This window comes from Carya illinoinensis, chromosome 4, assembly GCF_018687715.1.
Source record: "Carya illinoinensis cultivar Pawnee chromosome 4, C.illinoinensisPawnee_v1, whole genome shotgun sequence".
NCBI classification, from domain to species: domain Eukaryota; kingdom Viridiplantae; phylum Streptophyta; class Magnoliopsida; order Fagales; family Juglandaceae; genus Carya; species Carya illinoinensis.
This window is the reverse complement of record NC_056755.1, coordinates 11,442,314-11,514,402: the sequence shown is the minus strand read 5'-3', so window position 1 is coordinate 11,514,402 and position 72,089 is coordinate 11,442,314. Positions and strand designations below refer to the sequence as shown.

General features: G+C 36.0%; 5 protein-coding genes across 5 annotated transcripts; 1 reads left to right on the top strand and 4 right to left on the bottom strand.

Annotated features, from left to right (window-relative positions):
• Positions 1–3,376: 3,376 nt before the first annotated feature.
• LOC122307543 (inositol-3-phosphate synthase-like) lies at positions 3,377–7,188 on the bottom strand. Its single transcript, XM_043120469.1, has 10 exons — positions 6,814–7,188; positions 6,585–6,653; positions 6,225–6,360; positions 5,881–6,128; positions 5,555–5,781; positions 5,335–5,450; positions 5,040–5,216; positions 4,611–4,799; positions 4,446–4,508; positions 3,377–3,758 (listed from the first exon to the last, which is right to left on the bottom strand). Exons 1-10 carry the CDS (start codon positions 6,999–7,001, stop codon positions 3,639–3,641), a joined length of 1,533 nt encoding a protein of 510 aa, XP_042976403.1. The 5' UTR covers positions 7,002–7,188; the 3' UTR covers positions 3,377–3,638.
• Positions 7,189–15,855: 8,667 nt separating this feature from the next.
• LOC122306243 (chaperone protein dnaJ 20, chloroplastic-like) lies at positions 15,856–16,496 on the top strand. Its single transcript, XM_043118678.1, has one exon. The coding sequence runs from the start codon at positions 15,856–15,858 to the stop codon at positions 16,402–16,404; it is 549 nt and encodes a 182-aa protein (XP_042974612.1). The 3' UTR covers positions 16,405–16,496.
• A 23,051-nt stretch (positions 16,497–39,547) lies between these two features.
• Positions 39,548–41,711, bottom strand: LOC122307722 (protein NEN4-like). Its single transcript, XM_043120785.1, has 4 exons — positions 40,592–41,711; positions 40,365–40,411; positions 40,195–40,258; positions 39,548–39,890 (listed from the first exon to the last, which is right to left on the bottom strand). The coding sequence occupies exons 1-4, from the start codon at positions 41,126–41,128 to the stop codon at positions 39,675–39,677; spliced, it is 864 nt and encodes a 287-aa protein (XP_042976719.1). The 5' UTR covers positions 41,129–41,711; the 3' UTR covers positions 39,548–39,674.
• Positions 41,712–41,849: 138 nt separating this feature from the next.
• LOC122307721 (bifunctional aspartate aminotransferase and glutamate/aspartate-prephenate aminotransferase-like) lies at positions 41,850–46,061 on the bottom strand. Its single transcript, XM_043120784.1, has 10 exons — positions 45,766–46,061; positions 45,446–45,683; positions 45,256–45,349; positions 45,046–45,149; positions 44,270–44,518; positions 44,060–44,173; positions 43,815–43,898; positions 42,614–42,784; positions 42,366–42,479; positions 41,850–42,140 (listed from the first exon to the last, which is right to left on the bottom strand). The coding sequence occupies exons 1-10, from the start codon at positions 45,903–45,905 to the stop codon at positions 42,000–42,002; spliced, it is 1,449 nt and encodes a 482-aa protein (XP_042976718.1). The 5' UTR covers positions 45,906–46,061; the 3' UTR covers positions 41,850–41,999.
• Positions 46,062–51,681: 5,620 nt separating this feature from the next.
• Positions 51,682–52,533, bottom strand: LOC122306242 (uncharacterized mitochondrial protein AtMg00810-like). Its single transcript, XM_043118677.1, has one exon. The coding sequence runs from the start codon at positions 52,531–52,533 to the stop codon at positions 51,682–51,684; it is 852 nt and encodes a 283-aa protein (XP_042974611.1).
• Between the last annotated feature and the right edge of the window lie 19,556 nt (positions 52,534–72,089).

Genomic DNA, 72,089 nt, shown 5'->3' with positions numbered 1-72,089 from the left:
AAAATGTCTGAAGCTTCTAATATGAATACATCTGGAAATATGTATTCTATCAAGTTTCAAAGATCCTTATATGACCTAAAGCAATCCAAACGCAAATGGAAATAAGCTATTATTGCAGTTTATATTTATGATTTAAATGTCATTGAGGCTCCAGAAAAGCTCATGAAAACTGCATATATTTGAAATATAGATCTGAAACCCTTGCGGCTTCAAGGGAAAGATGGATGATGTTATTAGTCATAAAATACCATCTTTTAATACAATTAATATTTCAGATTCATATTATGGGTTTGATATGAAGTGTGCATTATTAAAGAAGAAATGAAAGGGAGCACACAGAACATCTACCAAAAGATAGAAACATAAATATGAATATTTGTGAAATATTATTTTATTATCTTGAAGCAAGAATTACAGAAATTTAAGGCACTTTGCCTCATTCTTCAAATGCTCTTGTTCTTCAAGAATCTGCATGGCATCCCTATCTAAAGGGATGGGCAATCGAAAAGAAGATTTAAGCAATGATTTTAAATTCCTATTCTCTTGCTTTATTGATTCTATCTTCATGTTGGACTTCAGAAGAAGTCGCTGAAGTATAACAATATTCTCGTGGAGATTGTCAACTCCACAAGTTCTGGATTGCAGTCGCTGAGAAAATGCGACAATGGATGATGAGTATCGGGTACCGAGACTCACAAGCTCATAGATAGCTTCATTATCTGACCTATGAGTCAGATCATTATATTGTATGATAGCACCTGTGGTAGAAGCAGGAACAGCTGATGAACGAGGTGCAGAGTACCTCATATATTGGCCACGAGAAGATCGCTGAGCCATTGTAGGATAAGAATGCAGAAAGAGATTGCAGAGTAAAAATGCAGTATGATTACAGAAAAGTGAAGAAGATGAGATGCGAATAAAGATGAGCTGAATATCTCTTTTATAGAGAAAATTATGATACAACATCTCTCGTGAAGCAAGAGAAAAGAGACGAAATATAGCTTCATAGCTCTGCGGCGCCTGACAGCTGCGGTGCCTGACAGCACGCCTGACACCTACAAAGGAGTTGAAAATCCGTGGTGCTTGTCTGATCTTAAAAGGCTGGCCACCGTTTTTATTAAAAAATGAGGTTAGCGGTTTAATATTGATGAATTCTCCACTAACTGTGTTATTTACAAGAACTCCAGAAGAGTACAACTCCAGAAGAGTAGTGATGAGCAGAAAGATCCATTGTGATTATTTTATCAACATGGATCAAGTCCACACCTATCTAAAGGGGTGGGCAATCGAAAAGAAGATTTAAGCAAGGATTTTAAATTCCTATTCTCTTGCTTTATTGATTCTATCTTCATGTTGGACTCCAGAAGAAGTCGCTGAAGTATAGCAATATTCTCGTGGAGATTGTCAACTCCACAAGTTCTGGATTGCAGTCGCTGAGAAAATGCGACAATGGATGATGAGTATCGGGTACCGAGACTCACAAGCTCATAGATAGTTTCATTATCTGATCTATGAGTCAGATCATTATATTGTATGATAGCACCTGTGGTAGAAGCAGGAACAGCTGATGAACGAGGTGCAGAGTACCTCATATATTGGCCACAAGAAGATCGCTGAGCCATTGTAGGATAAGAATGCAGAAAGAGATTGCAGAGTAAAAATGCAGTATGATTACAGAAAAGTGAAGAAGATGAGATGCGAATAAAGATGAGCTGAATATCTCTTTAATAGAAAAAATTATGATACAGCATCTCTCGTGAAGCAAGAGAAAAGAGACGAAATATAGCTTCATAGCTCTGTGGCGCCTGACAGCTGCGGTGCCTGACAGCACGCCTGACACCTACAGAGGAGTTGAAAATCCGTGGTGCTTGTCTGATCTTAAAAGGCTGGCCACCGTTTTTATTAAAAAATGAGGTTAGCGGTTTAATATTGATGAATTCTCCACTAACTGTGTTATTTACAAGAACTCTAGAAGAGTACAACTCCAGAAGAGTAGTGATGAGCAGAAAGATCCATTGTGATTATTTTATCAACATGGATCAAGTCCACAGTTAGTTGGATGTACAGATGCGAGTTATCTTTCAGATACACACAAGAAGATCATTGCAATTCATGAGAAGAAAGTTGAAATTGATATCAAGAAGGTACGGTCAAGTAAAAATCTGGCAGATTTATTCACTAAAGCACTACCAACTGCAACATTTAAAAAGATTATGCAGAACATTGGAATGCGGAGGTTTGAAGACCTGTTATTATGCACTACCAACTGCAACATTTAAGAAGATTATGCAGAACATTGGAATGCGGAGGTTTGAAGAGCTGTTATCATGCACTTTTCAGGGGAAGTAATGTCTTGAAGACTTGTGCTGATTGTACTCTTTTTCCTTCGCTAAGGTTTTATCCCACTGGGTTTTCCTTTACAAGGTTTTAATGAGGCAATCCTAAAGCACTCGGCGATACACATGAATACTGTACTCTTTTTCCTTCGCCATTGGTTTTTTCCCACAGGGTTTTTCCTTGGCAAGGTTTTAATGAGGCATATTCTTTAAATATGGTCATCCAAAGGGGAAGTGTTATAAACTATCTTGAATTGTATGACCACATTTATCTAGTCGTCAAGTGTATAGTGCTAGTATAGTGCCAGCATAGTATTGCATAATAACTGGTATAGTAAATGGCCGACATAGCACAGTGCATAGTGCCAGCATAGTACTGCATAGTAACTGGTATAGTGAATGGCCGACATAACACAGTGCATAGTACCAGCATAGTACTGCATAGTAACTGATATAGTGAATGGCCGACATATGCACAGTACCAGCATAGTACTGCATAGTAAGCTAGCATAGTTCCCTTTGTACGCCTATATATATCGTTGAATTCTTTAAGAAATTCATAAGTTTCATAACTTCTCTGAGTTCTATCTCTCTCTTATTTTAGAAAGTTTTATAATAAATCTATCTCTCTCTTTACTTTTCGATAGTTTCATAACAAAAAGTAATTATTTGTTTTTTTTAGGCGTAATTATTTGTTATTTGTTCCTTCCTCGGCAGTTCATCTTATATATTATCGTAGTGGGCCATTTCATTGCAGGGCTTTGAGCATCCTGACCCGGACCCAGATCCAGACCCAGACCCAGTCATGTACCTATGCTTTGTCCATTATATTTGTGGACCTACTAAGTCCACACACACACACACACACACTAATTCCGCAACTCGTGCTCCCAATCACCACCCCACATATCTGATCCACTAGCTAGGCTACATTGGACCACTCAACTTCTATCCTTCCCTGCCCCGCCCTACTCCCCATTGAATCCACTTTTTTTAATCATTGATAGTTTTATCCTTCATTTATCACCGAGAAGAGAGAATTAGATAAGATGATAATTAGCATTATACACAATATATTCATCTATTTTACAATACAAAGAGTTGCTTGCTCCAGAATGAGCCGCAAGCAACTGAGCTACAGATACAACGCCTTCTGCAAATGGTGAATTTAAACATCGAAATAATGCTGCTATGTTACTAACAACCCCTCTCACGCCAACATTAACATCACACAGATTTTAAGGGAATATGATTTGTAAACTTTAAGAACCCATCTCCCGTCGATCCCTGGATCCCTGTAATTCACTTGTATTCCAAAATCATGTTGTTCTCGGGTGCCAGTCCGACACAAGCCCTCAGTATGTTCTCAAGCATAGCTCGCTGCTTGGACAGTGCATTCACAACTGGGGTGCCAGGAGGAACCTGTTATCACAAATCCAAAACATCATTACTGATTATATAGGTAAATTACTCCATGCCAAAGAAGTGTTGATTACATGAGATTGTTACTCTTAAGAGTTACATGATCCATATGATACAAAATATATTACAAATTACCACTTGTCCTTCCAATTAAGTTGATAGTTAGTAACGGCATTGAGTTTACTCGCTGAACAATCATTCTAATTGTATGTAATCTCAAACAGGGCTGCTGATTTTCTTGCCAAACAGGGTGCAAGTGGGCTTTCTAGGAGTTTCTGGCTTTTGCTGAGCTTCTAAGAGATAAAGAAAGGGAGCTTTGTGATTGATAGATCTGGTTTACCATATCTGAGATGTAAATAGCATATGATGTTTAGTTGGGTGTAGTTGTAATCTACACCATGGAGACCACTTTTAAAAGGTAGTCACCATTCATGTTGGTGACATGGGTTTTTGAACCATGGTTTTGAAATTTTTGGTTTGTATTCCCCAAGATGTTTATTGTAATTTTCTTTTTTACAGGTGAGGTTTTTAATAAAATTATAAGATACTGCCCTTTCAATCGAAAAAATGATTAATTTCGGGACAGTACTGGCCACACAACTTTGTTTTGTTCGGTCTTTCCCTCACTTTGATTGTGAACTCATGCAGTTAAAAACCTACAATATTGGAGACAGTATTTAGACTTACAAGAGGAGCCTTGGTGAGGTAACTGAGAATGGTAGCCACAGGGTGGAAGGAGTGAAACTTGCCCTGCAATATAAAACCCCGTAAGTAAATTTGCTGCAATATCATATCTCTGTCCGTGCGTGCGTGTAGTAAGGATGCTGATTAATGTTTCATTGACAGACAGACCTCTTTCTCAGCTTTGAGCTGGATACGAGTACTGAGCTCAGCAAGAAGCACCAAATCAAGGATGATGGGAGCAGCCAACAAGGAGTCCTCGCACGTGTTGTGCATCACTATGGTGCTCTTCCCACCCAGGAATATCTCTGAGGTGTACTCATCCATGGCTCTCTTGCTATCCCCCACGTACGGCACATACTGCAACACCAGCACCAAATTAACCACCCCACAAAGTACTTTGAGAACAAAGTATGAAAAGCTACAGGAGAGAAACTCTATCTTCGAGGGCAAGCCAGTGTCAAGCATACTCATTCTGCGTTACTGACATTTCATGATTTGATATGCAAATGAAATTTTTAACATTTGGGTGTTCCAAATCAAGTTTTGTCATATAAGCGGCATAGATGGTATGTACTCCACATAGAAGGACTCAGTTACCTTGATGACCACAACATGGTCAGGATGCTCGCCAGGCTCATAGAGGATGGCGTTACTGGAAACCATGTCATCAACGACATTGCTCTTGGAGATCTCTTTGGAGCGGAAGGTTTGTGGGGCCGAGAGATTCATCCCGTCATTGTTTCCTAAATGGTTGTAGCTCACTATGGACGTTGGCTGCCACCATAACCACCACAAATAACAGTGGATTTAAACAACATATAATCTGTACAGCTAGCATCCACTAAAAAATATTTATAAAAGCTAAACTATTGAAAAGAGATTTGCTGTGTACCTTAATACCAGCCCCGACAAGGAAATCAACCAACACAGATTTCATTTTCGTCTGACCACTCTTGAAGTCATCCCCACCAATCAGACTGTTCCTCTTAATAGCCAAATCAATCAGCCCTGGAAATATCAGAAGCAAAGTTACAATCTTATTTACAATCAGACGCTTTACCATTATTTATTTACTGGATGAGGGAGAAAAATATAAAGACTTAAAGAATTACCAGGGACAAAAGTGTTCTGAGGGCTTCCGTTGATAAAAGGAATGTTTTCAAGAATACAAGCCAGGGCATATAAGGTGGAAGGAGATATCTCGGCCTCATTCCTGTCCAGAGAAGCCAAAAGGTTTTCGGGGGTGTCGTTTAGACCCACAATCACATTACTATACCTCTCTGTGTTGGCAGTCCACAGCACAACCACCTTATCCACCTTACTTGCCTCCTTAAACTCCCTAATCAGCACATAATAGTAAGAAGCAACCAATCAACTTTTTACCCAATAAAAAAAAAAAAAAAAGATCAATTCTTTAATGATTAAAACACATAATTACCTAATATCTTTAATGATTTGTTCGACTTGCTCTTTCTTGGTCCCTTTGATCACATTGTTGGCACGGGCACCTTGGTTGGCTGCAATAAAATCAGGGTCGTAGATTCCAGGAAGCGGAACCATGGACTCCATGTAGGGCCTCAATTGCTTCTGCAGATCAATGTCCAGCACCTTGGCCCTAGCCATGGAATCTGCTAAGTTCATGTCATTAATATCCCAACCCCCAAACACAATGTCGTCTGGGTTCACCTGGAATTACAGTACATAATTGCATACTTAATCAAGCGAAATGATGATATCAGGAGTTTATTGTTTGCTGAATACAATCAGAGAAAATCTGGGTACCATAGGGAGCAGGCTCTTGAAAGGAGCATAGATCTCCTCTCCATTAAAAGACCCAACTCGAATTGTTGATGCTTGGGTGAGAGAGCCGAAGTAATTGGCTTGTTGCACTTTGTCCTTGGTTGCCCAGGAGATGCCTCTGAGAATATTCAATACCCACTTCTTTAAAACAAAATTTTAATATATTCTAGTAAAAGTACATCTGAATAAGAAATTGTTTAAGGTCAGAAAAAAAATAGTGAAAAATCGTTTGAAGATCACATTTTCATGCCAAGGACACTCGTACGGTACCCACCAATAATAGGAATCTGATTTTGCTGAAAGGGCATGAAAATAACTACGAGTAAGATGAAAGAAACTCACTCTCGGTTGGCAATAACACCAGCAGTGAGGGTTGAACCGTTGTTCCCTCCCCATCCCACAAGCATAACCCTAACAAAAGTGATATAAATTGAGAATGTAAGAAAACAAATGAACGGAAAACAACATTACAAAAAGGACCCAGAAAAAAATGTTAATGTTGTTCTCAAAGAAAAAAAAAAAAAAAAAAGGATTCTGGAAAACGCAAAAGGTGTGAATTAGTATAACACACCCTAACTTAGGGACATGGGTATCCGTCTTGAATTCATATTTGATAGTCTTAGGCTTGACAATCCAGTGATAGGTGCCATTCCTGTTCTCATGGACAAGCTCAGTGGTTTCGTAGTTGTACAGAGACTGAATCTCATTCTCTGTGTACTTCACATTTGGACTCTCTACCTTGAATTTCTCGATGAACATTTTTGTTCAGATAAAAGGAATGAGGGGACGCAAAATCAACAGTTTAAATTTTTTTAAAAAAGGAGGCTTTGAGCGGACCAAAAAGAGACTCGGAGAGGAGAAAGAAGAAGAGGAGGAATTGTGTGTAACTTTCTCCTCTTCTTTCAATCTGATGAACCCTTGTCTCGTGTTCCTTCATTTTGCTCCAATGAAGTGAATATATAGAGCAAAAATAAGACCAACGTAGCTACACGTGGCGGAGCTTAAGTGGGCAGCGGGCACCTTGTAGAAGCTTGGCCATGCAAAAGAAAGAGTACAAGAGTTTGGTTTCATTTCGTTGGCCATTTCACGCACACGGGAACGCACGCATGAAGTGACACATGCGGATATGTGGACCAGCTTCACACGTGGTGCAATCGGAGGCGCCAGTAGGAAGGTACTCGAACGGACAGGGACTGAAGACGGTGACGCGTAAGGGGCCCGTCTAACTCTGGGCTCTCCGCCTCACGCGCTCGGCCGCGTCCTAAAACACGCCGAAAGCCTGTCGCCTGTCGGTCTTAACTTGTTTTACAAGACGACACGTGGTCCATCTTTTTATTCAGTTTTTTTTTTTGGTTTCCTTTAATGTTATGTCCTATTTTCTTTTTATGTTTTCTTATATTTTTTTAATTTTTTTTTTCATATTCGTGTTCTTAGTTTTTATATTCTTATCTAATTTATATTTTTTTTAATTTTATTTTTTATTTTTATAATTGAGTTGAGTTGCATCGAAATGAAATACTAAGTACCACATTGTGACTTAACAAAAGATGGTTGTCAATATGGAGTTGCAAGTTTCATAAAGGCTAGAGATTTTATAACGATTACAAATCGGTATGGTTCATACATATATATATGTCTATTTTATAATATAAAAAAATTATAATTTATCTTATAACAAAAATTTAGACATATTCAGTTAATTTTTTGTAATTTTTTTATAGACTAAAGTGCTGTTAGGATAGTGAGTTGAGAGGAGATGAGTTGAGATGAAAAATGAAAGTTGAATAAAATATTGTTAGAATATTATTTTTTAATATTATTATTATTTTAAAATTTTAAAAATAAATTATTTATTATATTTTATGCGAGAATTTAAAAGAATTATAATATTAAAATGAGATGAGATAAGATGAGATGAAATACTTTCACTATTCAAACAAAGCCTAAATATTTTTCTTTTCCTTAACCATCCACTTGCTTTCGTGATTAATGAAATCTGAGTGTAACATATTATGTGGAATGATGTCCAGAAATACTATTATAAATATTCTTATTCTACTTTTATTTCACTGTGAGATGATATAATATTATGAAATAAAAATAAGACGAGAGTCTACAATCATGTTACTCTTTATATATATATATATATATATTATATAATAATTATTTTGATCAATCATATTAATGTAATATAAAATAAATATGTAAAAGTAATTTGTACCTAACAGAATTCTATAAAATATATAAAGATGCCTTTAAAAAAAAACATACTTATTATAAATTAATATGAATATATATATCTGAGCTAGGAGTACAGGGCTTGGGCAGTTGGGCGGTTGGAGTGATGGAAAAGATGAGGCAGGGAAGAATGGTCAGAAACATGTGAAATCCAGAGGAGAGTCCCTCAACTAGAGAGCTAGCTATCCATCAACCACGAGATGGATTAGTGGTAGCGGGAGCTCCATACAAAAAATAATTGAGTGGCCATCCGCCTATTAATTACAATATTGGGAAAACCTTGCCCCAAGCGCATGAATGCGTGTAGCCTAAATGCATGGCTTGGAGTCCCCACACCCACACCATGCATCCTATGTGCGCCCAGCTAAATCAAATTAATTAGCTCTCCATTATGGTACTGACTGATCTGTACATTATGTTTGGTAGCGATAGGATGATGATTAGGATGCTGGCCCGGAAGGAAAGGGAGATAGAGGATGAACGGAAAATAGGAGAGAGATTCAATGGATTTGATTGCATGTTTTGACAGATGCGAAGAATGATTGTTGATGTCCGATTTTAGACTCGACGGTCAATAATTGATCGAATAACGTCTTAAAGACGGTAAAGATGGAGGAGATCATGTGTAATCGTAAATATGATTGCCTCAATTGGTTTGGTTATAAAGTGAAAAAAGAGAAGGAAAATGAATGTACAACGTGCATTGATCAATTCTGAAGAGATGGATGAAAAGCAAAGGTTTATTTTGGAAGAAATTCCAATGGTCCACAATTGCGCAATCACTTTCGATCCGGTTTTGGGGCCACCTGGTTAAAGGGTTGTGTCGAAAGGAGGGCCATGGCCGCCCATGTCACATCGACGGTTCTAGAAGAACCGATTATGTTTGCCTTCTCAGTCAAAAAAGGTGTATTTCTTTTCTTTTTCCTTCTCTTCTTTTCTCTTCTGTTCTCTTCTCTTATCATCTTTTTACCTCTACTAGTGTCTAGTGATGTCTCTTCCCCATTTCTCTTTCCACTATGTCTCCAGAGTCTTCTCGATCTATGCAAAAATTTCAACTAAAAAAGATATGCAATATTTTGCATCAATGCACAGTTGAAGTACTTTAGCAAAAGGGCATTGCATGTATCACATGCTCGGTTTTATAAGAAAAGTAAAACCTAGGCCGAGATGGAATAAGAATAATGTGTGTATATATATACATATATGTAATTCATGATATATATCGCGGTAGAGTTATTTGATGGTAGATAGCATGCATGGTATTTTTTTTTTTAATGGTTGGATCTGATTAATGATACCATCGTATTCTTTTGTCTTCCCAGCTCCTACATGACCCACATTAATTGTCTTGCATGCTTACCCAAAATATATATAAATGGAAAAGAAAAAAAGCTTTTAAAGACCATATGACACCAAATATCAATGCAAATATAAGCGGCCGCCGGCCGGGCTTTTTGTATCAACACCTAGTAGTATTATATATAAGCTAGCCTTGCCTTACCTGCAATATTTTCGAGCAGCCAGGGTAGAAACTGATCGAGGACGGGAAATTAATTAATTCTAATATATTTCAGCGAACCTCAGTATAACATAATGCATGATGCTATAGATTCCATTAATCATGTCACATGTCCACAGTCCTATGTCATTATAAGTACTAATTTACCTCAACCTGTCAGTGTGACTTCTATATATCCAGGAAAGGTACTGACATCTTTCAGCAAGAACGACATGATTTCAGAAAAAGTGTTGTGGAAGTTTATGTTCATATGGTTGAACTAAACAACTGAAAACGTGGGGAATGCTTGTTTGCATATGTTTGTTAGGACGAATTTTCCACGCAGTTTGGTCATGTGGCAGAATCCCGTGAATCATTCATGTCTTTGTTTTTAGCTGGACTAGTAGTAGTGCTGCCATGCATGTATGCAGCCAGTTTTGAGCCCGATTAATGGCACTTTTGCTTTTCGTAAAAACGTCATTCTCGTCTATTTTGCTTTTCATTACCATTTTGAACAAGGTAGGCTCCAATTCCACATGCAGTACTCATGTTATATAATGACTGTTTGGAATTTTTTTTTTCTTTAATTTATTTTTTAGCTCGAGTGCATGTATGGTAAAAATCGGCCTTTTCAGAATTAAATATTTTCTTTATTAATTCATTCTAAAAAATCTTGCTAAAGAGGCCGAATTATTTTATAAATAATATATATTTTATAATTATATAATTATAGGAGTAAATTAATTGGGAAGTCATATATAAATATATATATTTATATATATTCTACAAGGGAAAGGGCCATGGCCAACCCTCTCATTGGTGATCTTTCAAGGTTTTTGAATATAACTTTTTCATCAAAATTCTTAGAATCTTCTTAAAGTGTTTCTAGTTTAACTGAAGTATTTTTAATTATTTACAATGTACGTACGTAATAACTTGATTTTCATAATTTTATACACTAACGAGATTTATTTATTTTTTATTTTTGAATTTTTTTCATCTTTTTAATTGGCTTTTAAATGATTTTTATTCTTTCTTAATACTATTTCTAGTTTCATTTATTTTTAGGGCCAGTTTGGTTCCTCAACTCATTTCAACTCATCTCATATAATTATTACAACTTTTCAAATTCTAACACAAAATATAATAAACAATTCAATTTTTTTAAATTTTAAAATAATAATAATATTAAAAAATAATATTTTATTCAATTTTTAATTTTCATCTCAACTCAACATCCAAACTCAACCTTAATTTCTTGACATGTGACAAGTCGCCTACCATAATCTTTAGCTGCCTGTAAGAAAATATCACTTTATCCAAAAGTCTAAATTGACAACTCTGGCTTGTAAAATATGTAATTAAATAAAATAGAATATAAAATAATTGTTTATACAATACCATGTAAAATTATTATTTATTTTAAAATTTTAATTTGATAAAAAAAATATAGAATTATTATTTATATGATCTTTAATTATAACATATATACCACATGTCAGAATCTTTAACCGTTCGTCCAAAAAACAAATTACACTACATGAATTTTAGTGCATAGGAAAAGGAAGGCTCTTAGTTCCTTCGGAAAATAATGTAATGTAAGAAATGTTAGGTTGTTAAGTGCAGACAAGTAGTAATGGCGCTTTCATGTGCAGATTTGAAGGCATGTGGCCTCTGTGTGCATCAAAGTTTGGTGCACATCGTTGTCGAACAAAATTCTGGCCTCAATAATTTACTAAAAGTAGTAGATTGCTTTGCTTTCTAAACATGATTGGTTTGTCTTCAAAGAGTTCAGATCGATTACATATGCATGTTTTAACCTTTATATGACACGAGGCCAACTCTACGTGAGATATATACTGATCAATACTCTCGTTGATGTCATTTTAATTTGATTAGCCAATTGACATATATATATATATATATATATATGAAAAGAGATCATGTCCTACTTTGCCTTCTCCTCTCTAATCTCTCCATCACGGAGTGGCTTCTCTTTATTTATTTATTTATGTATTTTTTTATTTATTTTTTTAATAGTACTAGATGTTGAGGAATAATCTCACATTACTTGATAAGATCTTGAACATGTTTATAAGTAATGAGTAACCTTCTCTTGTTGAATCGTTTGATAAGATGAGTTAAGTCTATAAATTTTTTCATAAATATTTTAACTGATTTGATGAGATGAATTAGGCTTATGAATTTCTTAATAATATCAGAACTTGCCACAGAATAAATAGAAGCCCACACTACTTATCACGTGACAAGTACCAGAAAAATATTGGCTTGTACGTAAGATAGAGTGTTGAGGAATAATCCCACATTTCCTGTAGACAAGGTATTGAACATGTTTATAAGTAATGAGTAACCTTTTCTTATTGAACCAGTTTTATGATATGAATTAGACCTATAAATTGCTTCATAAATTCTTAAACAGGTTTGATAAGATAAATTAGGTCTATAAATTTCTTTACTAAATATATTTTTAGGATATACAAATCTCATGTACTTTCTTTAGAGTAAATGGAGTTTACTAAAAATAATTTTTTCACCTAGGTCCTAACTAGCTAGCAAGATTTATGCACTTTTTTTTAAAAATAGTACATGCATGAAATTTGCACACCATATTAGACTATATTTAATATTATTTTTCTTTTTGTAACAATTGAGCTTTAGATCGAGCCCAACTTCGAAAGAAATATTGGGCCTCCAATTTCTGGACTAGGGTCCAAGCTGCTGGCTTATTATTTTTTGATTCATTGGAGTCCAGTTTTCACTTTGGAATTGACATCTTTGTCATAGGCCCAATTATAGATGCTTGCCTAGTTGTCAAAACCAATAGAAATTCTACAAGTAGCTTATATCACATATATACTTCTACCTAATCAGCATCTGATTTATCGTATTTTTTATTCTATCTTAATGTTTAAATATATAATTTTAAGTAAAAGAATAAAAATAACAAATCACATTTGATTAATCTAAGTAGAGATGTGTGGTGTAAGGTTTTCTTGTAGACAGCCTCACCGTGTATCCAACAAATCTCCTTCTAAATATGACTTTTTCTTTGAATATTATTATAGGTGTTTCGATCATGGTTGCTTGAGTTTGTGAATTTAAAATGTGAGATTCGATCATGTGATTTTAATCTATACAGAAAATAAAAATACAGATACAAACGTAAAGTTTCCCAAAACCAATGAAATCTTGTAGTTTTGTTGGCATGTTTCTATTTGTGTACACTCATCATGTGAGTATCATTCATGTTAGTCCTAAATTCTAACCAATACTTCTTCTATATTTCAATTTTCTAGGGAAAAGAAAGTAGAAAGAAAAGAGGAAAATTAGAAGATTGTGAATTGTAATGGTTCATATGACCCATCCCCCACATGATCGTTGGTCTATGTTGTGGATGAATTTCGTAGTTTTATTCCACAAAACAAAAAATTATGGGGCCTTGGAATTGATCTCTCATATTATTTTCATATATTTTAGCCGCCACCTATTAGTTGGACCTATTCAAAAGCACATACACACACAGTCAGTGAAATGAAAAAGCAGTCAAATTATTCTTCTCAATTATCAAAGATTATCTATATATATAGACCTGCTTGTAATACTTATCTTATCTAAAATTTATCAGTGCAGATCATTACTTGATATTTTGAACAATCATATTACTTTCCGGTGTCGTTATCCTTCCATAAAAGATGGCGAGAGGCACATCTTCTCTTAGACTCTTCTTACTCATCCCATTGCGGCCCCTGAACCTGTCCTTTGAGATTTTGTAATATAATAGGCCTCTTTCGGTGTCTCAGGCCTTTTGGTCCGAAGAGTCCCTCCATTTATATATGGGGCAAAGTTATATCCAAAATTATTAATTATCTATTGGAATTAAAATATAAATTAACAAATGTTATTAATTTGATCCTAATTTTGTGATCATTTTATGGAATAATGATATTCTACATTAAAACAAGATTATCTCAAAGACATATATACAGCTTGCCGCGCGTTGACCATAGTGCGCCTCTATCTGGCTCTCCTGTTATATATATATATATATATATTTGGGTTTATTATATATAATATGGGGCTAAATTATCTATCTCTAAGATATTGAATTCATGCTAGATTGGGTGTCCGATTCAGATGGACGGATCGAACCTTGCATTTGAATATTCAATTCCAATGGATAAAGGTGTCAGGAAGATAATTGCAGCTTATATACATGGGGTCAGATTCCTAGGAATAGTATTAATACTGCTCAGTAAATTTAAAATAAAAAATAAAAAAATCATAGGAATATCATGTTAAAAAAAATGAGAAAAATGATCATAGCCGGCTGAGATATATAAATTAAACATGTGCAACATGTACAAATTAATATTATGGCATGATAACTTTGCACACGAAACTATTAATTTTAGGGAATGCGCGCGACAACACTTAATCAACATAAAGAAAAATTCTAAGGCAAGTTTTGGTTATCTATAATTCTATATATGCAATTTTAATTATAAAGAAATTTTTTATTAATAATTTTTTTAATATTTCTTAACGTAATACTATTGAACCATTAATCTTCTCTCAAGTGGAGTAATATTCATATATATATATATATATATATATATATATATTTATATTTCATAACTAATATTCCATTAGTACTAATAATTGTGTATTTCGAGTTAGAGGCCACTGTTGATACTCAGTGGATATCAACTGTAGCCGCTAACCATTACGTACGTACCCAATAACCTAACAATCATGGTGGGGAGAGGGAGCCCTCGATCTCTATTTTTTGGTGATAATTCATAAAAATGGCCGGTTTGTCATATATATGGATGGAATATAATAATTTTGATAAGTTTGTTTATCGTACATCAGATGTTTGTGATTAAGGCAAACCTCAGGAGACTAGGTATTAATTTTCGTCTTTAGTTAATTACTTATTTTAATTGGTCTTAACATTGTCGATCTCTATATGGAGCAAATCACAGCAAAAAGGTAAATGTTTGATTTGAATCTTTTTTTTTTTTCTTTTTAAAGCCAAAATCTGATTTATAATTAATATAATATTTAATTAGGAACGACGGACTTTATCTTCTTGCATGCTGGTCCCATTGGACTTTGAAAAATCAACTTGATGTCTACTTTATTAAATAGCTCAAATCCGTGGAAACCATCGTCTTCAATATATTATCTTATGTATAAATATATCATGCATATTTTATGTATGATAATTTGATTATATAATTAGCTTTTTAGGCTTTATTAGTAATTTTTTTTTATCATTTTATTAAAGCAAGCTAGGTTCTCTCAAATTCTTTTTTAAATTTTGAGAGAGTTTCAAGTAAAAGAAAGATAAAACATATAAAATGATTCATATATCATTTGTTTTTCATTTAATATTTGTCGAAATATTTATACGGGTACGTACATAGCAATAAAGCCTTGTTTGTTTTTATAAATTAGATAAAAGTTAAAAATTATATAAAATATTGTTAAAATATATTTATATAATATTATTTTTATTTTAAAATTTTAAAAAATTAAATTATTTATTTTATTTCTTATGAGGGAAGGGTTCGGACTATGGATTGATAAAAGAACGGTTGATTGACTGAATGCAAACAACAATTACAGCGAGGAAGGACTTGACGGATGGAGACAGAGACGATGGGCACTTCAGGTCAAAACAACGTTCTTTTATCAATCCATAGTTTAGGCAAAAAATATACATATAATTCTTAGGGTACAAAGTCACTATACAACAATATATATATATATATAATATCATGCTATAGACCAAGTACTCATCCATACTCAGCTCTCTCCCTCTCTCTCACGACAGACGCGGGGACGCACGCCATGGAGATCTCCTTGCGAATGAGTCCGAAGATTGCTACAGTAGTGCCGGTATCAAAGCTACAGAAAACAAGATCATCCAGGAGAAAAGCTTATCATGAGTTCAACAATACATCGTGTAGATCTAATGGGGGTGGCCATGCAAAAAGGGACTTGACCAACTTTTATGAAGTTTTGTCCCTTCGTTCTGATCATCGGAACGTTAGCTTCGATGAGATAAAGAAGGCATACAGAAACTTAGCTCTCCAATGTCACCCCGATGTTTGTCTTGATCCATCTGCAAAACAAGAGTCCACTAAACGATTTGTTGAGTTTAGGAAGGCTTATGAGACACTTTCTGATCGAATTTCGCGTCAGATGTATGATTACGAGTTGGCTTTGGTCAAGACAATTACGTGGTCTGAAGTCGGGGGTGTTTCTACCGAGGAAAATAGGAAGTACTCATCCCAATTTTCCAAAGAAGTCTGGGAAAAACAGCTCTCTGGACTAAAGAAGAGGTCTCAGCTCCGAATGGAGAACAGGACGAAGAAATATGTAGGACATGAGACGTAGAAAGCTTTAATTTATTAGTTTTTCACTACAAAAAAGTTATAATTAGATTAACTTGTGGGAAAATGCGTGCAGCTTCAATTTTTAGCTTCGTTTCTAATGAGTTTGAATTGGATTAGTTAGATCGAGTGGTGAGTCCCCCTCAACTTTTCTTTGAATGATGTATTAACCCAAATGCCCCTTCCATATTTGACATTTAGAGTGCATGGAATTAGAATGATCTCCATAATTAATATAGATATCTTACAATATATCCAATTGCATGATAATTAGCTAGGGAGATGATCGTCAGTAAATTGTAGTAGTGCTGCAATTATCAACACTACAACAAAAATCATTTTTGAGACGAAATTGTTTTGGGACAAATTGGAAATCGTTCCAAAAAGTAAGATTTTGGAACGAAATTCAAATTTCGTTTCAAAATAACGACGGACATGCCAGACCGTTCGAACGCGTTCGAACGATATTCTTAGGGATGAAATTTTTTGTCCCAAATAAGTTAACCGTTCGACCGTTAATGATTAACCCTTCGAATGTTTAATTTTTACCGTTTGAACGTAATATTGTAGCGATAGGCAAAATTATTTTGGAGGGAAATTGACAAACCGTTCGAACGATAAATTATAACCGTTCGAATGATGCATATTCACCATTCAAACGTAATTTGAATCGGTCGAACGGTGGCAGGGTTTTAATTTTTTAAGTTTTTTGCCAAATTATATTTAGATTAACTAGTAATTATAAAAAATTGGTTAATTAAATAATATGAATAATCTAAATTAAGAATTAGTTTAGAAAATATAAAACAATACTATTTCATACTTAAATACTGAATTTACAAAACACAAAATATTATCCATACAAAAAATAGGAAATAAATAAATAAAATATATCATAAAATAATTAAGACCCCAAGTCTTTGCACACTTCCTCGACTGCAGCTATATGTTCCTCTATTTGTGTTAGTCGAGTACTGATGGTGACCTGAGTCGCAGACATGACAGCAAACTCTGTACGAAGCTCAGACACAGCAGAATGGATCTCCATACGCACTGCATCGATCACTGCTGATGTCTGCTCGCTGATCGCTGCACGCACTATGTCAGCCATCTCCTCACGAGTAACACTGTGGACTGATGCCTCGGCCCGTGTAGATGTCTCAGTAGTTGCAACTGAGACTCCATGATCTCCCGACTGTGCATCTCTGTGAGGATCAATTGGTTCTGGAACATGTGCACGAAAACGCAGTCTCGAGTGTCCCGTGCTGCGTGAGAGGGTGGTGCTGTTTATCGGTCCCATCGGCTCCCATTTACGCTCAGCAACATCTGGCACAACACTAGCACATAGTAGATATCGGGTGATCAGGACTCCGAATGGTAGTATATCCATCGAAATGTACCGAGATTCTGATCGAATCCTATCGAATATATACCCCACCAAGTCGATAGGAATGCCACGAGCGACCCGTATCATAAATTTCATCCGATCAATGCCAACTTCTGTCTTGTGCTGCCGAGGGTCAATGTTATTGGCAATTATCAAATTTAATATCTTAAAGAAAGAAGATAAATCTGCCTGTTTGATGCTCTTCATCCTGTCATACGGTGGAGCATCTGGACCGACAACCAAATCCCTCACCTCGTGATCAGCAAGGGTATCGACCTCATCAGTATAAACTGATGCCTCCTCCTCAGCTGTCTCCGCCTCAACTGAAGGATCAGACTCTCTAGGCACCACATTCGGATATGCATTTGGTAGCCAAGGAATACCGAGATGCTCAGCAAGTCCATCTCGTGAAAATACAACGGGTACTCCTCGGACAATGATACTGTAGGCCCTAGAATCATCTGCGCTAGCACTGCCGAGTTCTCTATAGAACTCGGCAACAATGTCAATGTAGGAGACTGGCTCCCATGCTTCCTCCCATTCATCCAAGATAGGTCCCCAACCACGATCACTGAATATTGAGGGCAATGAATGACCCTCCCAGAGAAGATTCTGGAAATCAGAAATCTTCACTGGTCGCTCCAGTGAAACTGTCCTCTCCCTAACTGGACCACTACTACTCTCACCAAGATTGCGTCGCTTACGTGCCGGTCTAGAAGTAGACATTATAATCAACCTGAAATTTATAATTATAAACTAGATATATAACATTAACAAGAAAAATACAATAAAGAACTATTTACAGTAGTTTGAAACAAATAGCAATTTAATAATATTTGATATTATGAACAACATTATCAAAAATAAATATATTTCTCAATATCAATATTAATAATATAAATATAATATTAAAAAAACGTTCGAACGATTCCTGTAACGGTCGAACGGTTACAGAAAAACCGTTCGACCGTTATGTTATATCGTTCGAACGCTACGCATAGCGTTCGAACGATATTCGTGTCGATCGGGATTCCAGGCCGGGTCGACTCGGCCATTGAAATTCATGGAATCCTTCGATTCCCTGGATTTTACACCAAAATAAATGCAATAGAAACCTAAATAAACGTTCCTAACATGGATTTATGCAAATCTACCAATTATTTTGATGTATAAATTGGTTTACCCTAACTTAAACAATTAATCTATCAAAAACCTAAATCTAAACGGTAAAATGCTTTAAAAATGAAAAATACCGATAGTTAGAGGTAGAGGCTTTGAGTGGGCACTGTTGACGGCGGCGAAGACGGCGTTCAACGGCGGAGATCGACGGTTTGGAGGCGTAGAATGGAGGAAATGGAGACGTAAACTTTCGTGAAAGTAACGTCGGGGGCTTATATATGCAGTGCCGTTTGAACGGTGAGTTAATACCGTTCGAACGTATTAATTGAATATTAATACCCATCCCTAATTAATCCAAATTTCATGATAATAAATAATATTTAAATGCAATATTCGGTATTAATTATATTAAATATAATAATTAATTCAATTATAATATATTTTAACTGTTAAATATATTAAATGCAATATATTTAATGCACTTATATATTATTAAACACAATGTATTATATATATAATTTTTTTTATATATAGTATATATTATATTATATTTAATTAAAATATATTATACTATTGAATATTATATAGTATATAGTATAAGTTATATTATATAGTATAATTAATATAATATAGACTACTATATACATGAAACTATGTTCATGTATTTATAAAACATATATATTATATGTGATATTAACTAATATCACATATATATACTAGTATAGATGACACTATATATATTAATATATAGTAGATATCCTATTATTAAATAATATAATAATAATATAATAGTATAAACATTATATATATATGCATGTGATACATATAACCCTATGCTATGATACCATATATATGTTATATATAATAGGTTAATATATGTACTTGACTATAATATTAGATGTAATATGATATTTTATATTATATATGGTACTAAACTATATAATATATGTTTGATTATATATTATATAGTTATATTACTATGTCTCTAAACTATAGTATATTTACAAGTTATTATATTTAAAGGTATAGTGCAAAAAAAATACAATAAGCAACAATATAATTTGAGTTTGAACGGTTTAATATAACTGTTCAAACGTATATGAAAACGTTCGAATGGATATTTTCACGTTCGAACGGATATTTTCACGTTCGAACGTTAAATTAGTGGGGGAAATTTTTCCCGCTAATCGATTTGACGTTCAAACGTCAATTAAATAACCGTTCGAACGTAAATGTTCTATATTTACACGACAGAATCTTACAATCTCGCACTCGTTCCAGTCGACTTCCAGTCACTCCCACGCTCATTTTCTTCCAACCAACGCCATTATTCTTCAATCTAGTCCTCAAATATTACTAACTTCTATCAATCTCTTATATTTTCGGATTAAGAGGTTGTTTTTACCGTTTGGTGAAGAGTATTTACCGTTTGGTGGATTTTCTACTTTATCTCTCCAAATTAGGTATTCTCCTTAAATATATTCTCATTTTATTTTTTTATAAGTGCTTTCGTTTGCTATAATGAGTTCGTCATATAGTTTGCTATCTTTTGATGTAATTTGGACTGTAAATGTTGGGGTTTTCGGAGGTTGAAGACGAGTGAAATTTGGAAGTAATCCGTTCGAATGTATGTCCTTAGATCGAACGGTGACGAGCACCATTTGAACGTTATGCTGGTCAGTGTTAAAATAATTAACATTTTAAATGCAGGAATTGAATTAAAAATTAATTATTTATAATTTACATTTAATAATACTTAAATACTTAAAAGATTAAAATAATCAAATGAGAATGAATTAAATTACAAATCATCTAAAATTTGTAGCAAAACTTAATTATTTATGATGTTGAATTATTCAACTATAGGTTAATACAAATAGTTTTGTTTTAATAACACAAAAATACTTAATCTTTGAATTAATAAAATGAATTTTAAATAAAATACAAATAATCTGGATTTAATAATACTTAAATACTTAAAAGTTAAAAGTAATCAAATGAATTTAATTAAAATATAAATTCTGAATTATAATTAATAAAATGAATGTTAATTACAATACAAATAACTATAATTATTAACATGCTTGTTAATTACAATACAAATAGTTATAATTGATAAAATATTTTGAAAGATATAAAACAATTGGAGTAATTATTTAATAATATAAATACTTAATTAACATATGTTGCATTGTTTGTTTGATACATGTTAAATATTGGCATATCTTATGTTGCTTGTTCATCAAAATTAGCCTTAGACCCGTTCGAGAGTTATCAATCCGCCTTAATTGAAAGATTGATAACTCTTGAATTGTCCAAAGTGGACAGTTCGGAATTGTAAGATCATTCTCGCAAACTATCGATCTATATCTGTTATACGTCCAGCATTAAGGTTTTGGCAGATTTATCCCTTGTTCTCTAGATATGCAGTTTCGGTGATGTTGTATTGACGATTAACAAGTCGGTGCACACAACCAGACGAGCATATTTGGAGAACTATGGGGAGATGCTGTCGAAATTTTGCTGGGCGTGACAGATTATAGAGGATAGGTTTGCGACTATGATCTTACAATTCCGAATGGGATAGGACCAACTACCCGGTGTAAGGTGGCATACTCCTTGATTGATACATGATACATGCTTGTTTGTTGATGCACACGTGATTGTTTATAATAAAGATAGTCAGCATGGATAAGAGTTAGATGCGAGTTAGCGATCGTTTGGGTCAGAATTAAAACGTATATGCTGAAGGTGTTAAGAAATTCTTAGAGTTTGCATTGGGTACATGTGATAGTGATGGACGTATTAGATGCCCATATAAAGAATGCAGGAATTTGCGCTCTCATAAGATAGACTTGGTGAGAGAGCATCTGTTTGTAAAAGGTATTGACAAGGGTTATACTGATTGGGTCTTACACGGGGAACCATATCCAACTTCATTCGATGCTCCACATGAAGAAGAAGAGATCGATGAAGATGTACAACCAGATGTTGTTGAAGATGAGTATGATGAGGATATGGAAGAAATGTTAGGTGACATCGGTGCGGAAATGTTTATGAATGAAGGTGGCACGGACACATCAAGTTCAAATGATGGGGGTCATAATACTTTTGCACGATTGTGGAATGAGTCACATCGTGAGCTATATCTAGGATGCAGAAGACACAGTAAGTTGTCATTTACCGTAAGACTGCTTCACATAAAATCAATGGGTCGATTATCAATTAAGGCTGTCAATATGTTACTCGAGCTGTTTAAGGAGGCACTGCCATCAGATAATACACTTCCTCGTAACTTCTATGAAGCAAAAAAATTGAAACGAGGACTTGGATTTGATTACAACGTAATACATGCATGTAAGAATGACTGCATATGATTTTGGCAAGAGAATGAGCAGTTGAACGAATGTCCCATATGCCATGAATCAAGATGGACATCTGACAAACAAAATGTGCCGCAAAAGGTAGTACGTCACTTTCCATTGACACCTAGATTACAACGATTATATATGTCACGTGCAACGGCTGCAGACATGATATGGCACTCATCAGCCAGAGTTAGAAACGATGATATTTTATCACATCCTGCTGACTCTCAGGTGTGGAAGGAATTTGATAAGGAGCACGCATGGTTTGCGGAAGAACCACGTAATGTGAGACTTGGGTTGGCAACAGATGGATTTAATCCGTTTGGGAACATGAGTACTAGTCACAGTACTTGGCTAGTCGTACTTATGCCGTATAATCTACCACCGTGGAAGTGTATGAAAGATCCATATTTCATGATGAGTTTGCTCATTCCAGGGCTGAGATCACCGGGAAATGATATAGACATACACTTACAGCCATTGATTGCAGAATTGAAAGATTTGTGGGAGAATAGGGTTGTCACATTTGATTCATCAACAGGCAAGTCGTTCAAGATGCATGCTGCCGTTTTATGGACAATAAATGATTTTTCAGCATATGGAAACTTGTCAGGTTGGAGTACTAAGGGGAAAATGGCATGTCCAACTTGTAACAAACATACTAAATCTGAATGGCTCACTTACGGGAGGAAATTATGTTTCATGGGTCATCGTCGATTTCTACCTGGTGATTATAGATGGCGGGGAAATTCACAAATGTTTGATGTTACTGTTGAATGGGGCCAACCTTCACCATATTTGTCTGGTGAAGATTTACTTGCACAATTTGTAGATGTTGGTTGTAATGAATTTGGTAAAAAACAATGAAAGAGAAAACGAGCTACATCTGAGTTGAATTGGACTAAGAAGAATATATTTTTTGATCTTCCATACTGGTCAAAGTTAAAATTACGGCACAGTCTTGATGTTATGCATATTTAAAAAAATATATGCGAATCCGTATTGGGAACATAGATGTCAATTGAAGGAAAAATGAAGGATACATTAAACTCAAGGAAGGATTTGAAGCGGTTGGGAATAAGACTGGAAATGCAGTTGCAAGAAAATGGTTCGTCCGTTTACATGCCGATTGGGTGGTATACATTGTCAAGGAATGAAATGGCTACTTTTTGTGAGTGGATAATAAAAATTAAATTACCGGATGGTTATGCCTCGAATTTGACAAGGTGTGTGCGAACAAATGATTGGAAAATAACTGGGTTAAAAAGTCATGATTGTCATGTCCTTTTGCAGCGTATCTTGCCTATTGATATCCGTGGGTACTTGACTAGAGACGTGCGCGTGGCTTTGACTGAGTTGGGTTTATTTTTTAAAGACTTATGTGCATGGACATTAAATGTAGAAGCTTTGGATCGAATGGAACGGGAAATTCCCATAATATTGTGTAAGCTAGAAATTATTTATCCACCGTCATTTTTCGATGTCATGGTTCACCTGGCCGTCCATTTGCCACGTGAGGCTCGACTTGCAGGACCAGTTCAGTATAGATGGATGTATCCCATTAAACGATTTCTTGGGAAGTTGAAACGAACAGTTGGTAACAAAGCTCGCCCATAAGGATCAATTGCAGAAGCATATATTGATGATGAGTGGCATACCTTCTGTTCCAAATATTTCCACGGAGTTGACACTAGGTTTGATCGGGCAGAAAGAAACTTTGACGTTGAAAGAACAAGACAACGAAATGTGTTTTCCGTGTTTTCCCAACAAGTACGTCCACTTGGTGCAGTGCGTGGTTATGACTTATGTGGAAGAGAGTTTGAGAAAGCTCAGTGGTACGTGCTGAACAATTGCCTTGAGATAGAGATTTACTTGAAGTAAGTATCACTTTTTTCTTAAATTAGTATTCGCTCATTTACTTTCGCAAAATTCTAATAATATAAAATACATGTGGTAATCATCAATTTCAGTGATCATATTAACATGCTCAAGGAACTAGGAGTAAATGATATAGACCAGAAACATGAAGAGGAGTTTCCGAGATGGTTTGAACAACGGGTAAGGACATTACATATGCGACACTCATTCAATATAAATAGAAAATATTGATTGTTTTTTTATTGATATAATAGAAGTTTTACTTAATATGTAGGTTGTACAAATGCATGCCAATAATCCAAACGATATATCAGATGAATTGTATGCATTAGCGTGTGGCCTATCGAGACGGGCTACAAGATATTCTGCATGTATTTCTCATGGTAGTAGGTATCACACAATAGATCGAGATCATTATAGGAAAACACAAAATAGTGGTGTCCTAGTTGAGGGAAGTCATGATGGAGAAAATATTGATTTCTATGGAGTGATTGTTGATATAATTGGAATGAAATATTTGGGGGAGCTTGCAGTATATCTGTTTAAGTGTGATTGGTGGGATTTAAGCAATCCTCGAACTGGAGTCCGTGATTATGAATATTTCTTGAGTATTAATACATCAAGAAAATGGTACGAGGATGATCCATTTATTTTAGCTTATCAAGTATCTCAAGTATTCTACTTAGATGACCCGAAGTTAGGAACTCAATGGCGAGTAGTACAAAAATATGCTCCAAGAAATATATATGATGTTATCCCTCAGGCAGAAGGGCGAGATGAAGAAGAAGATGATGCCTCTACTCAAGAAGCATACCAAGAGAGTCAGCCCGTGTTTAATTTGTTTGTGGATTTGAGCCAGTATGAGATGATTCCATTGAATAGAGAAGATATTGAGGCTGAAATTATTGATGCGACACTTGAGCAAAATGTTGATTCATCTGAAGTATCTACAGAAGATGAGACTGAATTATCAAATGATACTGATACAGATAGTGATTGACGAATTATATTTTCACATTATGTGATGATGAGCATTATTTTACTTAATCATGAATATTGTATCAGTTTTTTGAAATTATGCCTCCGAAGAGAAAGGAAATGCGCAACCCATCTCCACCTGTTCCTAACTCTCCTTCAGACTCACCATTAGAGATTGACTCTACAGAACAAAGTAAAATTCTAATAGTCATAAAAGTTATTAATTAAGATTATAATAGAAAATTGATTATAATGTTATATATCATGATGACTTCACAGTACAATCTCGTCAAGGTCGAGGCACTACGAGAGGCGTGACGTTGGAAAAATATCGTAAGGTGGGTAAAATCAAAGTTAACATTCTTGATGAACATACCGGAGGCGAAGGACAACCAGCAGCTTGGCTTGCATCGCATGTGGGTGCTCTTACACGAACTTATGCACTTTTGGCAACAAGTTCATGGAAGAAAGTCCCCCAAGATGTTAAGGACCTTATCAAGAAGCGTTGTTTGGTAATGTTTAATAAATGAAATTTAATTGGACTTATGATTTTATTTTACTTTAAAGTTTGAATATTATAAATGATAATATTTTTGTCTAAACTTTTTTCTATAAGGATGATTTCGAATTAAATTTTGGTCGGAGAGAGGAGCGTAAAACTGTGGAAGAGCTTATGAGTAATGTATTCCGCAAGTATAAGGCGAGGTGTCATGAGCATTATAATAAGTTTGAGAATAGTGAAAAAGCACGCCAACATCCTTTTCAAGATGTGCAACCTTCTGATTGGGAAAAATTTTGTGACATGTTTGAGGATCCATCATATAAGGTATAATTAATTTAATTATTTTAGTCCTATTTTTAATTTTTCTTTCAAATATTTTCAATTCTTATGTAGGAGCGAAGTTCTATAAACAAAACAAATAGATCAAAATTGAAGATTACTCATCATGCAGGCTCAAGATCTTTCCACCGCCTCTCTAAAAAATTGGTATTGCTATTCTTTTATTTGTATATAGTTAACTGAATATATGAATCATAATGACTTTATATCTTAACAAATCTTTATTATAGCAAGATTCAGATGCCAATTATGATTTGACAAAATTATATGCTGCATCATATACTAATCGTAATGGAGAGTGGAGTCATCCTGATGCCCGTGAAAATTATGTAAGTATTATAATTTGTTTTAAATAAATATTTATGATGATATTAACTCTTTATCTTATGTGTAGGATAAAATGGTTGCCCTGCGTGCTGAATCTGCATCAGATCAAAATTCCTCAAATACTGATGTTGAGATTTTTACACAAGTTCTGGGTGAACGTTCAGGATATTTGAGGGGTTTGGGTCGCTGTGTAAAACCTTCTCCCTCTTCCTCTTCTTCCGGGTCTGCCTCTATAGCTCAAGAGAATGCGAATCGTAGAATTGAAGAATTGGTTGCAAAACAATAAGAGTTAGAGGCTCAATTGGCGAGACAAGGAGACATGGAGATGCGCCTCAAACAACATGAAGAAGAACAAGCAGAGTTCAGGAGAGATATGCAACTCCAAATGCAACAGCTTATGCAACAGTACAGGCCTCCAACCAACTGATGGTTTTTTACGTCTAGCTTATGACATTATCTAATTAAGCAACAATATAATGCTAGTCTTATGGTTATTTATTTTTTTGTACTTGTTATAAAACTTTTGTGAGTAATTAAACAGTTCCTAATTTATGTTTTTCAAATAATATGGATGTCTATTTAGTTTTTTTATAATTATTGGGTTTAATAAAAATAATATCCGTTCGAACGACCGTGTCACGTTCAAACATTAATGGGCATGCCGTTCAAACGATAATGTACCGTTCAAACATTAATGAGCAAACCGTTCGAACGATACCAGACGCTCAAAAAAACGTTCAAATGCAGGACATTACCATATCATTCGAACATTGATCAGCACCGTTCGATCTCCCATAACGTTCGATCGGTTCCTTTAACGTTCGAACGTATTTCTATTGAACGTTTGAACGTATCTTGATAACCGTTCAAAAGAAACGTTAACGTTCGAATGGTATATGAGAAGCATTCGAACGCAATTCTGGAACGAATTTTAACCGTGGCAAAAAAATCCATCGTTCGAACGGTATCGAACGGTGAATTTCAAATTCGTTCTAAAAGATATATTTTGGGACGAAATTGTGATTTTTGTCCCAATATATCTTCTGGGACAGTGATGTTGGGACGACCTTGGGATGAAATTTTTTCGTCCCAAAAAATATTGCAGAACGAAATCTATATATTTTGGGATGAAAATTTTCGTCCCAAAAAATGTTTTTTGTTGTAGTGCAAATCGCAGTAGACCTGGCTGTGTAGGGCTAAACTAAAGCCGATCAGTCCGAATGTCCAATGTGAATGTAATAGCTAGCTTGTCGTGTTGACTACATGGCGATGTACATATGTACTTCTATATATATGCAGGCGTCAGCTTAACCTAGACCAAAATATAAATATTACTTCAAGCCTCAAGGTAGGAGAAGAAAACGTACATCATATTAAAAACATCTCGTGTTTATCTCCAAAATATATTAATCATGCATTTTGCATTTTATATTTTGAACAACAAAACTGACACAACTATAAATTAGAACTAGTTAAGACTGTTCATCCAAACCGGGCTTTTTCCCAACCAGTTTAGGAACCTGGATAATTGAGTTCCAATCTAGAACAAACCCAAGCCGGTAACTACATAATGAAACTCGAGTAAACCCGAGCATGGTACCTTTATTTATTTATTTATTTTATTAATTTTAAAGAAAACCAGTATCAAAATGATGCCTTTTATCAAAACAGCCGCTAAAACCCACCTTTGAGTTTCTTCAGATTGTTCTCTCTCTCTCTCTCTCTCTCTCTCTCTCTCTCTCTCTCTCTCTCTCTCTCTCTCTCTCTCTCTCTCTCACACACACACACACACACACACACACACGCGCGATCGCGCGCGCCAAAACCCTAGCCTCCTTTGATGATCAAAGCTCCATTGTTTCATGTCGTTGCCTTCATCCTCGTGCCGATTTATGTAAGTAGGTGCTTCACATGTAATGGTGTGAAAATTTTGTTGGTTGATGGTTCATCTTGTTTCAGTGAATTTGTTTATGTTTTGTTCACACATTTTGGTTTTGTTATGGTTTCCCTTTAGTTTATGTGTCAATGGTTACCCATTTTGAAAAGTTAAATGGGTTTGATTTGTTAGATAAAATTCACCACAAAACTTCTGCCTCTTTCGATCTCGGATGTTCATTAGACCCTAGAATGTGTTCCATTTACTACTATATTGGCATTCTAGTTCCATAATTTCTAAACTAGACTTAGCCAACAAAAACCCTAAACAAAGCTGACCCCTTAGTATATAAGAATCATGCTAAAATTCTTTCAAATTTGATCACTCTAACATCTAAGGAAAGCAAAAAAGTTATTTAAGTCAATTGGCATCTAGGATGTTTATTGCTTCCCACTTTTAGATTTATTTGATGCTTATCTCATGATTATGACCATAAACTCTTGGTAGTTCCTTGTGAAGTGGTCAATAGTCTCAATGTCTGATTTGCTGCTTATTCCTGTTAAGTTGCACCACACAGTGACTCCTTGAACCTCGACATTCTTGACTAAGGAATCACTTTCAACCCTTAGAATTAAGTTTAGAACCTTTTGGAGTAGAAATAATTCCTAGAAGATAGTGGACAAGGTCTTAAATGAGAAATGCCCAATCTTTGGTTGTTACGTTGCAACCATTTTTCAGAACTTCATTTTAATAGAAGTTTTGAGATTGAGTCCTATGGTCCTGACCCTTGATGCTATTATAATTCTTTTGTTAGTGTTTCACATAGGATTTAAGTATATATCACAAAGGATTTTGTTAGCTTAATGTGACATATTTTAAGTAATGGTCCTTCAAACAAATGATTTTTTTTTTTAATATTTTTGAAGAGCAATGCTACATACAGTCCTCGAATGGGGATTACAATGCAAGCCTATGCAATTTTATCTTTAAAATTTTTTAAAATTACAAAAATATCCCTTATAAAATGATATTTGTTCTAATTTAATAAAAGGCCTGCACATACAGTCCCCAAGTAGAGACTGCAAATAGAATTTATCATGTTTGAATGTGTAGAATCGATGGACCTTGAAGATAAATTTAAAACTTAAAATATGTTTTTTAATATCTAACTCAGTTTTTAACATTTTTTTAGACGATAATCTAGCTTCACCTTCAATCGAGAATGTTGTGAGTCTCCCTTCCCATTCATGTTATAAAATTTAGAAATTTTTCTGAGAGAATATGTTCAAATTCTCTTAAGGTAAGAGATTTGTGCATTATTTCTTATTTTGTTGATCTTTGATGGTATGTAGATATTCTTATTTTGTTGTTTAGATTCTCACTTTAGACACAAGCACTATTCTCAATTGTTTAGGTTGATGGGATTTGATTATTCATATTAGATTTTAGCAATTATAGCTGTATTTGGTAGTGCTCAATTTGCAGTGACAGTAGGGATTGAAAGCAATGTCAGACTAACCTGTTAGTATCCATACTTGCATGTGTTTTAATGCTAAAAGGATATATACATATATACATATATATATATATATATATATATATATATATATTATCAAAAGTATGCTGCCAAGCTAGGATTAGCTTAAGAACATTGAAACAACTACCAAAAGGATGCTCTCTTTGCCAGGGAAGCGTTGAAAGAAAGACAAATTATCTTTGCTCATTTTCAGAATTTTAGATGGACTTTGATTGACCTATTGCAGTCTTTTTATTCTAGTCTCAAATAGGATAGAATAGTTGACAACATTGTAGAACATCTTTTCAGTCATCAACATGATCTTCTTCTTCACTATTGAACGAAATTATTGATGAAATTATTGATGGCCAGCAAGCAATTTGCTTTTATGTTTATATCTTTCCACTTTCTTGTGTTTTGCAAACTTCTATTTGTTCAGTTTCTTGGATTTTTTTTTTTAATTTTTTATATCTTGGCATATAAAATTGAAAATCTTCATTTTAATTTTGTTGCTTTTAGACTTGTTCTTCACATACTCTTTGTTTTTTCTGATTTCCTCAATTGTTTCCATTTTCAATGATTCAAGTTCAAAATTGGTGTGGAAAAGCTTCAACTTCAGCTCATTAATGCCCTGACAATAGTTCAAAATAGAGTTGTTAGTTTTAGATTGAGAGTTTGATTGTTTTAGCCATCATTTTTTATTCTAAATTCTATTTCTACTTACCGAGTCATCTGTTTTACTTCAGCTATGATCAGATATTCCAATTGATTTTTTTTTTTTCGGATTGTAATTTTGCATGAATTGGGATTTGTAGGCAGATGTATTGGTAGATACCTCTATTTTGATTTTATTTTCTTTTTTATTTTTTTTTTACCCTCTTTTGCAATTTAGCACATGTTATGCTGTGTGGTAATATATTTTTAAATAATCTGCAGGTTTTGAGATAAATGATTTATATGGGAAATTGGTTAGTTTTGTGGCCTTTCAAGATGAGTGTGTTTGTATGTGGCAACATCCTAAAATATGGTAGAAACAAACAGTGTAATATTTTAAAGTAATCTGGAGGTTTTGATGTTGTGTGTTTTCTCATTTTTTCTTGAAAAAATTGAAATAAAATATAGGCTTTTAGATTAAAATAAAATTCTTTTCAAAAAAAAAAAAAATCATAACATATAAGCTTTTGAAAAAAAAAAAAGAAACTGGGTTTTGGATTTCAAAAATCTAGATTCATTCGGATTCCAACCCAGGTCATAATAGGCTAATTCGGGCCAGGTTTCGGCCTAGGTTTGAAACCCAGTTTTTGGGCCAGGTATTGTAGTTGGTCTAGAACTTAGGTAAACAATCCTAGAACTGATAAATTACATTCCTAATACGTACGCGCGCCTAAACCTAGCCATTAATACATATATATAGTCCACATAACAAACATAATCTTAAATGTTAAGAGCTGCTATTTGACAATCGATGGAAGTTAATGAATGTAATGTATAAGTTTTGATAATTTTAAGTGTACTAAAAATAAAATAAAAATAAATATTAAAATTTAATAAGAAAAGAAGGTGGGGGTGGTGACGTCAGACAGAATAATTCAATAATTATAATTATGCTCGGCTTCAATTAGCATCAAAACTATAGCATTTTCCTAAAATGATTTATCATTAGTTTTTATGGCTAGTGGTAGATATTGTGGTCAACATGGGCAGGTTCCAAATGGGGAAGCCCCTCATTGTGATCGTAATGCACAAAATATGATAATTGCATATTTATAGAGGCAGATGGTAGAATTAACCCAACGTCTAGAGGTGCAAAACCTTAAGTGTAATATGTATGATCATGATTCAAATTCTAATTTCTAGAACCAGTATCACAATCATGCTCTATTCAAGAGTACTGTGTGATAGGGAGGAATGTCATGGAGATCTAGGCATCAGAGTTGATCCACCAAAATTTTCTTGTACTCTGTATGCAGGCTGAGGGCTTCATCGATTGGTTGTACAAGGTAAAATGTCTTTTTTATTACAAGATGTCCCATATTGTATGAAACCGAAACTAGTTGCTATAAAATTGAAGCAAAACCATCTGGTTGGTGGGAGTAGTTGAAGCGTTCTCAGGAGTGACAAGGCAAGGCCAAGGTTGGCAATTGGGAGAAGATGAAGTCTTAATTTTTGTCCTTTGGATATAGTCAAACCTTATTTTGATGACTTCACATGTTGAGGTGGGGAGTAAGATCCGTTGATGATTAAACTAAGGAGTTATATTAGTTGGCTACTCGTAATGATCTTTTGAGACTAAAAAGTAGATGGTGGCACAATATTTAGGTGGCTTGCAATAACCTTTGCAAAATGTCCTCAGCGTCCACTCTTTGTGGATGGTTTTTTAGGCCTATTAGTTTGAATACCACTAATATTCGATGTTTGAAATCCAAGAAGCCCAATCATTGGGCAATTGATTGTAAGCAATTGATTGTAAAAGTATGCGACTTAGAAAGGGAAAAACCTTTTGATTAACGAGGATGCCATGAAGGATGTTGAGGAATGAGGACATCAGAGAACCCATCAATGATTAACGGTTTTTTTGCTATTAGAAAAGCTTATTAACTCCCAAAGGTGATTTGGGAGAAGATTGATCGAGGACTAACTTTCTTCACAATACCCGTACTATTTTTTAGAAGGTGTGCCAACAACTGACCATTAATAATGGTAGTTGTAAGAACGTCGTATCTGAGGAAGTAGTTCACAAGCTCCAACTCAAAACAAACCATCACCTGAAGCAATATATGCCATCGTGGTTGAAGAAGGGCAAGACAGTGTGGTTACATTCGACTGATGGTGTTTGATCTCTTTTTCGATTGGCTGGAAGTATTTTCATAACACATGTTGTGACATGGTGTCCGTGGATGCTTGCCACTTGTTTGTAGGTAGACTTTGGAGGTATGATTGGAGTGTGGTTCATGATGGACCCAAAAACATCTATTCTCTTATCATTAAGGGAAAAAATTCATTTTAGAACTTTGTAGGGAATGAGTTAGTTCTATTCCAGAGGTTGGAAAGGGAACCAACCTTCCGTCAATAGTTAGATTCTAGGAGGAGGTGAAGAAAGAGGGCATAGTATATCCCTTGCTACCATGTGATCATAACGGCAAAGCTGATCATGATTTACTGCCAAAGCTGATCAAAAGACCTTCCCCCTAGCCTTCAACCCATGAGAGATATACAATATCAGATTGTTTTGGTGCCGGTTCTAGCATGCCTAACAGACTAGTGTATCACCTTAGCCACAAGGAATCTGAAGAGTTTCAATGCCAAATATTGGAGTTGCCGAAGAGGGGTAATATTCGTGAGAGCATGAGCCCATGTGCAAACGGTCTGTGGCGTATATGTATACCATTAACAGAATGACAATGAAGTACAAATCCCAACTCCCCATTTGGATGACATGTTGGGAGCTCAAGTCCATAGTATAAATTCCCAATGCAAAGTAAGGGGCTCAAGTCCATAGTTAGAGTAACCAACTACTTTTTGATGTTGTAGATTTTGCTTGGACTATGCTAATCGATGATAGTTTTCCAGTTGGTAGATACAATAAGTTGAAGGGCATGGAGATCAGACATTGTGAAGTTTCCCAAAAAATCAATGACAATGCATATAGGTTGTAGGGGTGTGCAAAAATCGGCCAAAGGTTTGGTTGTAATAGAGTCAAATTGGGTGTCGGAGTACGAAATTGGCTGAAACTAGTAAGGAACTGGCTAGCAGGCGAAAGAAATATCCCAAAACCAACATCAGCTGGTTCGGTTTTGGTTTGAACCTATTTTAAACCACCAAACTAGCCATCTAGATATATATTTTTTATATTTGTTTTAGGTAAAACGACGACATTTCACTTACACCTAACAGATGCAAAAAAAAATATAAGTGAAACGATGTTATTTGGTTTAAGTTTTACACATAATATATTAAGTTTTACACGTTTCATTCTCTCTCTCCTTTCTTAGACTGCAACTCTTTCTCTCTCCTCTCTCATAAGAACCTCTACGCCACTAAGAACAATAAGAGAATCACCAAAATTGGTACAGCCGGTATTTCTCCTCCCTATTGGTCAGTCTAGTCAGTTCTTCCATGAAAATTACCCCCATTGGTCGATGATAGCTTTTTTCAAAAACCCCTAACAGGTTGCGCCCTCCCGGTCATCCACGAACCTCTAACATGTTCAATATCAAACACTTCAATCCATGCTTTGTCAATGTTGATGTAAAGTTGAGGGCGAGTTCTTTCCAACTCAAGGAGAATGATGTGGGGGATTCAGGTTTAATGATGCTGAGTTGGCAAATTTCACGTTACTTGCATTGGGCTACCTCGAGAAGGTAGATTAGCATAAATATGATAGGAAAATGTGAAGATTCCTCAAATTGGGGTAATATAGCACACGTATCATTAGTTTGGTTATAACCTTGACTTCGGGTATCAGAATCGTGCATATAACTCAATTCGGAAGGCTCTTTTTGGAGCGCAATTGTGATCATAAAGCTACACCTAGTGGTCCTCATTTTGATCCGGTAATCAGCTGTTTCCCTCTCCAATTCATCAAATTAAGTTATTTTCTTCTTTTATGGTAATGTTTCGCTATCACTTATAGCACGTGTACTAGTTCTTATTTCGGGTTTGGGTCAAATTTTTTGTGAGACACTTATTTTACTACATATTTCATTTTTATATCATCATTGAGATTTTTCCCTTTCGAATAAAATTATCAGAATCCCGGGTTTCAAAGTAGGCTAGGAGATTAACATTGACCTAACAAAGTATAATTACTTCTAGCTAGGGAGATCTTGGACGGTATCTTTCCTTAGGATGAAAGCACTTCCAATAAGAGATACCCAACCAATATTAGGAACTTGCAAAATATATAATACCCAATATTAAGAAGCACTCTCAGTACTCCATATATATATGAAACAGGTAGGAAATAAATATACAAAATCGAAAGCAATCGTCTGATCAGGAGGCATACCTACATTGAAAAACAAAAACATCCCAATGATCTGCCAATTTACTTTACATGGATATAATATACTGCAGCTAGGAATGTCGTGATCTAGAGGAGTTTGCAAGTTGGTGTTGCTGCTTCACTTGATTAGCCATATTAATATTCTGATCTTGCTTCTTCTTGTTCCATCGCTCAATCTCCTTGAGTAACAAGCTCTTTCTTTCCTCCTTCCCCTCATCTCCCAACCTAACAAAATCAAGATGTACTCCTTTTGGCATCTTCAGCTCCTGCCCCAAATTAAAACACATCTTTATCTGCTAACAGCTTGCAATATTATGCGATAGAAGAGAAATCAAATTAGATTTATAGTGGCACTGTTGATTTGCTTCCTACTGCATGAAGACAATAAATAGCATTTCTTTTATGGAAAATACTTTAGCCATAAAAAGATTACACACAAGTAAACCCACTAACTGATGTACCTTGATGTAGTATGTCAAATTTTAAAGTTACTTTTATTACAAAGCAGATATAATAGATTCTATGAAGCCACATCAGCTTGTGGATTTATTTTGTGTAATCTTTTGGTGTTTGTAACAGTTCTCTTTCTTTGTTACTTTCTTCCTTTAGAAGAGAGGTTTTTGTCCATAAAGGGAGATGACGGTGAATACAAGAAATTAGCGATCAACATCATGATGTTGATCCAATCATTCGTAGAATAAACAATTAATTATTTGGATCATCACTAGCGTACAATATGATTGAAGTGCCGTTACCAAAGTGTTTTCATTAGGGAAAAACAACTCCTGGCCCTAAAGTCATCGTCTTGGGCGCACTACCCCAAACATAAGGGTTAGATAACCCTACTTTATTATTATTATTATTATTATTATATGTTTTGGTATTTGAAGGCTGCATGGATTAATAGACAATGACGAACATTGCCGATGCCAATTAAAAAAGCTAACACCTTTTATATGTAATAGCCAGATGAAAGTGAAGTTCAATATGAAATAATCCCTTAATTTTATCAAATTTTGGATCTTGAGTATTTGCTGATACCTTTTTAACTTCTCTTTGTATTTTTCGGGTTTAGTATCCTCAACAGCTCTTATTGGTTTTGTCACTCGAAAAGTAAAAGATTAAAGGGTAATTTGGACAGTGGGGTATTCTTACATATTGTTAATATATTCTCATATATTTTAGTCTCACATATTAATCAAACACAAAATACTATCTAATCATAATAGGAATACAAAACTCAATACAAAATTTCCAAACAAAATACAAAAAACAATAATTTTTTTTTTAAATTTCAAAACAGAAATATTTGAAGGGGAAAAAAATAGAAGACCCAACCCATTAAAGGGCAACCATTAGGAGTCAAGTGGGAAGAGACAAAGAGGGAAGAAAGAAAAGCAAATGACTGATGCGAAGAGGAAATAGAGAAAAAAGAGGAAAAAATGAGAAAGGGGAGGAGAATAAGTTAGACACATATAGGAGGAGTGACATAAAGTAAACCTATTTACCTACCATCAACAAGGTCACAACAAAAGGGGATTTGAAATTTGAGGAAAGGAGACTTCCAAACAACTAACCAATTTTTAAGAAAACACAGAGGTCATCTTCATCCTTAGAACAAGAGCTCCAGAATATTATGTTCTCTAGAAAAGAGGTTTTCGACCTCTATTTTACAGAGAGAAATGAGAGACCATGAAAGAATGTAAAATACTCATATTATAATGGATTTGCACTCCAAACGACCTGTGGATGTAGGCCTAATATCGAACCATGTTAATTTGTGTGTCTCCATCTCATATTTCCTGTATTTATCTTCTATTCACTGCTATGGATGTACGTATAGGCACCGTTCCACCACTTCGGACCACATCATCTAGTTCCAGACTACCTCAGTGGGTCGAGAGTGACGCTTTCTCCCGTTTTGACTTGTGCGATTTTTGGTATTAAAGTTTGTCGTCATCTGTGGGATTGATTTGTTTTCTATACCGGAAGTGGGAGAATGATTATTTTCTAGCTTGCAAAATCATCTCCGAATAAGTAGAAAATGTCATCTCAAATAAGTATTATTGACTCTCTATCTCTCATTTCATTTGTATTAATACTATTGTTAGTAAGATGAAGATGTGAGAACCTAGTACCTAGACATACATAGTGCACAGTGGGGGGATACGAGTGCATGTCATGCACAATGCCATGCATGGTGCAAGGAGTTGCACGTTATCGTGCACATAGGGAGTTCCTCACCCATCAGACATTAGCCAAATAGAGGTACCAGTGGCCACCATGTGGACCGCTAACACTTTATGTACCTGTCGTGTTGTCTCCACCAATAGAGCCCGCGCACAATGTAGGCATTAGGTGCACGCTGGAATTTTCTGTCCCCACCGTGTCGGTCTCCAACCACGGAGGCTATGCAAAGTCTTGGCAACAAGTGCAACTCACTGTGCATCCTAGGAGATTCGTGGTAGCCACCATGTTGAACGAAAAATGTTTTTTGTTGTGGGGGAGTTGTTCCTGACCCACAAGCCGTGCTTGCTATGACCCCGGCTACAGTGGCCATGCACGTAGTGTGCATCCATGAGGCTCACAACAGTTATTCATGAGCCAGGTTGGGTAGCCACCTCTAGGACCACAGACATTATATGCCACTGGGGGAGTTGTCCCTGACCCACAAGCCGTGCTTGTCGTGGCCATGCACATAATGTGCATCCATAAGGCTCACAGCAGCTAACCGTGAGCTAGGTGGGGATTCTGGTGCCACCTCTAGGACTATTAACATTCTCTACCATCGTTGATGTGCTCCCCAACCATGGCTAACAACAGGCACATGTTGCTATGCACCCAAGTGGGCCCTCTTTATGACGTCCGTGGTCTGGCAATACCACCACTAGCCTCTGCCAAGACCACTAGCGATTTCTATCTCCAACAAGGTGTCCCTTTGCCACTACCATACTACCACACTAGTGAGCTTAATCTCCCACCAAGCACACAAGTGGGCAAGAACATGCTCAACCACTCTTCATGACTTTGGCCTGAGCTTACTAGGCTAGAGCTCGGTCACAACTGTTCTTCGGCTACACAAGTGAGCAACCACTTCCTCAGCCTGAGCTCACTTCTTCAACCACCACTTGCTCAGCCTACAAACTTTCACTTAGCCACAATCAAACCTCTCGACCATGTGTTTCTTGGCCACGTTCAAAGCTTCTTGGCCAACATAGGTCCTTCAACCACGCTTCCCAAACTCAACCAAGCTTCTTGGAAAACTTTCTTGGCCACATGATGCATATCCCATGCAATGTGTTGCATAGAGTTAGTCTTTGGCAGCGTGGATGCACCGGAAACCATGGACCTTCCTTTGGGATACCATCCAACGCAATAGAGATCTTACACGCCACCAAGAGATTACTACCATCTTCATCGCAACTGTGCAAAGTTTGACTTCCACCATTGTCTGGACCAACGAAAGTTTCTCGCCTGTAGTAAGTGGTCACCCACAACCAGTGCTCATCTCAATAACTACTCGCTAGAGTGATCCCATGGGTCAACTAGTCCCACCCTAAAATGCGACCATAAAACATATTGATTGCATTCAACAGAACGGAAGGATATTGATCCTATGTCAACAATGAATTTAGTTAGGTGATACTGTTCAAAAAAAAATAATAAAAAACAAAGAAAAGAAACACCGTGGGTGGACAACCTCCATCATGCGAAAATCCTTTAGCAACAAACAATTGCAATTGGGAAAAGTTTAAAACGTGGCTAAATGGCTTTGATTTGTCTCTCTCAAGCTTGTTATTTAAGATTAATTTCATTTTTATTGACAAATTTGATTTTTTAATGTTCTCCTTGCAGGACTCTTTGAGGTTCCATGGGAATCCCAATGGCTACACCACCCCACTCTAGCACCTCTTGAACATTTTAAACTATCCTCACCAGAATTGATTGCTCGGTGTCATAGACAAACTGCCTTCATTATAGCCAAAGCATGATAGCCAGCAGATTTCGCTGGCACACCACAAACCCTCACCACTTTTTAGCAAAACTATTTAGGTTAGCAAATCTCACACTTGTGATTTGAATTATCTACACTGATCGGTTTGGTTTTTTAGAATGATCAAGCATTTCCTTCAATAAAAGCTAAGTCACTAGACTTGCCGTGAACAATGCGTAAATAAAAACATAGTCATTGGACTCGGCACGAAGTAACAGACAATAACAATCCCTTGACTGCTCAACCCCCACGCACATAAAAACTGGTTCCCTTGACTCAGCAAGAACTACAAGCGGTGACAGTCCCTGCCCGACCCTCGCGTACAAAGTCAAGTACCTAGACACACTACGAACTAAAGGCGGTGATGATCCCTTGACTGCTAGACCTTGCGTACAAAGCTGAATCTTTAGTCTTGACTACCTGACCCTCGTGTATAAAGGTAGGTCACTAGACTCGTTGGGTCAATTGACTTGCTGCAAACTATGTGCAGTGATAGTCTCTTGACTACTTGCCCCTCATGCTCAAAGCCAAGTCCATACCAACAAATGCCAAGCCGAGTTCCACACTCGCAACTATTGTAGTCGGGAGTTGAAAGGAAAGCTAATTAGAGATGAAAGAATACTCATCGGGATAGCGAGTCGGCAAAATCACTTTTTATTAGAGGCTGCTTAATTAATTTCCTTTGCCTGTAAACACCAAATTTCTTACTCCTCCTCATGTCATGTACTTTTATTTGCGAAATTCATTTGTGTCACTCATGTCTTGGATGATCATACGAATATCAGAATATCAATTAGTTAAAATAAATAATAAATGATTATTATATCCATCTAGATCTCTCTAACTAGCTATAACCACAAATTTTGTAGACTACTAGTTATGAATTATAACAAAATATATATATATATATATATGATTAATCATATATATATTGCACGATATATATTACATACCAATTAGAGAAATTAAAGTGTAACTAAAAGTACTACATTTTTCCATGCAAGCTACCCCTTGTATAAGCTTGAAGCCCGGAAGTACTACTGCATGCTCTCTCATATGATCCGGTACAGGTTGGGGTGGATTTCAGGGTAGTTTCTTCTGATCTGCAAGGCAATGATTTTCCATTTGTTCTACTTCGCGTCATAACTGTAGAAGCGCCCATTTGCCACTTGTCATGCAATGCGCTTGGGAGACTTGATTCCTAATTAATATTCCATAAGTGTGCGTGTAAATAGATATATACTATATTATTGATATGTGTGATAAATTAAACAAGGAGAGTTATATCTACAAATGACTTATACAAAATAATTCTACAAACTGATGTGATATGTTTTATATGATCTGTTAGATTTATTTTACAATAAAAGTAACTTTATAATCTAACAAATCACATTAAGTCACATCAGTTTGCATAATTACTTTCGTGTAATCTCTTTGTAAATAGATTACTACTTTCCTAAATTAAATACTTTAATTAGCTAGAGATCACCATGCATGCATACCAAGAATAGCACTGTTGCACAATGCTTGAGGACTTCCAAGTTCATCCGGACATCGTCGAGGCTCCTGTTTATCAAAGTTTACAAGGCATTGATTACGATTTGGTTTTTATATTATAAATGAATTCTAATTATCCGACAACTAAGAAAAATTACATGGATGATGCGTATACCTGTGCTTTTGCTGCCCAAGCCCAAAGTAAGCAGCCAAGGTTTCCATCTAATTACAAATTTGAATGAAGTCAAGATTGTTCTGATGAATATATATTATATATGTGCAATTGGATGAACAAACAAATAACATAAAACCCAAAAAAGAAGAAGATAGATTTAAGTAAGAACACACATTAATTGGCTCCTGATCAGGGATTAAAATTAGTTGCATGATCTACATACATACCTTCATATTTCCAGCTCTTTTGCCAAACTTGTCGGTTAAGACCCCTAAAGAATCAATCATCCCCGCCGGTTGTGGTGCAGGCTTTCCAATCTCAGCAAAGGCCTCCTTAATACGAATGCAGTCGAATCTTCGAATATTGTGGCCTGCCCACACCCTGCCATTCAGAATACTGAATATCTTGTCTGCAACATCTTCAAAATCCGGTGCATTTGCAACAACTTTCCTAGTTATTCCATCACATCGTCCGGACTTCAACGACACCACTGACAAATCCTTGGGTCTCACGAGCGTGCTATAGCTCTCTATTTCCACAAGTTTCTGCGGGCAAACAACGATTGCTCCAAACTCCAGCACCCAGAACCGTTTCCAACCTTTGTTGGGTACAGTTGTTTCCATGTCGAAGAACACAATCTCTGCTTTACCTTCTCTGCCTGACGTAGAGGTCTCCATCTCAAGTTTCTTTTTTGCACTACTTCCTGTGTGTTTTTTTCCGTTTCCAGGTTTTTGTTGATCATGTTCTATATCATCGCCATGCATGCATCTTGTTTTAAATGAGTGGAAGAAAGAGAATTCTTGTTGAGATTGATTTTCGTGTAGTTCAAGTTATTATAAGTTAAGGCATTGGATGAAGGGATGATTGACTTCATGAGGATGTTCTATCCAAAGCAATTCCAGGTAGACAGGAATATTACCATAGAGAATATTTCTGTCGTGATCTTTTGTACTGCTTTTGAGTTTGAAGGAGAAACTTTTTATACGAAACCTTTTTTGGGAAAGTTTAAACTTTCTTCTTCGTGCATATATAGTTCTTAATTAATGAAGATGTTAAAACATTTGAGGCCAAGTCTACTGGGAAAGAATATTCCCAACCATCCAACCAGCTTACGTGACTTGGACATGTTTACCATCAAAAGAAGGCACAGGCACGGAATATTTGTGTTTCCTGACACGGAACTGTTGAACGTAAATCATCGGAATTCCTGCAATAATTATTAAAGTTCATACAGAAATAAATCTTCGCACGCATAAACCTGAATATATGTATTGGTGTGAGGGTTATTTTAGATTTTCCGAGTTTCCTTAGAAGTTTCAACTATGTACGAAACCCAACATCACAATTCAGAACTGTTGGCTTTAACTTGTCACATGAACGAAAAGAAGGAAATGCCTAAGACAATGTCAAAGTTTATCCAAGTCCGGAAAACGATTAAAAAAAAAAAAAGGCTTATCCAAGTCCGGACAAATATAAAGACAATGCTGGCAGAAGAAAGTGCCAAACAGGCCGTAATCTATATCACTAGCATCTTTTCCAAAATGATTATTACATAAATTATTTGGAGGCTGTAAAGAAGAAACAACAAATGACACATTGTTTTTCTGTCTTCTTGGTGCATGGTAATTATCTACATCAAACCGGGACAGCAGGCCTGAGCGAGATAATGGCTTTCTTAATTCTCTCCACAGCAGCCTCAAGGGTTGTGAGGGATGCTGCGTAAGAGATGCGGATGCAGCTGTCATCTCCGAATGCACTCCCGGGCACTAGCGCAACCTGTAAGCATAATAAGCAGTCATTACCCAACTAAAGAGGATGAACTGTTCCATACGCTTTTCATTCCCCCCAAACTCCAGATAGAGTATATAAGAAATCATCCACAGCTTTTTGATTTATAGTGGCATAACAGAAATATCCATCACTTCCCAACCACTTCAATGAGGAGCACTTAAATAAAAAGTTTGAGAAAATAATACTGATACAACACCCCATGAAACATACCTGACCCTTATCCAGTAGATATCGGCAGAGCGACTCAGAATTCTCAATCTTACCAAATCCTTCGGTATCAGTCCCATAGTAAAAGCTGAAATCCAGGAAGAGATAGAAAGCTCCCTGCAAGTGGAAAATGTGATTATCAGGTGGAGGAAAAACTGAAAAAGGGAAAAGTGCAATCTGACAGAAAAATCAAAGTAGTCATCCAAAATAGGTAAAAGAGATGAAAGCAAATTGATAATTGAACTCCGTACCTGGGGTTCTGACATCTTGACACCCTCCAGTTCACCAAAGCTTTTAACCAAGAAATCCCTCCTCTCCCTGAATGCTTGTACCATGATAGAAACATCTTCCCCACCGGCATAACCCATTCCTAGTGCTGCAACTGCCGCTTTTTGTGAGATACTACTAGCGCCTGAAGTGAACTGGAATAAAATATACTAGAATCATCAGGAGCTTTCAGTACGTTATGAGCAACATGGAATGTAATTGAAAACAGCAGTTTGAAATGCTGAAACATTTACACAGAAATTAAACAACAAATTAAGAATCATTATTACAAAGGAAAATACTACATGCTACTCCATCATCTCACTCTTATCTCACTATGATAAAGCGACAATGTCCAACTTTTGATGTTTTTTCCGAAGAGATGATCCAAGGATAATGGAACCTACCACATTTACAAAGTGGAATGAAAGCAAGATTATCAGACCATCTTAGTATACATTCCTCACTCATTACACGCTCACGTTGTCTTTCTCCCCAACAAGCAGGGGTGTCATATCATGCCCTCCAAAACAATTTTTTTGGTCCATATCACTTTGCTTTTGCATGCCCCTCTACATGCTCCTCTCATATTTTCTTCTATATCACTAACTTTAATATATCTGAATGTTAAGATCAACAACTTTGCATGCCAAAGCATGCCTACTATTTAGAAAATGAGGTTTTCCAGTAAACTTGTTACCCATGCAAATTAATTCCATCAACGCTTCAACATCTGCAAGTGTAGATCCAGGAAAAATATCTGAAGGAACAAACTAGAGCAGATTCAAATCAAACTCACAATGCAAATCCTGAAGTATTCAACTCTACTCAATCAGAAAATTTTCCAATAAGATTTACTTGTCCATGTTTTGAGAACAATCACAAAGACTTTGATGTGGCATGCATTGCAAGTGTTCCAATCTACCTGGATCAATATAGTTTAGCAAGAAGTCCTTAAATAATCAGTCTGCAGAAAATGTATTGCCATAAATTCTGACACTAAAATGGATCAAAATGTCAACACAATCCAGTGGGACAACAAGAGAAGACTGGGTAGTAAGAAGCCCTTTGTCAGGTTCTCCACTGTTGAATTCTTACTACACTTGTTGGAATCAACAAAGTGCATGATGCAAAGTTTCAGTTTCAGTCATAGACAGATGCACATTACTAAAAATATGATAATACCTGACTCTGGATCTTTCCACATGCAGCAACAAAGTGTTTTGGACCAGCAAGATATCCAAGTCGCCAACCAGTCATTGCAAATGCCTACAAAGTCCCGTAATCTAAACATCAATTCTCAGAGTAAGGCCTATGACATCAAGTATTAACATACAGCCACGACAAGGTGATGCATGGTGGATCCATATGACAGAAGAGAGTAAATGAAAAATTAATCAATGGAGACCAATAGCAGTGGTATTACTTGCCTTCGAAAATCCATTCACCGTCAGAGTCCTCTCCCACATGCCGGGCAAGGAAGCAAAGCTTGTATGAGTTGCTGGAGCATAGATTATGTGTTCATATATTTCATCACACAGCACCTGATGTAAGATAACAAAAGAAAGTTTCAAATTGAATTCCTAGCAACATTGAACGTATTCAAGTGCAGGTCCTTAGGTGCAGGTCAAGAATTATACCAGAAGCCGGGGATGCTTTGCCACAACTTGAGCAATCTCTTCCAGCAATCTCTTGGGGTAAACAGATCCTGTTGGGTTGGATGGAGAGCAAAGAATCAGCAGTCTCGACTTTTCAGTGAGTTTGGATTCAAGGAGCTTTGGATCTAAAAGAAAATTTTCGGAGAGGCTTGTCGGAAGAATCACAGGTGTTGCATCAGCCAACCTTGCCATTTCTGGGTAACTCACCCAAAATGGAGCTGGAATTATAACCTGCAAAATTAGTGCTGTTAGGTAAATGAATGCAACTTTCACCTATAATAAGTATTTCAATGGGTCAAAAACCTTCATATCAACATTTATCAACAATGAAAAAAGGTATTTCCAAAAACCCCATAGCTTCCAGATGATGAGGAAAAGAAGAAAAAATCCACACAGCAACCAATCTACAGAAGCCAACACTATAAACAGCTAGGGATGAGAGAGGAAAAAAAAATCCATCCAGCATCCAATGTACAAAAAGAACAGCCTAAACAAGTTATTTCCTTGTTTAATACAGAATGCCGAATTGCCAAGCTATCCACATTTAGGAGAATTAAGACTCCAACAGGTTTGTATATTCATACTTTCAAGTAGCTTTTCAGTATTTTAACCTAATTGAAGTGACGGCTAAACAAGCGCAAAAAAAGTGAAGATTCCCGAAAGGCAAACTTGTTCCAAAGTGTATATTCAAGAAATTTGATAGCAAATTGTATCAAATGGACAAAACTCAATACAAAACTGATAATGCAGTGTTTTACCTCATCTCCAGGAGAACAAACTGCAAGCAAGGCTTGATGAATGCTCTGCTTGGCCCCGTTGCTGACCAAAACCTGATCAGGCGTGTAAGAGATCCCATTCTCCTCTGCACAAACACAATTGTCCCAACTCAGAAATTGAACCCAATCCATCAAAGTATAAGTATTTCTTCGAGTTGTAATAAAAGCAACCCAAGTATTGCAAGCACTAACCCTTCAACTTGTGACAAATTGCTTGGCGGAGTTCCATAGTCCCCGCATTCGGAGTATATCTCGTGTAACCCTCTCGAATCGCATTTATCCCCGCCTAGCGTTCAAGAAAAAACAGCGACAGTAAAATAAAAACTAGAATTCGATAAAACAAAAACATTAGCTTTGAAAATATATTATATGCAGTAAAAACCTCAGCTATGGGAACCGGGGTATCGAAATCAGGTTCCCCGGCGGCTAACCGAATGACAGGTACTCCAGCTTGTACGAGAGCCGTGGCCTGGTCCGTTATGGCCACCGTTTTTGAAGGCTTCACAGAATTCACTCTGGGGCTAAGAGAGATATCAAGCTCCATCGGGTCAAGCCCAATTTGCTCCCTGACAACCGCACTTACGACGCGGGATTTCACCAGTCTCGTACCCTCTAAAGACCTACAAAAAATGAGAATCTGAGAAGGAAAAGAAATGATCTTTAATTCGGTTGAACAAACAGAGAAATAGTTCGGTAACATACGTGAGGGATAGGGAGCGGAGCGGATAGGTGAAAGACAGGGATCTGAAAGTGGGCTCCGAACTGGAGTTGAGTCCGAGGAATTCGCCACCGAAACGGAGACGTGGTGGAATGGTGGATGAGCTCTGGAGCGACAGAGCCATCTAGGCACGGATTTTGTTTGATTCTACTGGGATCGTGTGGAATCTACGGAGTGCGGGGAGTTCGTGGGATTTGATTCCGACACAACAAAAGCAAAACTTTCGAAACGAGAGGGAATAAAAATGGAAGTCCATCGTGGGTTGGTGGGGTTGGTGGGAAGAAAGAACAAGTTGGGTTTGGTTTTGAAAAAGGAAAATAATATACTTACTACTCTATTATAATTTATTTATTATTTTTTTATATTTAATTTTTTAATTTTTAATTGTATTTAATGATTAAAAAAATAAATATTACTAAAATTATATATATTTTTTATTTTTTTAATAATTAAGAATATTAAAAAAATACTTAAAATAAAATAAAATAAAAATAAAAAAATTTGTAATATATTTAAGTAGTGAATGGGTAATAATAGAAAAAGAAGCTTATCACTACCCGTTAAAAAATGCTACTATTTAGGCTTGCTACTGTGGCGGCTGCCGCTTGTTTATTTTTAAAGGATTAAGTAAATATTTTTTAATAATATTATAATTTTTAAAATTAAAAAATATATATAAAAAATTACACAAAATATATTAACAAGAGCACTCAACGGTCGCTGTACAACCGCCCAAGAGTTGGATCACGTTTTGGTTAGGTTTAATAAGTGAGATGTGAATTTTTAATTTTAGATAAAAGTTTAAAATATTATTTATTAATATTATTATTATTTTAAAATTTAAAAAAGTTGAATTTAAATTTAAAAAATTGAATTATTTATTATATTTAGTATATATTTAGAATTACAGTGAAAAATATATCTTATAATTTTAAAATTTATAACTCATAATTTAAATAATAAACTCTATTCTTCAAAAGTTGTTTGCTATTTGATAAATATATATTTAAAGTATTTTTAAAAATATATAGTTATCTAGATTAGTTTTTCGATAAAAACTTCAATTTAGTGTTTTTAAAAAAAAATAGACTTTGAGCTTTTTTAGTTTATTAAAATATTTTTTTATAAATTTATCAAATATATCAATATTTTTTAAAAAGATTTTTAAATAGTTAAAAGTACTTTTTAAATTTTTTTAATGTGAAACTTTTAAAAAATTATAATAATAAAATGAAACAAAATTTTATCTTTTATCTTTCTTGCTTAAAAATTAAAAATACTTTTTAAATTTTAAGAATGAGTTTTGCTATATAGAAGCATAATCGCGTACTAATCTGTATACCAATACTGATTTATTCATATTTAAAATTTAAATTAATACTGTTTTTAATAAAATCCACTTTTTAATCAATCACATCACATTAATATATAGATTAATGTATAATTATACTTGTAATTATATTTTTTCTTTAAAAATATCTATAAATAAAAATAATTTATAAATAATAATAAGGTAACATGAAAAATTTTGAGAATAGTTGTGGTCAAACACAGCATAAGCCGCCACTCAGATGTGGATGGTGGGCTTGCATCTCAGCCGTCCTCCTTACCACGTGTCTTCAAAATGAGTGCTTCTTAGATTTTTTTATTTCTTTAAAAATTGCGCCATTTCTATTTCTTCCCATTTTTCTTCAATTTTAAAAGTTTAGATAAGCATAACAAATAATAAAAAATAAGAATAGAAAGTTAGAAACACAGTCATTGTCCTTATTTGTGTAATATCATAGGGGCGAAAGTTTCAATTGGGAAATAAGAGAATAGACTCGAATTAGACTGGACCGGCCTAATTTTGAATTGATCAAATCTGAAATCAATTCTTATATTTTAAAAATTAGTTAAATTTGGTCCGATTTCGATTATTGGCTTTCATATATAATATATAATATATGAAATAATTTTATAATATAATTTATAACATAAAATTTTAGTCTTAAATATATATATAATTTATATATATATATAATATATATAATTACATTGACACTTGATTAAAACTAAAAAATTGAATCGAATTAAATCGAAATCAGTAAAATCAGAAATAACGATTTATAAGAGTAACTAGTCTTGGATCTATTTTTAAAAATATAAAATCGGTGTATATTGATTTAGTCTCAAAATATATACAAAACCGGACCGGTTATTCCCCTTAATACCTATGTGGTTTTGCTTTTATTTATAGCATGATTCAAAGTAATTACACATTGATATTGTTGAAAACTTTATATTAATAATAATAAATGTGATTAGACCCACCATACATGTTTTTCTTTTTCTTCTTCTTCTTTTTTTATTTATTTTTGGCAAATATTCCTCTTTTACTTAAAGGTGATATTAATTTATATCACGCGGTACCACCAAACTAACTTTGGATTATTATTTTGAAAAAAAAAAAAAAAAAAGTTGATCCAACTTTTAAGGGAGAAAATATCAACTCAATATATTTACGTAACATAACCTTTTAAAGATAAAATTAATTGGCGTTGCTGAGTTTTACACGGTCAAAAATTTTACCTTTTTTATTTTTATTTTTTTTTTCATATTGATTTTGTCTACTATTTTTTAAGGAATATATACAAGACTTGCATATGTTAGAAGTATATATAGAAATTATATTTCATTGCATGCAAGCTATCATTAAGCCAGAAACAAGAGTTAAAATATGAAAAAATCAACATGACTAAAAGCGTCATGATTGCTTAAACATCTATTCTAAAGCATCTTGCTATGGACGATTAATGCCAAACTTAAAAACTATAGTGAAAGAAAAATGCTAAATGTAACCGTCTCATGTAATCGCCATCCAACTGGCTCCACGTCAATAATTGAAACGAGTGTGTTTCATTTAAGTAGTAGGCAAGCGTGAATTAGGATTTGTGCTCATCGTCGATTTTCTCTAGGCTATTAGCATTATTTCTAGAGTACGTTATAGTAGTATATAAGAGTCATTCTTAGTGTTCAAACACCAATATTGGATTAGCCAATGAGCTCAAGCTCAAATGACACGGCTTCTTTCCATTATAACTATGTGGAAAGTAAGTTTATGGGTTGGGGTTTGGGGAGGGGAGGGGAGGGGTGGGATTGGACATGCGAGTAACTTTTTGGTTAAAATATTTAGAAAATACAAATTAGGCAGCCATAAAGCCAACCTAATTCGAAATAGAGTAAAATTAGACTAGAACGATGAAGAGCTATCACCTAATGGGAAGAAAATAATGCAAAAGAACTACACTACAATTTCAAGCAAAGTCGGATTCTAATGGAACTTTCTTTGGTGGAGAAAGTCCTATGAAATCTGAGCTGTGGCCTTGCACAAAATGCTTCAATGGAATCTACTCTGATTTCCATTCAAAATGTGATCTTTTTCACATCTAGTCTATTACTCGTTCGAAGAAGAAGAAAAAAATCGCCTTTGCTTTGTTGCTTCTAGCATTTTTCTTTCTTTTCTCGGTGGGCAAAGGTTCAACTATAGAAAATGGAGTGTTATATAAAAACTAGATTAGACCAATCTATAAATTGCTAAAAAAGATCAAAATTTCTGGGTTATGGAATGGAATCTGCCTTCCTGCAGCCTGTGTATCGTTTTCGGAAGAAATTTCTTTACTTTTTGCTTTTTGTTTATTTTTTATTCCATGTAAGCTCTATGTATAGCCAGTTGTCGGGACAAATCCCCCGATTCCACATGCCGGTTGTCCCTAACAGAATTGTATGAAAAGATATCCACAACCACGACACTAATTGAGTAGTGGATGGAGTAAGTTGACTTTGGATTATAATGCAGTCAACGGCATGCTATTTGCACTAACTGGTCATTAAATATATGGGTTAAATACTAATTATAAAAATATGATGTTTTTTTTTTTCATTTTAGTACTCTCTAAGTCTCAACTTCAGTTTAAACTTAAAAAAAAAAAAAAAAAAAAAAAAAAAGTATCAACTTCAGTCTATTAGGGTGGTGAAAAATAATTCATTATTATTTATTATTTTATCATTATTTTTCACATATTTTTATTATTATTTTGTCATACTATTTACTACTATTTAATAATTTTTCATTACTATTCATAGAGTATATAAGATCACATCACTACACAAACGCAACCTTCACCATTTCATTATAAATATGGTAGACTCAATATCTTTGTTACCCAGATGACTAACACAAGAGTGGAGTGAATTGAGTTGTCTTTAAAAATTATAAATTATAAATCAAATACACAATATAAAATATAAACAAAATACGAAACAACAATAAATATAAAAAATAAGGGTAAGAGAGAAGCAAATTCAGTATGTTAACGAGGTTCAGCTCCACTGTTTACGTGCTCGCCTCAAGCTACCTCTTGAGGATCTCCAAATTCACTATTCAACCTCATTCAGGTGGAGAGAGAAACCTATTACACATTTGAATAACACCGCTACAAAGGATCCGTGTAGAACACCCTCTACACTTGCAATCACCTTACACGTGGGGATTCAATTATTTCCTGTGTAGAACACTTTCTACACGCACAAGGGTTATACACACCCTTTTACTGATACAAGAACTGATAGTAGGTAGGTTATCAAAGAACACTCCTCAATGAATGAAATAAAAACAATACAGTGCAAACTATATATTTCTCAAGATGAACATGGGTTAAGGCTCAATGCTTAGAAAAGAGAGAATAAAAGTTTTGAATGAACGTTATATACTCTGGGTGTTGTAAATGTGAAGCTCTCAAATGATCTATTTATAAGCATATGAGACTTCATATTCCAATTTAAAAAGATTCACATGTCAAAGATAACATTATTTACTTTTCAAAAATTCAAATAAAAGTTTCTTCTTTTTCATTTGTCAAAGACAACATCATTCACTTTTCAAAAATTTTAAATATAATTTTTTTACTTTTCACATATGACAAAAGGAATACACTTTATTTTTTAAAATTTTCAAACAAAATCATCTACCTTTTACATAAGTAAAAAAGAGCATCAATCACTTTTAAAAATATTCAAATAAAACATGTACATGTGAAAGATGACAATCAATTATCTTTAATATTTTTTAAATTTTCAAACAAAATCATCAACCTTTTGCATAAGTCAAAAAGAGCATTAATCATATTTAAAAATATTCAAATAAAGTATGCACATGTGAAAGCTGACAACTAATCATCTTTAATATTTTTAAAATTTAAACCTTTAATCATGTCATGCACATATGAAAGATGACAATCAATCATCTTTCAAAATTTTCAAATTTAATTTTCAAAATATTTATGCACATATAGAAAATGTATTTTAATACTTTATGATAAAATATTAATTTTGAGTCTTAATCCTAATTTTGAATTTTTCAGGAATTTAAAACATTACTTTATGATTTTAATGTGAACTTGTTCCCTTCTTGCTCATGCTTGATTCCTTGATGTGCTTAACTCTATTGTGTAGACAATTTGAGGTTGAGACTCCTTTATTCTTTGAATTCATTTTTTATTATCAAAATCGATAAAATTATGTGTTTATTTAGTATAAACACATTATTTCTCAAAACCTCCTCAAACTCGTGATGGTGAGGTCAACTGGAGTTTGGAAACAAGATCACCAAGCCAACTAGGTGGATGTGATTTCATGAAAATGTTAGCAAGATTATCTTCATATGGGACTAAGTGTAACTAGAGGACATCATGCTAAAGATGAGGGTGGATGAAGTGACAATCAATCTCAATATATTTGGTACGCTCGTGGAACACATCATTGTGCACAATCTAGATGGCAATGCGATTATCACAGTGAATAGGAGAGCTGGTAGATTGAGGAACACACATATCTTTCGAAAGCCAGCGCAACCACAAAAGTTAACATGTTGTATTAGTGAGGGCATGATGCTTAGTTTTAGTGCTAGAACGGGCAACAACGGATTGTTTCTTACTATGCCATGAAATCAAATAAGTACCAAGTAAAAAATAGTAACCAGTGGTAGAGTGACGATCAATGGGATCACCAGCCCAGCCTGCATTAGAATAAGTCTGTATCTCAAGAGATAAGTGTGATGAGAAGTGTAGACCATGAAACAGAGTGCCATTGATATAGCGTAATATTCGAAGAACATTAGCAAAATGGGTAGATCGAGACGTGCTCTTGAATTGACTGACCAGATAAACAACATATAAAATGTCAGGCTCGGTGACATCAAGATAAATGAGACTGCTAACTAACTGTTGATTAAGTGTTGCATCCGAAAGTGAGACACCGTCAGTGGCCAGTAGTTTGGTATTATACTCAAGTGGACTATTGTCTATCTTGCTATTTATCAACCCAGCTTTGGAAACTAAACTAGAAGCATATTTGGCTTGAGTGAGATAATAACCATCCTGACTTGAATTAACTTCTACACCAAGAAGGTAGTTAAGGTATCCCAAATTCTTCATCTCAAAATTTTGACTATGAAAATTTTGAAGATATCGAATACCAGCAATATCATCACTAGTAGTAATCATACCATCCACATTGAGAAGAAGAATGATATTAACTACACCAGTATTACGAAGAAATAGGGCAAATTCATATGGGCTAGAAAAAAAGTCTTGTTGTGAAACCACTAATTGAAATTTGAACCAAGTCTGAGGAACCTGTTTGAGCCCATAAATAGCTCGACGAAGACGACAAACTTTATGTAGAGGATGCTCACAGCCAGGTAAAGGCTGCATGTAAACTTCTTAGTAAGATCACCATTGAAGAATGCATTTTTAACATCTATTTGAAAGAGTTCCCAATGCTGGACAACAGTAACTGAAAGTAATGATTTGACAAAGCTAAGTCTGGCAACAGGAGCAAAAGTCTCCTCATAGTCAATCTCATACTTCTGGGTAAAACACTTTGCAACAAGGAGATCCTTGTAGTGTTCAATTGATCCATCTACCCGATTCTTGATTTTATAAATCTACTTACATCCCACTACAACTTTACTAGGAGGCAAGTTCACCAGATCCTAAGTACATGTTTTGATAAGAGCATCCAATTCATCATACATAACTTGCTGCCAAATAGGGTCAGTACGAGCCTCACGATATTTGTGAGGTTCAAGGAGGGTAACAAGAACAAAAAAACAATAATAATCACGAAGATGAGTAGGAGAAACACTTAACCGACTAGAATGACGAGATTCAGGGAGTTGAGAAGGCTAAAAAGTGGATGGTGTTATAGGTGGTCCATCAAACGCATGAACTTGATTGAAGTAGCAATGGAAGAACTATCTAAGGAGATCAGAATTTCTGCATAAGAGTCAAGAAATAGAGTAATAAAGGGATTAGTGAATATGAGTGAGTGGGTGGAGGAGGAAGAGGAGATCGTGGATAGGCTAGTAAATGGTTTGTATTCACAAAACTCCACATGAAGAGAAACTTGAAGATGTTTGGTGATAGGGTCATAGCAGTGATAACCTTTTTGAGTTAAGCCATAACCCAGAAAACAATATAATTGAGAGAACGGTTCAAGTTTGGTCTATTCATGAGAATGAAAAATAACAAAACATGCACAACCAAAAACTCAAAGCAATGAGTAGTTAGGAACCATACCACAGAGAAGCTCATAAGGAGATTTGTTGTGAAGTATAGGTGAGGGTACATGATTAATTGTATACACAGCTGTAAGAGTAGCTTCAACCCAAAATATTTTAAGTACATAAGTAGAAAGTATAAGAGCTCTTACAATATCAAGGATATGACAATGTTTTCGTTCTGCACGACCATTTTGTTAAAAGGTATAAGGACATGAACGATGTAACAGTGTACTTTGTTGATTTAGGAACTTAAGGAGAGACTTGTAGTTATATTCCATGGCATTATCTGAAAGAAAGACTTTAATGGTATAAGAAAATTGAGTTTGTAACATTTTGTGAAAAGTTTGATAAACACGAACAAGTTCAGAGCGATGTTGTAACAAATATAGCCATATATAACGAAATCCCCCCTCAGTAGGAGTGGGTGCAGGATCTCAAATATCAGAGTGAATTAAATTAAAAGGTGCATACGAAAAATATTCACTTATATTAAAAGATGAATTCATTTGTTTTCCAAGTTAATAGAAGATACAATCAAATGACTCAAACCCTATAGAACCTAGGTGACCTTGGGAGGCCAAAAGGTGAACACGAGGCAGAGAGGCATGACCCAGCTGAGAATGCCATAATTGGGAAGAGACAACGGAGTGAGACATATGGGATGGGAGCTACAAAGAAGAGAGCTCGAACAGACGTATAATCTTATTGCCTGTTCCAATGAGTTGACCTGTCTGAGTATCCTGCACATCAACACCAGCATTAGAAAAAGTAAGGTTAAGACCTAATTTACAAAGTTAACCAATTGAAAGGAGATTTAAGGACAACAAGGGAATAAGGTAGGTGTTGTCAACAAATAAAGTAAGGGAAGAAATGGACCCAATGTGACTAATAGGCAAATATGAACCGTCAGTAGTATATATGGTAGGGTTGGGTGATAAAGTAGGTTTTTGAGAAAGAAAATGGTAGAATCAGAGGTCATGTGGTTGTAGCATGCAGAGTCGAAAAAGTAAGGAGATTTATGTGATTTGACAGACAAAGCACTAGAAGAATGAGATAAAACTTGAATAATCAATGACTCAATGTCAGTAGTAGTGAGAGTGGTGGACAATGAAGAAGGCTCAGTAGCAAACTTAGGAGCTAAGGGAGGAGCCACAATAGTAGCTTGCGACAAGGAGGTCCAAGACTATTTTTGCACTACAATTTACGACATTATGTAATAGAGTGACCAAGACGTTTGTAGCATTTGCAAAAGATAGTATTCAAGGACTGAGATGGAGAACGTCCTGAGGATGTAGATGACCTAAAGGTAGTCTTGGGAATGGCAACAACAACTAAACCTAAGTTTGCATCTTGATATTTTAATGAAGATTCTCTTATGAGATGAGTTCAGCAACTGCAACTTTAAGAGAGGGAAGGGGCTTGCGATAGAAAAGAGATGCCTTAGTAGATTCAAAATCCTCATAAAGTGCGATCATAAAATAAATAAATTTGCGATGATCACCATAAGTTGCACAAAACTTGATATCCTCATAACATTTGAGTTGAGGATCTGCAACATACAACTAATCCCAAAGATTATTAACTTGAAAATAAAAATTAGCGATACACTAATTTGATTCCTGATGAATCTGATAAAGCTTAGTCTCAAGATGAAGCTACAATGAAGCATCATGGGTGCAGTTGTATCGTTTAGCAAGAAAATTTCAAGCAAATATAGCTTACCAAGCTTGGGGAGCAAGGTATGGATGGATGGAACAAAAATGTTGATAAACCAAGACAAGATTTTGTAGTAAATACTATTCCAATCTTCAAGGTGGCATGCAAAAACATCAAGACTCTCTCCCCTTGTTGTTGCTTGGGTGCGATAATATCACCAGAGACATAGTACTACAATTTTCGTCCTCTATAAAATACTTCCATATTTTAGGCCCACATATTATAATTAGAGCCATTTAAAATATTATCAATAGGTCGAACAATAGTGTTGAGTTTGGAAGAGGTGTGAGACATACTATTGTAGTTTGTTTGTTTTTTTTTTTTTTTGGGTCAAGGAACAGTGACAAGTGGGTAGAACATAACGGATTGGGCTTGAACCAAATTGGGCCTAAACAAATAATTAAAAAAAAAAATTTGGGAGAAGGTTACTTGGGATGCAAGAAATTGGGCTTGGATTGGGTTGGATTGAGCTAGAATGGGTTGTAGGAATGAGTCTAGTGCATGGAGTGCATAACAACATGCCCCGACTGAAGGAGTGGCATGTGCGGGCAGGTGCTATACCGGAATGAGAATCGATTTGCACAAAAACGCCGAGAAAATTCTCAGGACTCTCTTTATAATCTTATTTGACGAGAATCTGAGTGACAAACGAATGTAAACATGTGAGGAACCCACTGTCAAGTGTAGAAGAAGCCAAGTGTTATTGTGGAGGAATGAAACACCAAAAAAATGGCTTGCACGAACAGAGAAATCATAGACACCAAGTTGATGGTGGCTCTGATGCCATGTTGAAATAAAGAGCGTTTTGGAGAAATAATACATGTATATTTTCTATGTATAAAAATTTACAAAATAGGCCTATATATAGTTGAATTTTTCAATCTACAATTTGTGGGATTGAAATTGACCGGTATAATTTTCGGTCCAGTTGATTTTTCTAGTATGGACCAAAAGCTATACACCCATCTTATGCCAAAATATGCCCTCTTGTTTGATGAGGAGCAAATTTGGATAGGAGAGTATCCCACAGATCATATATGTAGAGCAGTTTTACAAGATAAACTTTATATTGGTTGACATATATTTTAAGAATGATACTACTTATCATCCCACACTATACACTTTACATATTTTAAAATTATTATTTTTTTATTTTTTTTATTTTAATTTTTTCTTATTAAACTATTGAGTTATTCTACTTAACATCCATATATCACATACTTGTTATAGGAAAAATGAAAAAAAAAATTAAAATAAATATGATGTGTAGAGATGATAAGTAAAATTATTCATATTTTAATGAAAGTCATGGTTTATTTAAAAAGAAAACAAAGGTATGCTCTTGGAACATATATAACATTTATTATTATCTATTTGGATTTTTTAGACAATATTAAATAGAAAAATACTATGGGTCCCAACACATTGTCCCGATAATGTGTCTTGATTTTTTATTATTTATTTTTAGTTAATGACTATAGAAGTTTTTTTTTTTTTTTAAATTATATATATATATATATATATATATATTTAATAATGTTGTGAATAACTAGGAGAAAAAGCGTTCTTAAGTTGTGCCATGTGTCCATCAATGGGATTTTTCTCATTATTTCTCATCGTGAACCATATAAGTCTCCGTTTAAATATTAAGAATATCATAGATTATGTAAATAATAGTAAAATAATAATAGTAAATAATAATAAACTATTTATAAATAATAATAAAGTAATTTAAAAATAATTGTGTTCTCAAATATATCCGAATGTTCATTTGTCATAACAAATCAACTCTAGCAAAGGAGGCTTAAAAAAAAATAAAAAATAAAAAATCCCTCTAGCAACGGAAACAAATCTCCATTCACTGTCTTTCTTCCACCTAGCATTGAATAACAAACATATGAAATTACTTTGCTCTATATGCATTTTTGTTTTTGGTCAAAACAATAATTAAAAGATTGATCATATTAAGAATAAAGAAACAATATTTACAATTTTGAGTGTGCAAATCTCACACACTCTTCTAAAAAAAATGATAAATTTTGTGACGCCCCCAAATCCCCACGCCCGAACATGGGAAAATTGAGACGTCCGGATGGTGACAACCCGGGTCACCATCCCATTGACGGGTGCCGAGTGTGTGCAAGGCAACAGATGTATACAGAGAAACACGCAGCGGATAACGAAAGTCATAACTAAGTACCAGAATTTCTCTTAACGTAATACAAGCTGTTTAAAACATACATAGATGAAATATTACAAAACACAAATACAACTTTAACAAATATAAAAGATAGCATCAGCAACCCGGCGGAGCCGCATCCTCGGGCTCAGCCTCCTCCTCTTCGTTCTCTAACTCTGCACCAAAAGCTACGGAACCACGAATGGTACCGCAGGTAAGTAAAACCCAAACACTACCAGATAAAAACACATAAAACTCAAACAAGATGCATGAACCATGCCCAATGCACAAAGCCCAAAAACACCAGTTTTCCACACACGCCAAAAACCCTTTTGGCCCAAAAACACATCCTTTCCGAAAAACACGCCAAAAGTCACATTTGGTCGCCAAAAGTCCATTTGGCCCAATATCTCGCCAGAAATCCATCCGGCCCAATATCTCGCCAGAAGTCCATCTGGCCCACGCCAAAAGTCCCATTTGGCCTCATAAACCATTATCCAATTTTAACCGTATGCACCATGACCTCCCCTAGGGGTCATTCGCACACCCTGGCTCCAGTGTCACACCGTAGAGTACCACCACGCATGTGACACCTAACGAGCGATGCCCAGTTCCGCGCCCCGCGCGTGCGTAGCCAAGCATCCTCTAGCCCTCGCCAGCGAAGGGCCACGGAGTCGGTGAGTAGGGCGATGCCCGGTTCCGCGCCCGGCGCGTTCGTAGCCAAGCATCCCCTAGCCCTGCTCCCGTCATCTCTCTCGACAACTCAGGGGACACCACTCAGTTTATTCCGCTCCCGAGTGACCAGAGGAGCTCCACCGAGATAATAACCCATCCCGACTTGGGCTCATGATACACACGCACCCGCAATACACTTACGACAAAACACAGGCTTTTCACATAAATCCACAAACACACGTGCATGCACCATGTAATGCCATAACAATGCATAATAAAATAATCCAACAAACATAAATCACATAAACAGGCAACTCCGTCCTCCATCCATCCGACCCCCGAAACTCCTCGGACTCAGTCCGGAATCAACAACCAACAACAGTAAATAATTGAATGAGCAATATATATTAAAATCTGAAAATAGGGTTTGGAAAATACTTACAGCGCTATATGGCAATTTTAGAAAACAAGCGGCGTTGCAAACGGCGGAAAAACAGCAACGTCACAGTGAAAATTCACTGTGGCCGTGGGTTTGAAAAACCCACTTTTGAACGGGGACAAACTAGGACACGAGATTGATAGGGAATGGTCTAGAGATGGTTGTGAAGTTATTGGAAGTGGTGGTTGGCCGTGGGTGGCAGCGGAATCGCCGGAAATGGCCGGATTACCCAAAACGGAAACTAAGCTCGTAGGAGCTGTTCCGGTGGTCGTTGGAGGCCGGAAATGGGTGGGTTAGGACGGCAAGGAGTCGGTGATGAAGTGGTGAAGAAATGGTGGCCGGAGGTGGAGCGACGGCGGCGGATCGGAGCCAAAACCGTGCGGCTTTGCTGGGCTTTTTCCGGCCAAATGGCCGGCCGGTTGGGGGTGAGCTTGGGTGGGGTGGTGCACCGGAGGGAGAGGAAGAGAATGGGACCGGTGGGAGGCCGAACGGTGGCCGGACGGCGGCGGTAGGGGCTGGAGAAGGGGACGCCGGCGTGAGGGAGAGGGAGGAGAGAAAGAGAGCACGGGGGAGGGGGTTCCGGATCGGGGAGAGAGAAGAGAGAAAAAGAAAAAAGAAAAAAAGAAAAAGAAGGAAAAAAAGAAAAGAAGGGAAAGAAAAGAAGGGAAAAAGAAAAAAGGAAAAAGAGAAAAAAGGAAAAAAGATGTGAAAAGAGATGAGGTCCAGTCCTCACTCCGGGAAAACGAAACAAACCGCCAAAAAGATTAAAACCACAAAACAACTAAAAGAAATAAAACACAACCTCAAATAAATTAAATTAAATCAAAAACCAATTTTAAAACGCAAATAAATTAAAATAAATAACTGATATATTAATTAAAATAAAAACAACCATTTAAGCGAAAATACACTTAAAAGCGGGTCATCACATCCTCCCCTCCTTAAAAACAATTTCGTCCTCGAAATTGCAAATCAACCACCAACTTAAAGCAAGCCACTTAAACGCTCATAATCCAACTGAGATCAAGATTAAAATACATACCTTCATCATTCGAACAGATACGGGTACTGCTCCCTCATGTCCGCTGCTCGCTCCCAAGAGAAGTCTTGAGCTAACGGATCTCCCCAAGCCACTTTAACTAAAGGTATCGTCTTGGACCTCAACTGTTGCTCCTTCCAATCCAAAATCTGCGACGGAACAACTTCGTAAGTGAGATCCGGTTGCAACTGAATACCTGCTGGGTCGACGAAGCGAGGCTCTTGCTGCCCAAAGCTCTTCTTCAGGGATGATACGTGGAAGACATCATGAACATCCCCAAAATAATCTGGCAAAGCAACTCTATAGGCGACGGACCCTACTCTCTCCAGAATCTGAAAAGGGCCGACGTACCTCGGATCTAGTTTCCTCTTCTTACCAAAACGCTTAACACCTCTCATGGGAGAGACTTTAAGATAAACCCAGTCACCAACTTCAAATGACAATTCTCTCCTCCTGGTATCAGCGTAGCTTTTCTGGCGACTCTGAGCTGCCGCCATTTTATCTCTAATGATCCGGACTTGGCTTTGCATTTCTTGAATTATTTCGGGTCCAATTACCCTACTCTCCCCAACTTCATCCCAACACAAGGGCGACCTACACTTTCTCCCATAAAGAGTTTCATAGGGAGCCATCTGAATGGTCGCATGGTAGCTGTTATTGTAGGCAAACTCAATGAGCGGCAAATGATTTTCCCAACTCCCTTGGAATTCCATGACACATGCTCGCAGCATGTCTTCCAGGGTCTGTATGGTGCGCTCTGACTGGCCGTCTGTCTGCGGGTGATAAGCAGTGCTGAACTTCAACTTAGTACCCAAAGCTGCCTGCAAACTCTTCCAGAACTGCGACGTAAACCTCGGGTCTCGATCCGACACTATACTCTTTGGTATGCCATGTAGCCGCACTATCTCTTTGACATACAAACGGGTCAACTTACCCAAAGAGTCGGTGTTGTTAACAGGCAGAAAATGAGCACTCTTCGTTAACCGGTCCACGATCACCCAAACAGAATTCTTCCCACTAGGCGTTCTCGGCAACCCCACTACGAAGTCCATCGTGATGTCATCCCACTTCCACTCAGGAATAGGGAGGGGTTGGAGCATACCCGCAGGTCTCTGATGCTCGGCCTTTACCTGACGGCACGTGTGGCATTTCTCCACATATAAGGCAACGTCCTTCTTCATTCCATCCCACCAGTAATTTTTCTTCAAGTCTCGATACATCTTTGTACTGCCGGGATGAACTGAATACGGGGCCGCATGAGCTTCCGCCATGATCCGTTCTTTGAAATCTGAGTCCTTTGGGACCACTCTGCGATCTCGGAACCGAAGTATCCCATCACTATCCATGCTATAGTGCAACGGCCCTCGAGATTTTCGGACTCTTTTCCTGATGTTCAGCAGCTTCGGATCCCTTCTTTGGAGAGCTTTCAATTCTTCAAAATCAGTTACCCGAATATCAAGAACTGAAGATAAAATCTCCACTTGCTGCGAACTCTCTATAAGGAGCCTTCTCATCCCACAAAGCAACGATTCCAATTCTGACGGTTCGGCTTCATCCTCCAAATGTGACTTCCGGCTCAAAGCATCAGCAACTATATTAGCTTTCCCCGGGTGGTACTTGATCTCACACTGATAGTCACTGATTAGCTCCAGCCATCGCCTCTGCCTCATATTCAGATTTTTCTGGGAAAACAAATGCTTCAAGCTCTTATGATCAGTAAATACCTCACAAGCTTCCCCATACAAAAAATGCCCCAGATCTTGAGTGCAAAAACAATCGCAGCCAATTCTAGATCATGCATCGGATAATTCTTCTCATGGTCCTTAAGCTGACGAGATGCATAGGCTACAACCCGTCCTTCCTGCATAAGGACACAACCCAAACCGAATTTAGACGCATCACTGAAGACTACGAATGGCTTATGCGGTTCTGGGAGTGCTAACACTGGTGCCGTTGTCAACCTGTTCTTCAATTCCTGGAAGCTTCTCTCACATTTCTCTGACCACACAAATTTTGTATTCTTCCGAGTCAAAGCTGTGAGAGGTCCGGATAGGCGAGCAAAACCCTCTACAAATCTTCGGTAGTAACCGGCGAGCCCCAAGAAACTCCTGATCTCGCGTACTGTAGTTGGGCGTGGCCATGACAAAATGGCTTCTACCTTACTAGGATCAACTGCCACTCCGCCCCGGGAAATTACATGCCCAAGAAATTTAACTTCTTCCACCAGAACTCACACTTGCTAAGCTTGGCGTATAGCTGGTGTTCTCTCAATCTCTCAAGTACCAGACTAAGATGATACATATGCTCTTCAACATCTCGGGAATAAATCAGTATATCATCGATAAATACTACCACAAAGGAATCCAGGTAAGGTTGAAACACCCTATTCATCAAATCCATGAACGCTGCAGGGGCATTAGCTAACCCAAACGGCATCACCTTAAATTCATAATGCCCATACCTCGACCTGAAAGCAGTTTTAGGCACATCCTGGTCTCTGATTCTCAGCTGGTAGTATCCCGACCTCAGATCAATCTTAGAGAACACGGCTGCTCCTTGAAACTGGTCAAACAAATCATCAATCCGCGGGAGAGGGTATTTATTTTTTATGGTCACCTTGTTCAATTCCCGATAGTCAATGCACATACGGAGGGTTCCATCTTTCTTCTTAACAAATAAAACTGGTGCACCCCACGGCGACGTACTAGGCTAAATAAATCCCTTCTCTACCAGTTCTTGCAACTGAGTCTTCAACTCTTTCAATTCAGCCGGTGCCATGCGATAAGGAGCTTTATGCACAGGAGCTGCTCCAGGTTCCAAGTCTATAACAAACTCCATCTCCCGAACAGGGGGTAGTCCGGGCAAGTCATCCACAAATACATCGGGGAACTCTTCCACAACTGGAATGTCTGCCAAAGACTTCTTCTCAGACGGCGTGGACACCATCTGCACCAAGAATGCATCCGCTCCCCATGCAATCTCTCGTCTTGCCTGAATCGCCGATATAATTATCGGTTTCTCCTTTAATCTACTCCCCACAAATTCCAGACAATCACCATCTGGAAGCTGAAAGCTAATTATCCGACTTCTGCAATTAATACTCGCAGAATATCGGTATAGCCAATCCATTCCGAGGATAATATCAAAACCCAACAGCTTGAACACCACCAAATCAGCATCCAAGAATCTTCCTTCAAAATTTAACGGGCATCCCAAAGCAACCTTAGAACACCACACCATCTCGCCATCGGGTAGCGCCACTACCATAGCCTTCGGCAACGGTTCCGTGACCAAGTTACACACCCGAGCAAACGTGGAAGACACAAACGATCGTGAAGCACTGGAATCAAACAAAGTACAAGCATAAAACTCATACAAACGGACTCTTCCTGAACCAAACACACAACCCATGAAATCCAAAAAACAACGAAGAAACCAAATGCACCAAAAATTAAATCCAACTTAAAAATTAAATTAATCCATACCTGTGATTACTCCAGCATCATGGGTCGCTGGTGCCTCATCATCCACCTCTCCGGGTGTGACAGCATAAACCCGGGCTTGCACTGCTTGTCTCGGGTTGGTTCTCCCACTGTGTCTACCTCCACGGCTTCCTTGAACTCTGACGGGGCAATCCCGAGCAATATGTCCCACTTGGCCGCACCGATAACACTGGGGTCCGCTACTCGTCCGACACTCGCCCTCATGAGCTCTATTACAACCTCCACAAACAGGCATACGTCCTCCCATGCGAACACTTGAGGATGCTTGAGGTCGAGTTCCGGTCCGCTGAACAAACTTCTGAGGCGAACCCGAGCTGCTTCCTTCACCAGAAAAACTCCGCCTCTTTTGCCCTGGAGGGGAGCCCATACTCAGATTATTTTCCCGCTCTATAAGGGTGGCCACATCCACTAACTCCTGAAAAGTGGATATCCGATGGCTGACCACCATACGGCGTATGTCCTGACGCAGCCCCTCCTGGAAACGATCTGCTCGCATCTCCTCAGTGGCGACAAGGTGAGGAGCAAACCGCTCAAGTTCTATGAACCTCCGGGCGTACAGCTCCACTGTCGCGCCCCCTTGGACCAGATTGGAGAACTCTCTTGCCTTTTGCTTCCTTACCGATGCGGGAAAGAAGCGGTCATTGAACTCCTTCTTGAAACGCTGCCAGGTCACTGCAGCGAAAGATCCCAGTTCAGATTCCAATAGCACCCTTTTGGTATCCCACCAATCGGAAGCGGTACCTTGCAAGAGATAGCTGGCGTAAAGTACTTGCTGTGCCTCAGTGCACCCACACACCTCAAAAGTCTTCTCCAGATCTTTGATCCATTTTCCAGCCTGAAGTGGATCCTCATTTCCAGTGAAGTGTGGGGTCCGATGCGCCAAGAAGCGCTCATAGGTGCATCCGGCTTGCACCATGCTACTGGACCCTCCTGGATACATCCAAGGCCCTCCCTGATATGGCCAGGGATCTCCTGGTTGTGGCCAATACCCTCCGTGTTGCGGACAAGGCTCTCCTGACGGTGGATAAGGCCCTCCTGATGGTGGACAAGGCCCTCCTGATGGTGGCCAAGGACCCCCTTGTGGTGGCCAAGGTCCTTGTGGTGGCCAAGGCCCTGCCTGTTGAGACCTCGCACTCTGTTGCATAAACTCCGTCATCTGCCAAATTGCTTCGGCTATGGAGTCATCTCTGGAGGTATTTTCCTGCGGTTCCTGAGTATTTTTCCTTGGTCTCCCTGGTCTCCCCATATTCCTGTCACAACACTACTCGTGATACACACGCACCCGCAATACACTTACGCCAAAACACAGGCTTTTCACATAAATTCACAAACACACGTGCATGCACCATGTAATGCCATAACAATACATAATAAAATAATCCAACAAACATAAATCACATAAACAGGCAACTCCGTCCTCCATCCATCCGACCCCCGAAACTCCTCGGACTCAGTCCGGAATCAACAACCAACAACAGTAAATAATTGAATGAGCAATATATATTAAAATCTAAAAATAGGGTTTGGAAAATACTTACAGCGCTATATGGCAATTTTAGAAAACAAGCGGCGTTGCAAACGGCGGAAAAACAGCAACGTCACAGTGAAAATTCACTGTGGCCGTGGGTTTGAAAAACCCACTTTTGAACGGGGACAAACTAGGACACGAGATTGATAGGGAATGGTCTAGGGATGGTTGTGAAGCTATTGGAAGTGGTGGTTGGCCGTGGGTGGCGGCGAAATCGCCGGAAATGGCCGGATTACCCAAAACGGAAACTAAACTCGTAGGAGCTGTTCCGGTGGTCGTTGGAGGCTGGAAATGGGTGGGTTAGGACGGCAAGGAGTCGGTGATGAAGTGGTGAAGAAATGGTTGCCGGAGGTGGAGCGACGGCGGCGGATCGGAGCCAAAACCGTGCGGCTTTGCTGGGCTTTTTCCGGCCAAATGGCCGGCCGGTTGGGGGTGAGCTTGGGTGGGGTGGTGCACCGGAGGGAGAGGAAGAGAATGAGACCGGTGGGAGGCCGAACGGTGGCCGGACGGCGGCGGTAGGGGCTAGAGAAGGGGACGCCGGCGTGAGGGAGAGGGAGGAGAGAGAGAGAGAGCACCGGGGGGGTTCCGGATCGGGGAGAGAGAAGAGAGAAAAAGAAAAAAGAAAAAAAGAAAAAGAAGGAAAAAAAGAAAAGAAGGGAAAAAGAAAGAAAGAAAAAGAGAAAAAAGGAAAAAAGATGTGAAAAGAGATGAGGTCCAGTCCCCACTCCGGGAAAACGAAACAAACCGCCAAAAAGATTAAAACCACAAAACAACTAAAAGAAATAAAACACAACCTCAAATAAATTAAATTAAATCAAAAACCAATTTTAAAACGTAAATAAATTAAAATAAATAACTGATATATTAATTAAAATAAAAACAACCATTTAAGCGAAAATACACTTAAAAGCGGGTCATCACAAATTTGATATCCACATGACAAAATTATTTTTTCTTTAGCAATACTATGCACCAAATTGAAAATATCCCAAATGCTTAAAACATACTTCATACATAAAAACCTATTGAACAACTAAGATCACAACACTAGTCCAAAATAGTTATGATTCAAAAGTACTGGAGATGCAACTCCATCGTACAAGTAGTAATTTAACTACTATATTAACATTAACGACGCACCGTCGTTCAGTCAACTGTGTCTAGTTAATAAGCTCCTGATTCTCCTTCAGGTCCTGTAACAAGATCTACCATTCGGGGGGAATGGTAGTTGAGATTACCAAAGTGAGATTTGATTACAAATCTCAGTAAGTTAACAAAAAACTTCCACACAAGCTAATGATGCATGGATGACAGTAAAAGCATAAATGTATAATCAAATTCATAAATAATTAAAGCATAACTTAGCGTACAACATAGCATAATTGACATAACTTAAATTGAAACATGAACTGAACTTGACTTGACATGAACTTGATCTGAAACTTAACTTAGTATGAACTTACTCTAAAACTTGAATTAACATGAAAAATATATACTCCACAGTTGTTGTGGCCCCATGTATTCTACGTGTAAATACATACTCCACAGTTGTTGTGACCCCATGTATTCTATGCAAACTTGACTTAACATAAAAAATACATACTCCACAGTTGTTGTGGTCCCATATATTCTACGTGTAAATACATACTCCACAGTTGTTGTGGCCCCATGTATTCTACACATCACAATGCAGTTAAATACATACTCCACAGTTGTTGTGGCCCCATGTATTCTACACAAACTGAATGTACTCAAGATGAAACGTGACTGGAAAACGAAAGGACTGGAGCCTTGACGTAACATAACGTGATTTGAACATAACTTGAAATACATGACCAACTTGAGATAAAAACATTTCGTAACATGGCATAACATATAATAGACAACATATTTAACATGACATACTTGTAATGTACAGTAATACATAACAGAATATATTATGTAACAGATAAAAATTGATGACAGAATAAATTCTGTATAATAGACAATTACGTGATAACTTGGCATGGCATGACATATATGATAACATACATACATACACTGTAGTTCCTTTACTTAGCACACATACACAGTATACTGCTAGTAAGTTAAAAGCTAACTTACCTCGATCTTCGCGTTTCTTATAAAACTTCAAGTGCGACCACGATGAACTATAATTAGTGATTCTAAAAGTTAGAACTAAATCACTAATAATTTAAAATATGAAAAATACTAACTTAAAGAGTAAAATTTTCATTTTACTCTCTACATGTGGGAAAATGACCGTTTTACCCATAACTTAAGGATTTTGCATACTAATTCCAAAAGTTTCCAAAATTTACATTCCTCATGTAAATTTTGTCCTAAACTTAAATATCAACTCAGAAAAATTTAAAACAAAACACAACTATGAAGAACACACTATGGCCAAAACATCCATAGGCCATTTCCCTTGATTTTTGTTGCAATTCCTTCCAATTTCAAAACTCATGCTTAAACCAAAATTTTGCAACAAACATCTTCCAATCCTAAGTTCAAAACCATACTTAAAACATCCATTTAGAAAAAGTTAATAATTAACACCAAACTTTTTTGTAAAAAGATCTAAGCACTTGAATCACAAGTTTTGACCTTAAATCAAAACATTTCCAAGAATTTCAAAAATCAAATCTTACTTCTAACATATTCATAATATCATCCTAACATCAACCATGCTTTAAATCATCAAACTAAAGTCACCAAAATCACAAAATAACATTTGGAGTTTTTGGTTTTACACTAGTCCAAAAACAGAAACTTTTTCCTCAACTAGTTTTGATAAATCTCTTGATCTATGACTTATAAATATATGATCTTCAAACCAAACCATCACATGGTTTAAAAAGATGTCCTAAAACATATATAAGCTTCTAATTCAAGATCAAATGGTTAGAAATTAACCAAAACATAAATTTTAGCCAAGAATATCCACACTTTGGCTTATTTGAATATCTCTTTGTATAAAATTTCATATCTTTGAAACTAACATCAAATATCTTCAAAATAATAATATAACATGTAAATAAGATACTTAGGATCCTCCAATAAAATTATTAAAGTCATTAGAATAGGTTTAGACCACCAAAGAGTTAAACTTTCTCAAAACAGAAACTGTTTTTCTTCTTCCAGTTTCTAAGTTTCTAAATCTAAGAAAATCTTTTATCAAAACCTTTAATCATGCAAAAATCCTCAACCAATAGTCACATATACATGTTAACAATACTCCATAAAAATTTCGGACCAATATCTATCTATTAGCTTGGTCAAAAACTCCAAACTATAACATATTCTCCAGTTTATCTCCTAGAATGACCTTTCTATAGTTTACATAATATTTGACTGACCAAATGATCTTCAAATGGGGCAAATAAGATATCCATGTAAACTAGAATAAAAAAGGAACAACTTATATGATGAGACTTTATGATAAAACACTTACAAAAGCTTCGAAATGGGTGTGCAAAAGACCTCCTAAAAGCTGTCCGAGAGAGAGTGTTTGATATTCTTTCAATGGAAAGTGTAAATGAAGATAATTTCGTGGGGAGAGGTGGCTGGAGATACTTATGGATGAGATATGGAAGAGATGAGGCTGGAGTTGAGAATTGAGTGTAGTTTTCTCCTACCCAAAATATCTATAAAAGATTATCTCATAATATTCTATCCAATAGTATCTACAAAAAATCAACTTAAGATATTTTTATCTAATAATATCTATAAAAATCAACTCAAAATATTTTTACCCAATAATATTCATGAAAATTACCTCAAGATATTTCTTTTTATCCAATAATATATACAATTTTGAACAAACGTTTTGTCCGAAAATATAAAAAAATGTTATTGCGCCATAAGACTTTAAATAACCCTCCGAGTCTAATGGCACAAATCATAATACATTTTGACACTTCTAACTATCTCTAATAATCAAAAACACACTTCTGATACCATAGTAAATAATAACACTAACTATGTAGTTAGACAAAAACCTATACGATTAATTGATTCGTGAAAACTTATGGGGTTTTCATGAGATTCCTAAAGTTAATAGAAATTTCACAATTGAATTTCTAGCGGGCTGTTACACTACCTATGCTCCTCCATTTTGCTCCATCATTTTGACCGCTCGTGCATTGATTTCTTTTTTTAATTTTTTTCTTTTACTTGCTGATTAAGGAAGCAACTATTAGTGTATTGGTTTTCTTAATAATTTTTAAAAATATTTAAAATGTTAAAAAAATCTAAAAAAGAAAAATTAAAAAAGTGAATTTTGCCTAAAGAGCACGCCTAGCTGTCACTGCTGGAAGACACCCTAGTTGCACTCATATATAAATAGAATTGGCCCATTAGACTCTTTGAGTCATTTGTGTCATAGATGGAAGAGAGTATGCCTTATTTAGATATTGAGATGAGTTAAGTTCTTTATGAATAGTAATGAGTTGAGATAGTGAACTGAGTTTTGTAAGACCTACTTAAAATGTGTTTGGATGTTTAGATGAGTTTAGATGAATTTATAGGAAGTTGAAAAATGTTGTGAATTATACATGTAAAGAAGTGTTGAGTTGAAAAAGATTGTGTGTCTCACGTATAAATAGGTTTTAAGTTGAGATGAGTCTAATAATTTAAAAATTAGATGTTAAACTCAATTTAAAAATAATCTAAATTGAGTCTAAGTTTCAAACGAAACCTAAATCTTTCCCTTAATCAATATCACATTATTGATTATATTATAAATTCATTGCATTAACAGTGCAAACAAAAGTATGATAAGATTGACAGGTAATTTTGTTTGTTTTTTGAGATTAAGATAATTTAAATTAAAAGTTGAAAGTTGAATAAATTATTATTATAATATATTTTTTTAATATTATTTTTTATTTTCAGATTTGAAAATGTTGAATTATTTATTTATTTTTATTTAAAAATTAAAAAAATTATAATAATAAAATAAAATAATATAAAAATAATTGTGAAAACAAACTACACTTGGTCTAAAGTCGCGGGTCAATGGTTTGAAGTGAAAGAGAGCGACTAGGACTAACCAACAACCCCATGAAATTTCCCGCTTGTGGACAGAGTATTTAGTGCTCGGTTTACAATCGGATGCTTACACGCATCTACTTTCTCAAGTGTGAATTGAGTCTTGGTCCACGCACCAATCCGATGAAAAGGTGGGATTTATAGTTAGGATCATTAATTTAATCTCTTAGGTACTCTAACTTGTATAATTTAATATTGGTGGGTTGTTAAGTTTATGACGAGTAATATTAGATCATTTTAAATTCGGGTATGAGTTCAAAAATAACAATAATGGTAGCGGTCCAATATTTGACTAGCTAGGCTGATAGCAATGGATCGATGTTAATTAATTAATATTGCCATTAATCCTAACGAATTCTTAGAATTCTTGATCATCGCTCGCTTCAACCATCTCAAGCAACTAGCAAGCACCCCGAAAATTAACTAAAGTAATTACAATCATCAAAATTTCATATCTGCATGCAGGCCACAGCCACAGGTCATCAATTTTTCTTTTCTTTTAAAAAAAATAGAATTGTGTCTAAATGAGTATTTTATTTATTTATAATAAAAAAAATCTGATACAATTAATAGTGATTTTTGGTTTATAAGTATAAAAGCTCCATTTATAGATTCGTCATGCATCGTGATTTAAGATACAGTCAATGGCGAAATTTGAATGCATTGGGTACTGAAGGGCATGCATGGGGCCGGGTACGTAAGATCGAGTGCTATTATATTCCAAAGATCCCTTTCGCTATTATGATTCCACATTGTTGACCAGACAAAACTTACTTCCTTATCTCCACGTCATACATGCACTGCTCAGCTTGACTGACTCTTCACCCATCGACCTATCGAAACTCGCTTTGAATCCGGCGAGATGATTGATGATGCGTGTGATCCATGCACCCGGCGCCTTACATAAATTATAAGATATTTCAGTGATTTTTTTATTTTATTTCTCAAAGTAGACTTTTGATCATGACATTTCTTTATTCTAGAATCTAGAGAATAAGAAAGTGAGAGGCAGCTAGCTAGCTCTGCTATCCAACGACTCAAACAGTAGTCTTCAACCACGAATCCAGCTTATTTCCTTACCCTATATGCATGTTTGGCCTAATATTAGGGGAAGTACTGTACAAAAAACTTGTTCGTTTCTTGATTACAAATTTATGGCGTTGATCATCACCATTCCTAGCTCTACAAAACTTAATTTCTTTTTCTCTATCCTTCTACGTATGTACATGAGATCATTGTCATTGTTGTGATGGAGCTTTGTTCAAACTCTTCTTCTCCTATTTTCTGTATTTGATTTTACAGCATTAAAATGCAGGCAGGCATGGTATCATAAAGAAAAACATACATGCTAAAGGAGTAATGATACACGTATAACCTTTATTACAACTCCTTATATATACAACCAGGTTTTGAAAGATGTGTATGTCTATCTTTTCCATGCTAAAGATTGAGAAGTTTCAAAGTCTAGCGAGTCTTCCGTTCAATTATAATATCTTTAGACAAGAAGCTGATTAGAAGATACATACATCAACGCGGCTTTGAAACAACTCTTTTCTAAGACTTTTTCTACTTTTTCTTTTCCATTACACAGAATCAAATTTGATAAAGCGGAAAGAAATTAGCTCTCATGAAATCACTTTAATTAGACACATCAACGCGGTTATACTCTAGAATTTTTAAGCAAAACTTTCAATACAAAAATCTTATCAACATTAAAAAATCTCAATAATTATTAAGACAAATATAAGTAATTAAATCTAAGCTTAAGCTTTTAGGACAAATGATGTTTTTTATAATATCAGAGCAAATCTAGAGATCTTGAATTCGAACTCTAACTAATAATCTATACTAGTCTACCCCATTTAAATAAATATTGATCTACTTGTTAGGCCCACTTGTTAAGGGGAATCGAGGTCTGATTCACACATTAGTGAGAGTGTTAAAACAAATATAAATAATTAAATATAAGTTTAAATTTTTAAGATAAGTGGTAATTTTACATAATGAGTACATGACATGTGAGAACATTTAATAAAAGGGAGTTTAGCCCATAAGTAGTGAAGGAGAGTGTTAAAATATAATAAATAATAATTATATTTGAAAACTTTTACATCATTTATTATCCACGTGATATAATTTTATTTAAAAGATAAATATTAACAAACTTAGAAACTTCAATTTATATTAATTTACATTTTCTCATTAGGTTTTGAAACATGCTTACGGTGATTTCACAATAATTATAATTTGTCTTGATTTCCAATAGTAATGATCTAGAAGTCATGAGACGAGAAAACAACCAAATTGGGTGGAAAATATGAACATCTTTGTTCATATATAGATGTTTGAAGTCGTGGAAGTAAATTACCAGCTAGTTGCATGCAAGATGTGACATGATATATAAGCTATTCAACTACAAGAAAAACGGTCTTTTGTGACCAATTTATTGCAACGAAAAGACTATTTTGGTTGTTAATAGTCTTTTCGTTATAATAAATTGGTCGCAAAAGGTCGTTTTTCTTGTAGTGTCATGTATATTGTTATCACATAGATCATATATATTACTAAGAT

Bases quoted from the DNA above. Each gene is read 5' to 3' on its own strand.
- LOC122307543 (XM_043120469.1), bottom strand. From the start codon at position 7,001: ATGTTCATCGAGAAATTCAAGGTAGAGAGTCCAAATGTGAAGTACACA. The intron at 5,782-5,880 runs GTAATTATGTGT...TGTGCTGATTAG, and splicing joins CAAATCATTAAAGATATTAG to GGAGTTTAAGGAGGCAAGTA. The intron at 5,451-5,554 runs GTAATTCTTTAA...TGATATTTCCAG, and splicing joins TCAGAACACTTTTGTCCCTG to GGCTGATTGATTTGGCTATT.
- LOC122306243 (XM_043118678.1), top strand. From the start codon at position 15,856: ATGGAGATCTCCTTGCGAATGAGTCCGAAGATTGCTACAGTAGTGCCG.
- LOC122307722 (XM_043120785.1), bottom strand. From the start codon at position 41,128: ATGCATGGCGATGATATAGAACATGATCAACAAAAACCTGGAAACGGA. The intron at 40,259-40,364 runs GTATACGCATCA...TTTGATAAACAG, and splicing joins CTTGGGCAGCAAAAGCACAG to GAGCCTCGACGATGTCCGGA. The intron at 39,891-40,194 runs GTATGCATGCAT...AATATTAATTAG, and splicing joins GTGCAACAGTGCTATTCTTG to GAATCAAGTCTCCCAAGCGC.
- LOC122307721 (XM_043120784.1), bottom strand. From the start codon at position 45,905: ATGGCTCTGTCGCTCCAGAGCTCATCCACCATTCCACCACGTCTCCGT. The intron at 45,150-45,255 runs GTTAGTGCTTGC...GTGTTTGTGCAG, and splicing joins AATTTGTCACAAGTTGAAGG to AGGAGAATGGGATCTCTTAC. The intron at 44,174-44,269 runs GTATAATTCTTG...ATCTTACATCAG, and splicing joins CAAAGCATCCCCGGCTTCTG to GTGCTGTGTGATGAAATATA.
- LOC122306242 (XM_043118677.1), bottom strand. From the start codon at position 52,533: ATGCAGCCTTTACCTGGCTGTGAGCATCCTCTACATAAAGTTTGTCGT.